Source organism: Quercus suber, unplaced genomic scaffold (assembly GCF_002906115.3).
Source record: "Quercus suber isolate HL8 unplaced genomic scaffold, Cork oak 2.0 scaffold_813, whole genome shotgun sequence".
Taxonomy (NCBI): Eukaryota; Viridiplantae; Streptophyta; class Magnoliopsida; order Fagales; family Fagaceae; genus Quercus; species Quercus suber.
This window is the reverse complement of record NW_027070245.1, coordinates 172,152-244,240: the sequence shown is the minus strand read 5'-3', so window position 1 is coordinate 244,240 and position 72,089 is coordinate 172,152. Positions and strand designations below refer to the sequence as shown.

At 36.2% G+C, this 72,089-nt stretch overlaps 1 protein-coding gene, 1 long non-coding RNA gene and 1 pseudogene across 4 annotated transcripts; 2 read left to right on the top strand and 1 right to left on the bottom strand.

Annotated features, from left to right (window-relative positions):
* Window positions 1–19,702: 19,702 nt before the first annotated feature.
* LOC136064969 (G-type lectin S-receptor-like serine/threonine-protein kinase At4g27290) lies at window positions 19,703–39,434 on the top strand (annotated as a pseudogene).
* Window positions 32,824–33,378, bottom strand: LOC136064970 (uncharacterized). The gene is made up of 3 exons (XR_010626624.1): window positions 33,305–33,378; window positions 33,127–33,193; window positions 32,824–32,954 (listed from the first exon to the last, which is right to left on the bottom strand). It is a non-coding gene; the product is annotated as an uncharacterized LOC136064970 (long non-coding RNA).
* Window positions 39,435–45,598: 6,164 nt separating the features above from the next.
* Window positions 45,599–50,034, top strand: LOC111992275 (G-type lectin S-receptor-like serine/threonine-protein kinase At4g27290). 3 transcript variants are annotated; one of them, XM_065767493.1, is made up of 7 exons: window positions 45,599–47,103; window positions 47,241–47,354; window positions 48,366–48,526; window positions 48,627–48,837; window positions 48,964–49,201; window positions 49,276–49,426; window positions 49,508–50,034. In XM_065767493.1, the coding sequence occupies exons 1-7, from the start codon at window positions 45,807–45,809 to the stop codon at window positions 49,799–49,801; spliced, it is 2,466 nt and encodes an 821-aa protein (XP_065623565.1). In that variant the 5' UTR covers window positions 45,599–45,806; the 3' UTR covers window positions 49,802–50,034. The 3 variants fall into 3 exon arrangements, with proteins under 3 accessions (XP_065623565.1, XP_023879915.1, XP_065623564.1); XM_024024147.2 differs by having other exon boundaries at window positions 45,600–47,103; window positions 47,229–47,354; window positions 48,369–48,526; XM_065767492.1 differs by having other exon boundaries at window positions 45,600–47,103; window positions 47,229–47,354.
* Window positions 50,035–72,089: the final 22,055 nt, after the last annotated feature.

The window sequence follows — 72,089 nt, the reverse complement described above, 5'->3', positions numbered from 1 at the left end:
CCTTTGCAACTTCTGTGGATGATATTCTCTTGAATTCCTTATTGGTCACCCCACAAAACAAAGCATTCAAAGCCCTACAGTTGAAATTTGCCACTATGATTGTTACTTCATCCCAGTTCATCGGAGCTCCCTTTGGCTTAATCCAATCAACTTCAACAGCTTGCCATACTTTTTCACTTAGAGCCTGCAAAAGAACTTTCATACGAACTTTCTAATACCACTTGTTGGAAAATTTAGACCCCGGTTGATATAATTAACAAGTTTTAAATCCAAGTTGTTAATTAGATTTATTATGAATAAAACTTGTTAAAACAAACAAACATCAATATCACGTCAATATCATACAGCAAAAAAAAAAAAAAAAAAGACAAGATATGATGACCCACGAAAACCAATAAAACAAACTAGTTTCATAGTAAAAAACCTGGGGGAAACCTTCTCCAAAAGCAATTCACTATAGTAAAGAGAAATTTCAGATCTAGTACAAAACATTTGTCCCTAGACTCTATAATCCTCGTAGATGAACTTTCAGCAGAAACCTTTTATCGCTTCAGAACCTTTGAACTCTTCAATATATGAACGCCATCCTTTTTGCACGGATCCCAGTATGTGACTAGCCAATGATGCACGACTCCCAGTACGTGACTAACCAACTTAAAGAAGATATTGGGTGCAAAGTTCTTCACTTCATCAACAATAAAGATCAAGAAACACTTGGTTACAAAACCCTAAGGCGCAAAGATGTGGTAGCTTCTTTCAGAGAGAATAAGACACTCGATCACTTTTTGCATGTATTCTCCTTGTATTCTCTTATGTGATGACCTTTAAAATAAGCCTTATATATGTCTAGGGTTGTGAAAAAAATAACCCTACACATACATGTCAGCAAGGGCCAAAAATTAGATCTGAAAATTCTGATTTCGTAATTCTTGATAGATAGTATCTGTCAAGCAGCTGATGAGACCTTGATAGATAGTATCTATCGAGCAACTGTCCAGACCTCGATAGATAGCTACTGTCAGGAATCTGTCCAGTTTTAATGAACAGCCCTTCTTCACTTGTTTCTTGGACAGATTTGCATGGCTTTAATACTAGACTTGAACTCTTTTTCTTTGAAGTATTAAACACACCCTAGATCTACCCAATTACAAGTAAAGTGTGTTTTGTCAAATGATTAGCCAATTCTATTTTGACATATGTTCATAATGTCAAATCACATATGTCCTAACAAAATATTATATTTAGGAATTACTTAGGACTTGTAGGTTAAGGATTCTGTTTAAGTTGTAGGTTTTTGGGGTTTGGTTTTTTGTATGGTTTGGTTTAGGGTTTGGGTTCTTGAGGTTTGGTTTTGTTTAAGGTTTGGGTTTGGATTTTGTATAATGACATGGTTTAGTGAAATGGTTAAATTTTTGAAAATTTTGGTTAATGGGCAAATGATGGTTTTGGGAATTTGTGATCGGACCAATGCATGGTTGGCTACGTACCCTCTTTGTAGAAGGATCAGGTCATCACGTAGTTCATTGATTTTTATTTGCCTTAATTTTTGCATAGGCCGTCCTTTCGGGTTTTCAAACCATCAAGCTCTCTCACTCTTTTTTTTTTTTTTTTACTCTCCTTTTGCGTAGATTGCCCTTTCGGGTTTTCAACCTACCCCTTATTATTATTATTATTATTTTGGCTCTAATTTCTGTCTAGACTGCCTTTTCAAGTTTTTAGCCTAGCGAGCTCTTCTATTTGTTTTATTTATTTATTTTTTTTTATCAAGCCTAGAAAGGGAAAAAACATAATTTACAACCACTTCAGTCGTGGTGCTATGAGATTTCCACCTCAAACGTGGTATTTCTTCAATTGATACATGTTGGTTGGCTCAGTAAAAGGGTTTGCGTCTAAGTCCATCAACCTTACTGCTCCCCTAGAGTATATCTGCTTGATAATGTATGGGCCTGCCTAATTTTGCTTAAGCTTCCTGTTTGCACCTTAAACCGAGGCTCGGATTTCTTTCAACACTAAATCTCCCAACTTCAAATCTCTGGTTCTTACTTTCTTGTTAAAAGCTTTCTTAAGCCTCCTTTGGTACAATGCCTTAAGTCTTTTTTCATTTAGCATGCATAACTGGTAATATCTGCTTTGCAACCAGTCTGCTTCAGGGATTTTACTTTCCAATACTGTCCTCAGTGAACGGACAACCATTTCAATGGGAAGGACAGCTTACATCCCATACATTAATGAATAAGGAGTGGCTCCTGTGGAAGAGCGAATTGATGTTCTATAACCCCCAAAGTGCATAGGGCAATTATAGGTGCCAATCCTCGTAATTCTTTGTGCTCTTCTTCAAGATTCGCCCTATATTGTTATTAGCAGCTTCAACTGCTCCATTAGTCTAAGGATGGTAAGGTGAAAACTTGTGATGCTGAATGTTGAACTGTCGCAACAGCGTTTCTGTTTCTCTTTTGAAATGCAGCCCATTGTCAAAGATAATTTCATGTGGTACCCCATATCTGTAGATGATATTGGTCTGGATGAATTGAGCAACTTTCTTTGAATTCAGAACCTTGTATAAGGCAACTTCTACCCATTTAGTGAAGTAATCAATGGCTACGAATATGAATTCATAGCCATTAGAGGTTGTTTGGTGAATTTTACCAATAATGTCTATCCCCCATGTGGAGAATGGCCAGGGTGATGTCATGGTATGTAATGGCATGGGTGGCATGTGTTTCAGATCTCCATAAACTTGGCATTGATGGCATTTTTTGACATGAGCCACACAATCGACTTCCATAGTAGTCCAATAATAGCCTTGTCTCATTATGTTCCTTGACAGCATGTGTGCATTCATATATGGCCCATAGCTGGACTCATGAACCTCTTTTTTAAAGGCTTCTTAGCATTGTTCATTCCACATTATAGGAACTTCCTTCTTGAGCAGTCAGAAGATTAGTTCATATGTCATGGTGAGCTGAGCTATGAACCTACTGATGTATTGTATCCTCCTCTGAAATCCTCGGATCTCCTTTTCAGTTTTTGGAGGTTTCACCTCTATAATGTCCTTGATTTTGTCGGGATCAACTTCTATTCCCCTCTGGCTTACCATAAATCCCAATAGCTTTCCAGATGTTACCCCGAAAGTGCACTTCTTTGGATTCAATCGTAACTTGTAAAACCAGATTCTTTCAAAGAACTTCTGTAAAGCTGGTTTATGTCCTTCACGGTTTTTAGACTTCACTATCATATCATCAACATAAATTTCTACTTCTTTGTGGATCAAATCATGTAGCAAAGTGGTGGCTACACGTTGGTAAGTAGCACCAGCATTTTTAAGGCCAAATGGCATGACCTTATAGCAATCTGTCCCCCATAGAGTAATAAAGGAGATTTTCTCCATATCTTCTAGAGCCGTCTTAATCTGATTGTACCCTAAAAATCCATCCGAAATGATAGCAAAGCATGACCTGTTGTGTTGTCCACCAGGATGTCAATGTGAGGCAAAGGAAAGTCATCTTTTGGGCTAGCCTTATTCAGATCTTGAAAGTCTACACACATTCTGACCTTCCCATCTTTCTTTGGTACCAGAACAACATTAACTAACCACTTTGGGTAGTTGAGCACTTTTAGGAATCCTGCATTATACTGTTTCTCAACTTCTTCCTTGATCTTAAGAGTACATTCTGGCTTCATCCTTCTCAAATTCTGCTTGACCGGCTTCATGGCTGGCTCTGTTGGAATGCAATGTTGTACTATATTTGTATCAATCCCAAGCATGTCTTCGTTTGATCATGTGAATACCTCCTTAAATTCTATTACTAGTGCCACTAATGCATCTTTCTCAAAAGTGGTTAGGGTGTTGCCCACTTGTATCATTTTAGGTTAGGTTCTAAAGGTTTATGAATTTATGTATTTAGAACTCTAATTTGTAATATTAGCAAACCATGATCAAAACAATATGTTAAGTCCTGTTATAGTGCGCTCAAAGTTGTTTAATTATTGTAAAGTTGGAATCGAGAGACTGCAGATGCATTGGGGCATTTCGGTCTGACTCAATCAATCGAAGAATAGATTCGATCGATCGAAAATCGACCAGATTGCGTTTTCTGCAAAATTTCCAACTCAGCCCTAACTCATTAAATGTTTAGGGTTTTATGTTTTTACCCTAGGTATATAAGGTAAAACCCTAGCCACGTTTTTAGAGTCGCTCCAGTTGTATTGTTGCTCATACATTGCTGTTTTGTGTAAATCTCTTGTGAGATCTAGAGGAGCTTTCCTTTACACAAAGCTTAGGGTTTTCAAGTTAGAGATAGTATCAACATCTTGATGATCAACTTGGTTGCTACCATTGAAGCTTAAAGATAAACAAGCGGGGGTGCTTGTACTTGATTGAAGAGTCCAAGAAAGAAAGAGTCCGTGGATTCGGAGCTTGCACATGGTCGTGTCAGTAAGTTCTACTGGTGGGTAGCATTAGGAAGTCAAGCGGGGAGCTTGTAGTCCTTCTGTATGAACTTCGATTCTTTCGCATAGTGGATTCAGGTTTTACCTTGAGGATAGCTAGGTCAAATCCTTCCCACGTTTTTACTGTGTGGTTTCTTGGGTGATCATATCATTGTGTCTTTTATTATTCCGCTGCTTTATTATTTTGATATGATTATTTGATTGCTTTAACCTAGAATTGCATAATTTGACTAAGTAACAACATGGCTAATTAATCTAGGCTAACCAATCTGGTTGTGTTTTAAGGGGTCTAAAACCGTTCAAGGTTCATCATCATTTCCCAGGTTAATAGATTGGGTTTCTTCTTTTATGGGTTTTGGGTGTCCTTGTTTTAATTCCTTATTATTAAGAGTTTGGGATAATTACACTTTACCCACCTGTGGTTTGCCTCTAATTTGATTTATCTACCCGTGATTTCAATTTTGACACTTTACCTACCTGTGATTTCCTCCGTTAAGGCTCTGTTACCCACCTTTGTTAAAAAGAAGGTTAAATATGTATTTTTGCACAATTTTTATGTCTCTCTCCTCCCAAAACATAAAACACAAAAATTCAAGAGAAAACAAGATCAAAATGTGCTATTGGTAAAAAATATTATGCAATTTCTTAAAACTTCAACTTGTATTTGAACTTATCATCTCAACCACAAATAAACTAATTATACATTTGAAAGCATGATAAAGCCATATAAGAAAAATTAGATAAAAATTAAAACTCCTAATCTAACTCAACAACGTTCAAATAAATCAAATCAAATCTCCTGCTCCTCATGTCCAAAAACTAGAAACCCAGAAAAGTTCAAACAACAAAAATTGAAACTCCTCATGTCCAAAAACTAGAAACCCAAAAAAGTTTAAACTTTTTTGAGCTGAGCTGAACTCGTTCACCACACAATCGAAATCATCAGAAACATAAACCACACTCGTCCAGAGGTACCGATACGAAGTAATAGTCTCCAACGCATAAACCATAACACACGTGAAGTAAATGTAGCAAATCACAACAATGTAGTACTGCCTAAACAGAGTAAATTTCATCAAATTCACCGCGGCTTCCCCGTCAGTCCTTGCGGCTTCTCTGAGATTCTTAATCGACCAAACGATAGGGAACAAAACCGCACAGCAACACACCACATCGACGAGCAAGAAGATCTGCTTCCACGTAACCCAATCTTGCGCGAATGGACCGCTCTCATCAATCACGACCTGAGCTATATTCGCCATAACCTGTAAAGGAATCACAATCATCAAAACCTTCTTCTCCTTATCTTGCAAATACAGCTTCAAAAATGACCATCCAGTTTCGATCAAAACAATCAGCGTGAAGAGCGTGATTCCTTTCAAGAAACTGAAGATATAGAACAACACGTCCCAACTGTGAGTGCTACCAGTGCGCTTGAGGTACGATTTGCCTTCGGCTTCACAGAGAAGATTCAGAGCTTTGAGAATCAGAGCTGAGCTGGAAGAAATGTATTGTGAATGATATGATTTGAATTTATGGCGATGTTTTGATCTGTTTAAACTTTTCTGGGTTTCTAGTTTTTGGACATGAGGAGTTTCAATTTTTGTTGTTTGAACTTTTCTGGGTTTTCTACTTTTCTGGGTTTCTAATTTTTGGACATGAGGAGCAGGAGATTTGATTTGATTTATTTGAACGTTGTTGAGTTAGATTAGGAGTTTTAATTTTTATCTAATTTTTCTCATACGGCTTTATCATGCTTTCAGATGTATAATTAGTTTATTTGTGGTTGAGATGATAAGTTCAAATACAAGTTGAAGTTCTAAGAAATTGCATAATATTTTTTACCAATAGCACATTTTGATCTTGTTTTCTCTTGAATTTTTATGTGTTTTATGTTTTGGGAGGAGAGAGACATAAAAATTGTGCAAAAATACATATTTAACCTTCTTTTTAACAGAGGTGGGTAATAGCGCCTTAACGGAGGAAATCACAGGTGGGTAAAGTGTCAAAATTGAAACCATAGGTAGGCAAATCAAATTAGAGGCAAACCACATGTGGGTAAAGTGTAATTATCCCTAAGAGTTTCTTTACCAATTTTAGAAATAAAAACATTCAAAACCAACAAATAATAAGAATCAGAAATCATATTATAAGGAAAAGAGTTCTTAACAAACTCAATAGACTTAATTAAATCAAACTCAACAAGAATACTATTGTTAATTTTTAGATCCCTGTAAAAATTAGATTGTTTAACCTAATTAATTAACCAAGTGAATACTTAGGTTTATTATTTATATCTAGGTTAAAACAAAACAATCATATCATGCAAAACAGCGAAAAAATAAATAACAAAACGATATGACGACCCAAGAAAACCAAACTGGTAAAAAACCTGTGGAGGATTTAACCTAGCTATCCTCAAGGTAAAAAGCAAATCCACTATAGAGAAACGAAGTTTACAATAAGACTTAGACCACTAACATCCTATTACTACCACATTTAGAACTTACTGATACGACCACATGTAAGCTCCAAATCCACAAACTCCTTCTCTATCAGGCCTTTGCAACACAAACACCCACACTTGTGATAAAGAACACAAACTCTCCTGTTTGTGACTCCAAGACCACCCTTGAAAGTTTAGATCATCAACACCTTTGATGACTAAAGAAAGCAACAACTTCTACAACACCAGATCTTGAGATTCTTCAAGAAATAACACTGGTAGAAGATATGAAAGAGCTTTTTTGGTACAAAACCCTAGATACAAAAAAGACACACTATTCTCTCTCTAAAAAAACCTTATAAAAACGTGCTTAGGGTTTCCTTTATATACTAGTAGTGCTTTACTTGAAACCCAATAAGTTTAAGTAAAGTTTGGGCTAAAATAGAATTCTGCAAAAATTTCAGATCTGTGATTTTTGATCAGTCGAGCCTGTTCTTCAATCGAGCAAACCAAGCAAATTTCGAATTCTCTTTTCTGCAGCTTGCTTGTTCTTGGATCTTGACTTGTATTACTATAAGCATTGTCTAAAAATACCTATAGACTCTAAGATCTATATCTAGACGAGTTTGTGTTCATGATTTGTCAATTGTTTTAAACTTTTAGAATCTAACAACTATCACAAATAGAATTAACAAGAATAGATATAATAGCAGAGATAGACTCAATGGGGATAGAAACAATGTTCTTGGCAGGGGCGACTGGATCGACGATCTTGAATGACTGACTTGACGGTCTTAATCTTTCTCACGGAGTCCCTCATGGGGTGGGTGGCTCCCTCCCATGTCCAGTTCTTCAACTCAGTCATGGCTTCAACAATGGCAGGTGGCTTCCAGTAAGTGCCTTCTTCCTTTAGCATCAGTACTGCGGGATCTTCATCCATGTAATCTGATAGGCCACAAACTGAATGACCTCTTGTGATTAAACCAATTAATTAATCAATTTATCATGCAAATGCGTGGAAGCACAAACAAATCACCAATAAACTAAATAGCAGCGAAAATTAAATAACACGGTGATTTGTTTACGAATGGGGAAAACCTTTGCGGCAAAAAACCCCACCAGGTGATTTTCATGTCACCACTCCCGAAACTCCACTATTATCAACTTCTTCAAAAGAGATGAATTAGGTCACAAAACCCTAATTGGTGCAAATACACAGCAACTTCTTCAGAAGAGATGAATTAGGTCAAAAACTTCGTCTTTGATCACAAATTGCTTGAATAGAGACTCCACTATTATCAACTTCTTCAAAAGAGATGAATTAGGTCACAAAACCCTAATTGGTGCAAATACACAGCAACTTCTTCAGAAGAGATGAATTAGGTCAAAAACTTCGTCTTTGATCACAAATTGCTTGAATAGAGTTTGTTCAATATTTGTGCAATTTGTGTACTATTTGACGGCTCTTAAAATAATCCTTTTATATGTCTAGGGTTAGGAGAAAAGAAATCCCAAAGACACATTCACGGATCCCAAGAAATCATATCAGAAAATCTGATTTTATAAATCTCGACAGATAGCAAGGTGTCGAGCTTTAATGAATTTGCACTTCAGCTTGTTTTTCTTGGACAGACTTGAGGACTTCAACACTTGATCTTGAAACCTTGTTTCTTGAAGTATTAAAAACACCTAGAACTACCCAATTACAAGTAGAGTGCGTTTTATCAAAGGATTAGCCAATTTACATAAACAAATGACATATGTTCTTTACAAGTGAAAACACATATATCATAACAATCTCCCCCTTTGGCAATCTGTGACAAAACCACAACAAACAAATGAACATATGAGAGAAGTCATAAATCACTTAACTCATACTCACTTGTTGAATACAATAAAATCTATCCTATCACAAACCCTTGAAAAACTTTGCAAGAAAAGAGTTTATGGCAAGTAGACTTTGACAATCTGTATTTCTGAAACACTTTAAACAAAACTCATCAAGGCATCTTATGTGAAACAGAAATAATAGATTGCATGCAAGTATAAGGAACATGTGTATAAAGATAGAAAGAAACAACACATGAAGAGATTGGTGAGAGAAACATACATCCACATATATAGAGAAAAATAAGTACAATGTATGTAAAAACTAGTCACAAGACCTCATATACAAGAACAATGTATCTAAAAAGAAAGAAAAGAAAAGATACATCATAACCTCACTACATCCCTCAAGAATAACACTCTCCCTAACAAAACTGTCCTATACTAACTCTTTCCCTAAGATGACTACTCTCATATCCAAAACTACTTCCCCTTTTTGTCACGAGTGACAAAGGGTAAGTGTGTTAAGTAGACATCTCATCAGTAGAGCTAGCATCTCCAACATCATCCGAAGCGTCATCGTCATCACCATCATCATCATCATCCTCAGAGTTAGAAGCCGCTGGAGGAGGTGGTGAAGGAGTAGCCTCAGAAGAAAACCCACCCATGGTCACCTGCCGTCGTGCAATACGACCAACACAAACATTCACCTGATACAACTCAATGGAGAGTGTATCGAGGCAAGCATCCATGCACTGTAGCTGCGCCATGATGTCTCCAAGAGATACATCATCCATAGAGGAAGAAGGAGCATATGTAGACGGAGCAGATCTGGATGGAGCTGAAAGGGAGGAAGGAGTGGAATCCGGCTGTCGCGATCTAAACTGTGCTTCACTACATTTTACGGTAGCGGCATCTATGGCACAAATGTGTGTGAAGTGGTCAGACACAGGAAAAGGGACAGAAAAATGGCGTAAGATCCTCGTGATAGTGGAAGAAAAGATGAGTTTATCACAGGACACCGAATCTAAATGAACATCTATGATAGAAAGAATGAAATGAGAAGGAAAATATATTGTAAGATGCTCAAGAAGAGATAACAAAAATCGAGCACGAGGCTCTGTGATGGAGTTGTAGTGAGAGAGTGGATGGGGTACAAAAGTCATCACCATGTTTAAGAATCTAGGACCTTTAGCAAAAGGTTTACATGATGTATACTGATGTTCACCCCAATCAGCAGGGCGCTCACAAAAAGCAGAAATGAGCTCATCTTTGGACACAGTCCTCAGACGCTCACAAGAAGGATAGTCAGGAAACTCTATCCTAGGAACCCGAAGCACATCCGCAACTAGCTGCGGTGTGATAAGGATGCGCATACCTCGTACGCGAGTGAAAAATAGAGGTACTGAACGATCAATCCTGTGCATGTTGGAGTAAAACTCCTGAATGAGCATGAGAGGACATGTGACCGGGACGTCACACAGTGACTCCCATCCTCTACTGTGAATGACAGAGGGAAGGTCAGTGTCGGCAAAGTCCGCCAAAATGACTTGGTGTTCCGAATGAACACCTCGTCTAGAAAAGTTCTCCAAAAATGCCTTGTGGGCATCCTCATCACGGAACCAAAGATTAAGAGGAGCAGAATCAGAAAAGGAAGAAGCTCCAGAACGTAGAGGGTTCTGAGCCGGAGTAGATTTACGCTTAGGTGCCATAAACACTACTAACGTAAACAAAATGAGAAAGGGAGAGAGAAAGAGACAATTAGAAAAATCCCAAAACAATTCAAATATATCAAATATATTGAATAAAGAGTACGTATAAATGGAGAATACATGAACATGTGATATGCAAAGTAAAAGGCATCATGGGCTTAGCCCAATCCAATCCTACCAGCACACAAGCAAAGAACACACATCTAAATGTATAAAGATACCATTCTAATGCACATGTGATGCAATGCATGATATTTTGAACACATTTAAATGAAAACTCATACCAAAATTTCAAGAAAAACTCATCAATTTTCAAAAACCCCAAAAATTTTCAAAAACCCCAAAGCCTAAGATTCCAAACATGAAATGCATGAAGAATGAAGGAAAAAGAGATCATAACAAGTGATTTGAAGCAAGGAAGGGCCGAAAATCACGTGGGTGGAAGATTTTGAGTGAGAAAAAGGAGTTTGGGAGATGAACAGCCGCGGATAGATCGAGAGAGATCGAGAAAATGAGAAATAGATCGCAACAGAAGCTTATATAGGAGCATCAGTAATTCTCAACAGATGAGATGTCAAGAGGTGTCGAGTGACTCAAGAAAATGGCCTTCGACAGCTACAGGTGTCGAGAGGTATCGAGGAACAAGAATCACCTTCAAGGAACAGAATCTCGATCAATCCACTAGGTACCGAGAAGGTATCGAGGAGCAGGAACTTTCTCGATCGATCCACCAGGTGTAGAGGAGATGTCGAGATTGCAATAAGAAAAAGGCTTGAGAAGCTCGATAGATAACAAGGAATCGAGGAGGTATCGAGGAGGTGTCGAGCCAGCTTTTAAAAGCAGTTTTTCGAGAAGTGAAAACCACATAGATGAATGCAATCCAATATGCACCTCAACCAATGATCCAATCAACATATTAAGCTCTCAAAATCATCTCTCATCAAACATTTTAAGCACATGGATCCTCAGAAACACACACACACACACACACACACACACTAAACAAGTCTAACCAATTTTATTTTTCAAAAATAAGTCAAGACAGTTTAGTGAGCATACAATAGCACATGTAAACACTTGTGATGACCAAATCACATTTTACCTGCACATGTATCAATAGTAGCAAAGAATATTGAGTGTTGTGTGTGAAAAACATCGCAAGATTGCATATGTGTGTACAAGTTATGACGATCTGAGATATGAGAAAATAACTTTAACTCACACACAATCATAACTGTTTGATGGGGACTATCACCTTTGAGGTACATCCTATAACTCCCACATCTCCTAGAATACACGCTTGCAACCATATTTAAAGCTTTTTTTTTTTTTTTTTTTTTTTTTTTTTAAAAAAAAAAAAAAAAAAAAATCTTTTTGCTTTTTATTTTTCTTTGCATATTTTCTTTTATTTTAGCATATCATGCATGGACATAAAAAGAGAGAAAAGAAATACCCAAGATGTTAAGCATTTGACATTGCACTTTTATTATGCCGAAGCATACGGGTGTCTTTGACATTGCACTTTTGCTATACCGAAGCGTACAGGTGTCATATTATGATTAGCGGGTAACAGTGGTGAGATGGTTATTTATGCCTTTCTCTCAGGATTTTCTAGTCCTACCCGTCAAAAAGAGTGATATGAGTGTTAAGTTTTAAGAGATAACTTAATCTTACTCATCACAAATAAGAGCCACAAAACTCACTTGCTTAGTTGTGAATAAAGATGCTCATCTAAGTTATAAAAGATACAAAGTTTAGAAAACTTTGTTTCAATGGCCATTCAAGGTACACAAGTACCAATATACACAAAACACACACTGTTTTTGTATTTTTCTGATTTTTCAATTTTTTATTTTATTTTATATCAAAAATAAAATAAACAAAACTGAAAATAAACAAACAAAAACATGTTAAACAAAACAAAGTATAAAACTAGACTGACTCAAGATAAATGCAAAATACACAAGTAATACAACAAACAAAAACAAGAAGATAGAAGAAAGTGATAAAATCACTTAGAGTCCTTTTTCTTCTACACCCTGGAAGAACCTTTTTGATTGAATCCTTGAACCGGCAGTAAAGGGGAAGAATTGAACCCATTCAAGTTCGAAAGGAACATGAGGGCTTTCAGAAGATCTCCAAGAGGAGCAAAAAAGGATTAAAGTTGATTTTGGCTTCGAGATGCTATCATGCCGTTGCTTTGTTGAGTGGCTAGCCACTTGTAGCAATTTGGTTGAGTATGACTGACAGCTTCACAATGATGACAGAGATGCTGCTTCTTCTGTTTTGGCTTTTGAGAGTTAGCCTTCTTAGCCCTAGGGTTTTTAGCATCTTTCTTATCTTGCTTAGGGGGTGCTCCTAAGATAGATTTACTCTTGTCTAAGTTCTCATTAGCTAATTCAGTTTTATCATCAGTGTTCTCAATTTCAGTGTTATTAGCAAAAGAAACAAAAACAGTAGCACTAGTAGAAGCAATATGAGAGGAAGAAAGACCATACCCTAAACCTGTTCGATCCGAAGCAAATTTCTGAATACTGAGCATCTCATCAAGCTTTGCACTTGAAGTCCTCTCCAATTGAGCTCTGACTTGAAACAGCTCCGCTTCAAGCTTCTTGGTCTTCTCAGCTAAGAAATTGTTCTCAAACCTCAGTGCACCAATCGTTTGATTAGCTTCATCAAACTTTGTGGAAAGTTCTTCACAATCAAGTTTCACATCACTAAGCTTCTTGGTGGCCAGCCTATACAGTTTCTCATGCTTCTCAGAAAGCTTGTATAGTTTCTCATAGGCTGAATGGATATCATCTTGATCATCCATCTTCTCACATTTAGAATCCACCAATTCTTCTTCTTCGTCCACTTCTTCAACAATCCCTTTAGTAGGATTGACTGTAGCAGCGAAGGCATTTAAGATTCCGTCATCCTCATTGTCGGAATCATCTTCAGGCTCAGTGTCATTCAAGGTTACAGCAAGTGCCTTACTTTTCCCAATGCTCTTGAGATATGTAGGGCATTCATGCTTCATGTGACATAATTCATGACATCCAAAACATTTTGGTCCTGCAGGACCAGTGTACTGACCACCATCCTTAGCATCCTTCTTCCCTTTGTCTTGACTCTTAAACTTAGAAGAACTGGATTGTCTGCAGTCTTTGTCGAAGCTCCTCCCATTGGCATTCTTCATAAACTTCTTGAACTACCTTGTAATGTTAGACTTCATCTTGGAATCTTCATCATCAGAAGACTCATTTGTATCACTGCTCTTCGCCTTCAAGGCCATGCTCTTGCCTTTACCCGTCTTGCCAATCCTAGATAGTCCTAGCTCATAGGTCTGCAAGTTTCCAACCAGTTTAGTCAAAGGAATCTTGTCAATATCCTTTGATTCTTCTATCGCCGTAATCTTAGCATGGAATCTCTCGTGTAGAGATCTGAGCACCTTCCTCACAATCTTGGGTTCAGGGATGGTTTTCCCAAGATTGAAAGCTGAGTTCACTATGTCTTTGAGCTTGGCATAGAACTCATCAAACAACTCATCCTCCTCCATCTTTATTTCTTCAAAACTTGTTGTGAGCCTTTGAAGTTTTGAATCCTTGACAGCCTTTGTGCCCTCATAGGTTGTCTGGAGGATGGTCCATGCCTCCTTAGCAATTTCAGTTGAGGATATCTTCTTGAACTCCTCATTGGTGACCACACTGAACAACGCATTCAATGCCCTGCTGTTAAAGTTTGCCGCCTTGATCTTGGCTTCATCCCAATCAGCCGACGCTTCCTTTGACTTAGTCCAGCCAATCTCTACAGCTTGCCACACATTTTCATCTAAGGACTGGAAAAAAAGCTCCCATGCGTACTTTCCAGTATGCATAGTTAGTCCCATCAAATAAAGGAGGTATAATTAATGACTGTCCTTTATTCATGACAAACAGGGGTCAATGGATCAAATACAGCAAAGATTAAAACCTAATCAGAGTGTGTCTGCTCTGATACCACTTGATAGGCCACAAACTGAATGATCTCTTGTGATTAAACCAATTAATTAATTAGCCAAGTTATTAATTAATCAATTTATCATGCAAACGCATGGAAGCACAAACATATCACCAATAAACTAAATAAGTAGCAGAAATTAAATAACACGGTGATTTGTTTACGAATTGGGGAAACGCTTGTGGCAAAAAACCCCACTGGGTGATTTTCAGGTCACCACTCCCAAAACTCCACTATTATCAAAAAAGTGGTTACAAGTAAAGGAATCTCAAGTACCTTACCAACCTACAGTTGAACCTTTACCCTAATACCCAATTGGACTTTTTTTGTAGTGACAGTTCCCACTTTTGATGCACGGCTCCTAAGTATGTGACTAACCAATGTGCGGATCTCAGTACGTGACTTCAACACCAACTTTGAAGAAGAGGTTGGCTACAAAGTTCTTCAGTTCATCCTACACAATGAAGATCAAGAAGATGCTTGATCACAAAATCCTTTGGTGCAAATACACAGCAACTTCTTCAAAAGAGATGAATTAGGTCAAAAACTTCGTCTTTGATCACAAATTGCTTGAACAGAGTTTGCTCAATACTTGTGCAACTTGTGTACTATTTGACGGCTCTTAAAATAATCCTTTTATATATCTAGGATTAGGAGAAAAAAAATTCCAAAGACACATTCACGGATCCCAAGAAATCAGATCAGAAAATCTGATTTTATAAATCTCGACAGATAGCAAGGTGTCGAGGAGCTATCAAGCAGGTGTCGAGTTTTAATGAATTTGCACTTCAGCTTGTTTTTCTTGGACAGACTTGATAACTTCAACACTTGATCTTGAAACTTTGTTTCTTGAAGTATTAAAAATACCTAGAACTACCCAATTTCAAGTAGAGTGCATTTTGTCAAAGGATTAGCCAATTTACATATACAAATGACATATGTTCTTTACAAGTGAAAACACATATGTCCTAACATAATCTGTGGCTTCTTCATTAATTTCCATGTCTGTGGGTTTGTCGGTCACAAAAGCATCAAGGCGCTTTATGCTATCCATCCACTTATCAAACAAATTGTGCTTCCCTTTGTTGCCTAAGTAGGTGTGTTGAGGGAGATGCTCTGACTCGCCTCTTTCCATCCTCTCATTATTACGTTCAGCATTCTCAAGTGTCAAGATTCTGAGACTGTGGACCATCAGTTTTTAGTCTAGGGTGGCCAACCTTGCATCTATATCATCTTCCTCTTCGGTATGTGGGGTCAGTGAGCTAGGTTCTGAATCATAATACAACCCCAATTCCGAAATCTCTCTTCCATGCATGTCATAACGAGGACCAGACCTTAAGCTAACATTAGTGATGTAGCTCCAATCTGAGGGATGCCCATAGGGGTAATCATTATAATCCACATCATTGGGTTGTTCAGTCTCCTCTCTTGCATCTTCTAATACATTTATCAGCCTGTATTGGTCACTATCAGTGTCACTCCACCTGTTAGCTTCGGCATCATCTTTAATATCTTCATCATAGTAGTCCACATCATCATCATATTCTTCATAGTAAAGATTTGCGTCTTCATCTTCTCTATCACTAGGAGGTTCACCCCAATCATTGCCACTATATTGGCTATCATAGTCTTTACAGTTGTTGCTCTCACTATCGCTGTTGCTGTCATCATCACCATGCTCGCTGTCATTGTTGCTACTGTCACTACCACTATCACTCATGGCATCACTTCCTTCATCATCATCACTAGGGGCTACTCCCCCTTCCTCATCTTCATTATTGGCTCTTAGCTCGTATTGGCTCTTTAATGAACACTGGGAAGCTTCCCAGTACTCCTTTTCTTCTATATTGCAAATGACACCTCCAAGAAGTGTAGTCATGGCATCAGGATCCATGTAATCAGCCCAATCATTAGGAACCCAAGTTGTGTCTTCCTTCTTCAGTTCTGGAACCTTATTATTACAATCAAACAATATCTCGAACCCAGGCACCATTATCCTTGTTATAGGATCAAATCTCAGTTCAGGGAATCCCTAATAGCGTTGACTTTCTCTAGCTTTGACAAACTTCTCGTTCAGTGTAGGAGTATATGGCTTTACGGGTTCCGGGGGACAAGGAAGTCCTTTTTCTTTAGCTTTGGCGCAGGCCATCTTTCTCATCTCCATCTCTAACAAATCATCATGAGTAGGCTTATAGCCTAGCCTAAAAGGTGTTGGGGTAGTGGGAATTATTGGGTCTTGAACAATAGGCTTCTTCACAGTTCTCCCCAAATTCATCCCCGAAAGGTAATTCATTCTTCTCATCATCACTACCACATTGTTGTTGCTGTAGGGAGCAAAGTCCATCAAGATCTTCTCTTCTTCTTCTTCTTTTCTTTCAAAGCCAGGCCTCTCAATCTTAAAGCCATCCAAGGTGAATGGCTCTTTCTCAAAATCAATACCAAAGGCAGGCTTGGGTGTAGTCGAAGTATCGTAATATATGGTTACAATAGCTCCTTCATGTGGAAATCGAACCATTTGGTATAGAGATGAAGGTACGGCCTCTATGTCATGGATCCACAGTCGTCCAAGGAGCATATTGAAGCATGATGCTATGTTCAGTACTTGAAACTCCACCTTCCTGATCATCGACCCTATAGTGAGCTCTAGTGTTACGATTCCCAAGACCTCTCTTCTACTATTGTCATATGCCCTTACATGCTGATCAGTAGGCACGAAGTCTTTAATGCTTAGAACCAACCAACTTGCAGTCTTTAAAGGACACACGTTTAAGGCACTTCCATAATCTATTAAAACCATCAGGATTCTCTTGCCCATAGCATCTACTGTAATATGCAACAGGTTGTTATGGTGTTTCCCCTTCTTCGTCAGATCCTTGTCAGAGTAGGAAATAGTGAGCTCCCTATTTATGGACCTGATTCTAGCATTCAGATCTTGGGGAGATATAGTTGTAAGGACTTGTATTTGGTTGAGAAGGTTTACTAGGTTTTAACGGTGTTTGTATAAGGCCATGAGTAGACCCCACAAGGATATGTTGGCTTCTGTTTTCTGTAGTTGCTTTAGGACCTCATCTTCTTCGGTAGGTGTTTGTTGGGTGGATTTATTCAAGACTTCTACCGGGCTATCTATCTCCAAATGTGTCATTAGGATTGGTATCTTGGGGTTTGAAGTGTCTCCCCCCATTTATGGATGTTTGGTTATTTACTTGGGGTTTGAAGTGTCTCCTCCCATTTGTAGATGTTGAGTAATTCTTGGGTTCTATTACTTCTTCATTCCATATATCATATCCTATGGTGGTGGTGGATGTCCTATCCATTAGTTCTTCCTGTGTCATCATAAAGCATTCGGGTAGGTTATAGATTAGTTTAGATGGGTCTTCTTTACTTTCTTCTTCGGTCATTATGCAATTAATTCTTGGTCCTTTCCCAAAATTATGATTGGGTAAGGGATTATTAGTGATGCTAGGCCTTGTAGGAGGCACAATCACCTTGCTATCTATTAGGTTTTGAATTGCATGACGAAGGCCAAAACAATTATCAATATTATGGCCAGGGCTTTGATGGTAGGCGCATCTCTTATTCACATCAAACCTTGAGGGTAGCAGGTTTGGAATTGATCTTAGGTCTAAGGGTTTCAACAACCATTTTGCTTCTAGCTTGTCAAACACTTGGCTCATAGGCATATACAACTCATGAAACTCCCTCTTGGGTCTAGGCCCTTGTGATACTTGCATGAGTGTTATGGGTGCAATCAGTTGATAAGGATCATTTTTATGGATATTAGAAACTTCTACAGCTTTAGAACTAGATCCTACATTCTTTTTAAACCTCGGTGGGTCGTCATTCTTTATAGTGCCATTATTTATTGCATCCTCAATTTGGGTTCCAGTAGCAATCAAAGCTTTAAAATTAGGAAAATATTTTGCAAACAAGTACTTATGTTATACATGTAATAAATTCTTTACAACCATGGCTAACTATTTTTCTTCACTTGGCCTATTCATCATCTGTGATGCCTTGGCTCTCCACTTGGTAATGAAAGTAGAAAATGATTCTTTCAGCTTTTGCTTAGTGGTCTCGAGATCTTTCCTTTTTGCGTCCACTTCTATGTTGTACTTATATTGCTTGTGAAACTCTCGGCAGATGTCTTCCCAACTTCTTGCTCTAGCATCATCCAGGTTGAGGAACCACCTAAGAGTGGCTCTAGTCAGAGTGTTTTGGAACATTTGAGCAAGTACTTCTTCAGTAGCACCTAGGGGTTGCATGGCCCTCATATACATCTTCAAGTGGGACTTTGGACAACCGGTCCCTGGGTCCCGTGCACTATTTACAGGACCTACAAGTACGAAAAAACGTAAATATAATTTTAAAACTGAGTCCCACGGTCACTATTTATAGTTTAAAAATTATTTTGTTATAGTAATTTCAACAATAAATGGTATCTAAATAGACCATACGTATACAAAATAATTTATAAATAGAAACAGTCACACCAGAGCTCTTTGGCTCTCTCTCTCAATCGAGCTCAAGCCATTTTCAGGAAGGATTAGACCAGCCGTTCATCTACTGACCACATTGACGAAAGGAAGTGCCTTTGCAAATGCCGCCGATAGAAGCCCATTTTCAGGTGCCGTACCTGTGGGTTTGATCGTTCTGGTTAGCCTTTTGGGACTGTGTGGGATTGGTTCGGTTTCTTTGGTTGTGGACATTCTTATCATTTCTTACTTGTTATTTTAGTTGAATCTTGAAATGGGTATTGGCTTATGTGCCTGTTTTTATACATTATTGTTCTTGGCTTCGAATTATTAGTATTATTTTTAATTTATTTTCTGTTGAATAATTTTAACGTGAACATTTGCTTAAATTTTTTACATGAGTATGGTAATAAGTGTGTTTAAAATTGGTTTCTTTCAATTCTGTCACAAAGAGAATCAGAATTTAATAAGTTGTATATTGTGAAGGTATTCCTTAAAACAGGTGGGTGGGTGCTTTGGGTTTGGGTCTTGAAATATTAATAAAGAAATAAATAATATGTAAAATGAAATAAAGTCTGGTGTGAATGTTCAACAATGCCAAATGGGTGCAAAAGCTAATACAAAACTTTGAATTCTCTCATAGTCCATGTGAAAAAGAACCTGTCTTTTTCAATTTCAAGACAAAATTGCTTTTGTTAACTTGTGGACTACGGTTATACTGACGAAGAAAAAAAAATCCATGTTTAGTGGAAAATTCGTAGTGTTGAAAAATCAAGGAGGCGCTATTGACAGATTTCATCAGTGTGTAACCATATCTGAAATTGCTCTTCCTTCTCATTGTTTAAGTATGAGTGATAAGCAAGGGGGTGTGAAACTAAACAATCAATGGGCATTCTTTCTTTTATTTTTCTGCTTACTTATTTACTCTTTTTGTTCTTAAAAGTCTCCTTTGCAATAGATAGCATTACACCATCTCAATCTATTAGTGATGGAAGTACCCTGATCAGAAAAGATGGAAGCTTTGAACTGGGTTTCTTCAGTCCTGGAAGTTCCAAGAATCACTACTTGGGAATATGGTACAAGAGTATCCCAGTTAAAACTTTTGTTTGGGTTGCAAACCGACTCAACCCAATCAATGACTCATCTGGCTTGTTGAAAATAAACATCACACGCAATCTTGTTCTTATGAGTAAGAATGAGAGTGTTGTTTGGTCGATAGGATTACAAAAACAAGCCAGGAATCCTATGTTACAGCTACTAGACTCTGGAAATCTTGTACTAAGAGATGGAAATTCAGGAATCTTTCTGTGGGAAAGCTTTGACTATCCGTCTGATACATTTTTACCAGGAATTGAGATGGGATGGGACTTTAGGAAAGGTATTAAGTGGCGTCTTAGAGCATTAGCATTGGAAAATGCTAATGCTACTCTATTTTACCATTCTAAAACCTCACTTTATCATTATAACATCCAATTTTACAATACCCCCTACACCCCAAACTTCTATTTCACTCTTTTACTCATTAAAATATTATTTTTTATCCTTTCTTTATTATTTATTTTCAACCATTTTTTCTGATGTCGCGGAAGCCTGAAGAGAAACACACACGATGCTCTCTTGATGGAACAGAAACTAAACTGTTAGTTTCTGGTAGTAAACCTCGAATCCACGAGGGGTTTCCCTGAATCCACAAGGAGATAAAACTGGAATCCACCAGAAGAAAATTTGACAAAAGTCTGTGTTTATTGATAATAGTCTAATTTGCCTCTGACGGCTACAAAACATATAAATACTAAGAAAAAACGTTTATAACCCTAATTCGCGCTAATTAAGCGATTAGGGGACAAAATTACCGAATTTTACCAAAAATGGCAAAATTGAGTTAATTGCAGAATCATAAACTACTGACTTTAAGGGTCGTCCCAAAACAGACGGGACCTTATTCTGACTTGTAAACTAAAAGTTATTAAGGAAAAACAAATATTACTATAAATAGCAAAAACACTGTTATCGGGGCCTTAATGAAGGAATTCGCCTAAATTTTGGCGACGTTCATAGCCATGAATCTGGATCAGAACGTCGTTTCCCTTTAACCTGCCAAATTTCATGCAATTCCGACACTGTTACCCCGATGCCCCCTACTGGCACCCCCCTTTGATCCTGCGTTGTGACTTCCTGCGCCCCTGCTGTTCAAGGAAGGCATGTGCTGTCTGTTCTACATCATTTTCCTGGGTTTTTCAACAGTCTCACATAGAGCAAACCCATTCAAACCCACACAGAGAGCCACACAGAGCTAACCCACACACACAGACAGCCACTCACACACAGCATCCCATCACCACACACACACCGATCAAAAAAATCATCACCGGAGCAAACCCATTCAAAAAAAAAATCATCCCCAAAGCCACCGGAGTAAACCCATTCAAAAAAAATCATTCAAACCCACACAGAGAGCCACACACAGAGCAAACCCACACACAGAGCATCCCATCACCACACACACACCGATCAAAAAAATCATCACCGGAGCAAACCCATTCAAAAAAAATCATCCCCAAAGCCACCAGAGCAAACCCATTCAAAAAAAATCATCACCGGAGCCACCAGAGCAAACCCATTCAAAAAAAATATCCCCAAAGCCACCGGAGCCACCATCGGAGCTCGCCATCAACCGATCCCAGCCCACCGATCCAAACCCAGGTCGCCGATCCACACTAATCCAACCTCCAACCTCAAAAATCCAAATCCCAGCACCAGTGCAATGAGAGAGAGGTCGTGCGATGAGATATGAGAGAGAGGCCGTGTGAGATGGGTGAGAAATTTCGGCAAAGCTTCAGAGATGAGAAAGTAGATGGAGAAACAGAGAAAGAAGAGAGAGAAGAGAACAGAAAAAATGAGAGGGATGAGAGAGAAATTTCGGGTATAAAAGGAGTAAAATATATATATTTTTTTTGCAATACTGTGAATAGTGCAATTCTATGTTTAGAATTGCACTGTAGTACTATTGCAAAAAAATTTGCAATAGTGCTGTTTGCAATCCTCTGATGCAGCTGGTTTTGAGACCAAAAATGCTAAATATTCCTTAGATTTGGCTTTAGCATTTGCCAATGCTAATGCTCTTACAGCATGGAAAAGTCCAGATGATCCATCTCCTGGGGATTTCACATATGGGATAGAAATGCATCCCGTATCAAAAAAAGAAAAGAAATGCATCCATACCCTGAGCCTGTTATTCGGAAAGGGACCAGCAAGTTCTACCGTACAGGCCCATGGAATGGTCTTAAGTTCAGTGGTTCACCGGATCTAAAGCCCAATCCGATTTATGATTACTTCTTTGTTTCTAGAGTATGTAGTGTACTATACCTACAACCTCAAACTAGCAATACACGTGAGTGCTACATATGGATTGAAGCTAGTCAAGTTTGGCACCGCTATACATCAGTACCTAGAGACTATTGTGACTATTACGGCCTTTGTGGATCCAATGGAAATTGTATCATTAGTGGATCACCGGTCTGCCAATGTTTACAAGGATTCAAGCCTAAATTACCGGAAAAATGGAGCTTAATGGACTGGTCTCAAGGTTGTGTGCGCAATAAACCTCTGAGCTGCCATAAAGATGGATTTCTCAAATTTGTTGATTTGAAATGGCCAGATACTACATATTCTTGGGTGAATCAAAGAATGAGCCTCAATGAATGCACGGCCAAGTGCTTGAACAACTGTTCATGTATGGCTTATACAAACTCAGATATCAGAGGAAGTGGTAGTGGCTGTGCCATGTGGTTTGGTGATCTAATGGATATTAGACAGTTTCCTTCTGGTAGGCAAGATCTATGCATCAGAATGCCGGCTTCAGAGCTAGGTATGAAGTTAATTTTGTAATAAACTTCTTATTGAAGCTACTTATTGTTTCCATTACGCTTTTTATTCTGATTTGATTTTGTTTCCTGCAGTCCTTTCCTTTCAGTTTCATATCCATTAGCTTTAGTTTAACTACATTTTTCTTTGCTGTGTCAATTTCAACCATGAAGGGGCAAGTCATGTTCATAAGATAAAGAGAGCAGTGGTAGTTGCTGCCACTCTTGCTGCGGTTTGTGGAATGATCTTAGTTGGCCTTTTCATTTGCAGAAGCAGAACAAACTTAAAAGGTAAAATAACTTTACCCTTCAAACCATTGCATACATATGGTAGTATTCTCCTATGGAATCACTTGATAGGCCTTTTGCTTTTAAACAGGATCTCTTTGTCAATATGCGAAATCTACTTATTTCCATTTGATAATACAAAATTTGGAACGAGGATTGGTATGAGGTTAGGTATACTACAATCATGTTAAATGTTTCAGTGCACTTCAAAAGAATTTCACAGACTAAACAGTGTCATTAGACTAAGCAAACTTTGGACAATTTTTTGGGTTCTAATTTCGTGTCAGAAGCAAATACACACAAACAAGAAATAAAAGCATTCACACAATACAATATTTGACATGCTTTGGCCTTTTTCAATCATACACTCATTTGTATATCAACCAAAATCCATTGTTAATGACATAGGATACAATGACACTTAATTTAACCACACACAAAAACTAATATGCTCTCACAAACAACATTCACAATTCCAAAGCTCTAATTCTTCCAATTATGCTCTCCCACTCAAGAAATAGATATATTTTTAACTCATATACTCTTCAAAAAAACTTATTCCATGATCTTCAAAGACTCTTCTTCTCTCCCCGTGTAAGAGAACCTTATGGGCAAATGACACCAAATCCTTAATATGTATGACTCCCACTCTGATTCCTCACTGGGTAAGGAATAGAATGTTACTTCTTTGCCAAGCAATACCAATTTCTTGAACCACTAATTACTTGTCAAAGAAGTAATTCATTATTTGCCATAGTCTAGCCACTTCTGAATGCAAATGACCTTACCATTAGGATGCCCTTGCCTATTCATGCCACACACACACAGCTTTGGACACTAGTCCTTAGACCGTGCAAAGATATTTATTATAGTGCTACCCTAAGAAAATGTTTAAATACTAACTATGTAAATGTTTAAGATTCAGAAAACTAAAGTGAGAAAAACTTTGGGATATACAACTCAAGTGCACTTGCTTCACACTCTAGTGGCATTGTGCCAAAGTTTTAAAAACCAAATTGTTCAAAGAATCAGAAAAGGGAGAGGTCCAAGGTTTGAGTCTGGTCGAATCTTAATGATATATAATTTACTTGTTAATTAAAATACAATTAATTGTGTTACATTTGTTAAAATTATCAAAATTGACCGAAAAATATCTAAAGAAATTTAAACAACTTTCAAATGAATTTTAGCAATTTTTATTAGGTTAATAGAAAATAATAAAGCTAAAAAAAAATTAATAATTTGTTTGGTTGTCCTTTAAGAATAAAGCAATTTCTTCTGAAATAAGTCCATTTTATAAATAGATTCATAAATATCACGTTGAAATACAAAAGCACAATTCTTCAATCACAAATAAATGTAGTTAATACAAATTCAATGGTACTAATATATTGAGAGAGAGAGAGGTTATCTAATAAAATAAAAACCTATTAATCCTGTAAGAGAACAATAAATATAATAGCTATTCAATTCGAGTCACAAAAAAAAAACCAACTGCCTTATGGTACGTGACACTAATTTAAGGGCAGATGCCTGAGGTTTGAATCCCCACAGCGTGTGCCCTTTGTAAGTTTTCTTAAAAAAATGTTACTACCTTGAACAAGTTGAACTATGAACGGTTCAACGGGGTGGTTAGGGTGGTTCACTGATTTTGTTTAGCATGCAGGGTTTCTATATATATATATCGGATTCGTTTTCGCTTTGTGGTAAACCCAATCAGATTGGGCAGTCCGGTTTGGGTTTAGAACCCATTAGTCATGCCGTCCAGTGGGCTTCGCTTGATCAGCCCTCAATGCTCTGTGATGAATAGAACAAGATTATTTATAGGTCATGGAGCGATTGGTTGAGCCATGCTTGGTGTTGCTGAGCAGGTCATAAACCTTGTGCACCTTAAATATTCTGCCTAAAATAGTCTTCTCAACTAGTCAAGGCCTTCGTTGGGTGGTCTTGGTGTCCTTGGAAAGTTTATGAAACCTAATTTCTAGTGCCTCCACATTTGTGTAGTTTTGTACAATGATCCTAAGGTTATAGTCTTGTGAAGTTAGGTAGTTGGTGAGGCAATTTTGACCCAATCATAGATTTTTGTCGGCTTTCCATTTTAGTGCGAAAGACCTGATAATCCAAACTTCCTCAAAAAAATCGGGCTTAGCCCAGTTGTACAGAATTTTGACTAGTTATTATTATTATTTTTTTATTTTTTATTTTTACAAGATAGAATTTTTACTTTAACCTAATTTAAGTATATATGTATATAAATCTCATTCTTGAAAACTTAAACCTCAGTCCTTGTCCCCACATTTCACAAACACTTATACTTGTGTAGTGACCACCACACTAAAGATGCGCGGTAATACTAGTTTTTTGAAGTGCATGCCTTTTGAAATATCATTAAGCAATTTATGGCAACTTAGTGTGCACATTTAGTACCCCAAGATGATTTTGGGACTCACAATATGCTTTTCCTAATTTTCAGATTTTTCACATAAAATTACCGACAATTTGAACTTCCATGTAAAAATTCAGTTTAACAAAGTTGTAGAAAATTTTGCATGGTTTAAGATAGTTTTAGAAAATTTTACATAGTTTAAGAAAGTACATTTTATTCAGATGAACAATGTGTGGTTCAAAACAACTTTGCGTGGAATGGTTCTAGTGCAGTCTGATTTTGAAAAAGAAATCCAAGATTTCCATAGAATCCATCCACTTTCATGCTCTTAATTAACGACCTTCCTGTTGTCCGTTTAACTCAAATGACTTATCATTGTACAGCTTTAATAGTGCCAAAGTTGGACTTCTAATTTCTTGACATGAAAAGTCATGATCACGGCAACGTAGCCTGAACCAGTTTTGATTATTTTTTGTAGGTGTCAGTGGGTCTTTTGGATTTTCCATGTCCAAAGCATATAAGATCAAAGTTTTTATTTTATTTTATTTTCTGTGATCTTTCCAATGGTTTCCAGTTTGCATCAATTCAACAACGGTTGGCCCTGGTTTGAGCCATTCTCCCTTAATTTCATGATATTTTGCTTGTTCCAACTTTGATTGTAGCCTGCAAATAGTCGTTTCGATTTTTATTTTTTTATTTTTTTTATTTTTTTTATTTTTAGAATGGAACCAAATTCACGCCATCAGACAATAGAGCTCTAGTTAGACTTTGGTCAAAATTAGTCAAATATGTAGTTTGACCATAAATCGATACAGGGGCGTAGCCAAGAATTTTTGCTTGGAAGGCCAAAGTAAAACTATCATTTTGATTTGCAATTCAATGAAAAACTCAAAGTACATTAATTTTATAACACAAGATTATTGATAGAATTTTTTTGTTGCTGTAATTCTATAGCACTCAGATATCAAAATACTAACAAGTTAATCGACCAATTGAGCATCTTAAGTCTTTTTTTCTTGAGTTTCTCCTATTTTTTGAAAAACCATAAGTCCATAATAGTCATAGAAATCAAATATAAGTATACAACAAAACTGCAAAAGAAGAAGAAAAAGAAGAAGTTGGTATTTCTCAATATTTGCTTAGTTTAAAAAAAAAAAAAAAAAAAAACTCTTTGTTAAGGAAGAGGGAGAAACTAATGAAAATGTGATTATGTGAGAGCATCCCATGGAAAAGTTAATGAAGAGTAATTGAAGAGAGAGCACCATGTGAGGAGGAGAGTCTTTTCAGTGGTTTTTAAGTGGAAAGGGATATTGTAATAGTTTTGAGAAAATACAAAATTTAATTACACTTAGGTTCTTCAATTAAATTCAAGCACATATTTAACATGACCAATAAAATACAAATAATGTTATTATTTTTACAGACAATTAAATTCAACACATATGATTTTAATCAGGTAATTTGATGTACTACACCTCTGTTTTATCCCTTCACAAAAATTGAATAACTAAAAACTAAAAATATATGGATGTGGCTATCATGCTTTAGGGAAGAATGGAAAAGACAAAAGGAGTTAATTTTTATGATTGCAAAGTTGGGATTTGAGGTGGGAAGAATTTTATGAGTGATGTGTTGGAGGGGGGCCCAATCTTTTAATTTTGTGGGGGCCAACTCTTAACTCAAAATGATTCTAGCCTAGTTTTACCTATAATTAGAGAGGTTTTAAAAAATTTTGGAGGGGCGCCATGGCCCCCCCAATGCATAAGGTGGCTCTGCCCCTGAATCGATAGAATATACTGGTTTGATGCCTAATCTAGGTAAACAAGTACGTTTGGACCTTAGAAAACATTTGGACATGAATTGATGAAATTCACTGATTTGACACATAATTACAATAAACATGTACATTTGGACATCGATAAACCCTTGGTCAAATTTGTTCGCAGTTGATTAATCCTAAGGACTGTAATTTGAAATGCAATCAGTCAAATTTGGTTGAAGTTCATTAATCCTAGGGATTGTAATTTGACACAAATAAATGTTTCCTCCATTATATCCGGGAAAATTTCTAATCCATTTAGGCAAAATATGGGGATAGTGGGGGTGGTTGGTGTACAAAACTAGTGTTAGGGACCTACGGTGTTAGTGTGCGGAAACCCATTAGAAGTAGTTGGTTGGTCTTTTTTAAGTTTCTTCTGTTTGATGTGAGTGATAGTATTAGCATAAAGTTCTAGGAGAGTGTATGGTGTAGGGATTGTTCTCTTAAGGAAGCATTTCCAGAATTGGATAGTGTTAGTCGGGCAAGGGAGTCTTCTATGTTGGAGGTCATGCGTTTCTCTAATGGGAGGCCTCATTGGGACTTTCAGTTTTGTCTTTTAGCGCAGGATTGGGGGGTAGGCTCATTGGCTTGGATGTGACTTCTTCCACGAAGGTGCGAGGTGTTGGTGTTGACAAACTTTGCTAGAAGCCAGCAATGAGTATATGTTTTGAGGTTCGAGATTTCTATCACTCTTTATCTCCTTATCATGTCCTTTGTTTTCCTTGGAAAATAATGTGGAAATTGAAGGTTCCTTTTAGATTAGCACTCTTTTCTTAGATTAGCAATCTTAACTACAAATAATCTTTAAAAGAGGCATATTGCAGTGCTAGATTGGTGCTTTATGTATAAAAGGTGTGGAAAATCAGTGGATCACTTTCTTCTTCATTGTCCTATAGCATATGAGTTGAGTTCTATGGTATTTTGTTTGTTTGGTATCCATTGGTTTATGGCGTATAAAGTTGTGAGCTGTTAGCTTCTTGGCAAGGCAGGTTCAGTAGACATCGAAATATTGATTTTTGGAGTTTTGTGCCGCATTGTTTGTTTTGGTGTTTATGGTGGGAACAGAATGCTAGATGATTTGAGGATTGTGAACGGTTTATTCTTGAAGCTAAGTCTGTCTTTTTCATACCCTCCTTGATTGGAGTTTAATTATGCCATCTTGTTCTTGTTTATCTCTCCCCAATCTTATTGATTGTTGTAATCTAGGTTCTTAATTTGTATCGTTGTAGTACACTTCCAGTGTTTTTGGTTGGCTTTTTTTCTTAATAAAAATTCTTACGTTACTTATATATATATATATATATAAATTAAATTAAAAAAAAAAAAAAAGATCTTTAGGTTTTAGGGTTTCTGAAAATTTTGGAGTTTTTCAAAATTAATGAGTGTTTCTTGAAATTTTGGGATGGGTTTTCATTTAAAAGTGTTCAAAATCTCATGCATTGCATCACATTTGCATTATAATGGTATTTTCATGCATTTAGATGTATGTAATATGTTTATGTGCTGGTAGGTTTGGATTGGGCTGAGCCCATGATGAAATTTCTTTTGCATGTCACATGTTCATGCATTCCCCATGCATACGTACTCTCTATTCAATATATTTGATATATTTGAATTGCTTGGGACTTTTCTGATTGTCTCTTTCTCTCTCTCTCTCTCTCATTCTATTTACGTTAGTAGTGTCTATGGCACCTAAGCGTAAATCTACTCCGGCTCGGAACCCTCTTCGTTCCGGAGCTTCCTCCTCTTCTAATTCTGCTCCTCTTAATCTTTGGTTCCATGATGATGATGCCCACAAGGCATTCTCGGAGAACTTCTCTAGACGAGGTGTTCATTCAGAACGCCAAGTCATTTTGGCAGACTTCGCCAACACTGATCTTCCCTCTGTCATTCACAATAGGGGAGGGGAGTCACTGTGTGACGTCTTGGTCACATGTCCTCTCATGCTTATTCAGGAGTTTTACTCCAACATGCACAAGATTGATCATTCAATACCTCTTTTCTTCACTCACGTTCGAGGTACACGCATCCCTATCACACCGCAGCTTGTTGCGGATGTGCTTTGGGTTCCTAAGATAGAGTTTCCTGACTATCCTTCCTGTGAGCGTCTGTGGACTGTGTCCAAGGATGAGCTCATACCTGCTTCTATGAGCGCCCTTCGGAGTGGTATGAGCATCAGTTTACATCATGTCAGCCTTTTGCTAAAGGTCTTAGATTCTTAAATATGGTGATGACTTTTGTACTTCATTCGCTTTCTCACTACAACTCCATCACAAAGTCTCGAGCTTGATTTTTGTTATCTCCCCTTGAGCATCTTACCATAGATTTTCCTTCTCATTTCATTTTGTCCTATTATAGATGTTCATTTGGATGCGGTGACCCATAATAAGCTTATCTTTCCTTCTGCTATCACGAGGATTCTACGTCATTTTTTCGTCCCTTTTCCCGTGTCTGACCATTTCACTTTCATTTGTTCCATAGATGTCGCTACTGTAAAACATAGTGAGGCACAGTTTAGGTCAAGACAGCTAGATTCCACTCCTCCCTCCCGTTCAGCTCCATCTCAATCTGCTCCATCTACATCCGCTCCTTCTTCCTCCATGAGCGATGTGTCCTTTAGCGACATCATGGCGCAGTTGCAGCACATGGATGCTCGCCTTGATACACTCTCTACTGAGTTGTATCAGGTGAATGTTCGTGTTGGTCGTATTGCACGACGACAGGCGACCATAGGTGGTTTTGCTCTTGAGGCTACTCCTTCACCACCTCCTCCAGTGGCTTTTAACTCTGAGGATGATGATGATGAGGACAATGATGCTTCGGATGATGATAATGGAGATGTTAGCTCTACTGATGAGATGTCTACTTGACACTCTACCCTTTGTCACTCGTGACAAAAAAGGGGAGTAATTTTGGGATATGAGAGTAGTCATCTTAGAGGGAGAGTTAGTATAGGACATTTTGTTAGGGAGAATGTTGATACTTGAGAGATGTAGTGAGGATATGATGTATCTTTTTCTTTTCTACTTTTTAGATACATTGTTATTGTATATTAGGTCTTGTGACCAGTTTTTACATAAATTGTACTTATTTTCTCTATATGTGGATGTATATTTCTTTCACCTACCTCTACATATGTTGTTTCTTCTCTATCTTTATACACATGTTTCTTATACTTGTATGCAATCTATTATTTTTGTTTCACACAAGATGCCTTAATAAGTTTTGTTTAAAGTGTTTCAGATATACAGGTTGTCAAAGTTTACTTGCCATAAACTCTCTTCTTATGATAGATTTTATTGTATTCAACAAGTGAATATGAGTTGAGTGATTTATGACTTCTTTCATATGTTCATTTCTTTGTTGTGGTTTTGTCACGGATTGCCAAAGGGGGAGATTGTTAGGACATATGTGTTTCACTTGTTAAAGAATATATGTCATTCTTTTATGTAGTTGGCTAATCCTTTGACAAAATGCACTTTACTTGTAATTGGGTAGATCTAAGATGTGTTGAAATACTTCAAGAAACTATATTTCAAGATCAAGTGTGGAAGCCTTCAAGTCTGTCCAAGAAAACAAGCTGAAAGTGTAAGGTTACTAAAGCTCGACAGCTAGTATGTGTCGAGGTTTAGAAAGCTGTTCCAGCTGGTAAGCTCGACACCTTCTCAACAGCTTCTCGACAGTTTCTATCTATCAAGATTTATAAAAATTAGAATTCTGATCTGATTTCTTGGGATCCGTGAATGTGTCTTTGGGTCTTTTTTTCTCCAAACCCTAATGTGATTCCTCTCTGGGTAAGGAATAGAATGTTACTTCTTTGCCAAGCAATACCAATTTCTTGAACCACTAATTACTTGTCAAAAGAAGTAATTCCTTATCTACCATAGTCTAGCCACTTCTGAATGCAAATGACCTTACCATTAGGATGCCCTTGACCTATTCATGCCACGCATGCACAACTTTGGACACCGTTCTTTGGGCCGTGCAAAGATATTTATTATAGTGCTACCCTAAGAAAATGTTTAAATACTAACTATGTAAATGTTTAAGATTCAGAAAACTAATGTGAGAAAAACTTTGGGATATACAACTCACGTGCACTTGCTACATGCTCTAGTGGCATTGTGCCAAAGTTTTAAAAACCAAATTGTTCAAAGAATCAAAAAATGGAAAGGTCCAAGGTTTAAGTTTGGTTGAATCTTAATGATATATAATTTACTAGTTAATTAAAATACAAATAATTGTGCTACATTTGTTAAAATTATCAAAATTGACTGAAAAATATCTAAAGGAATTTAAACAACTTTCAAATGAATTTTAGCAATTTTTATTAGGTTAATAGAAAATAATAAAGCTAAAAAAAAATGTTTGGTAGTCCTTTAAGAATAAAGTAGTTTCATCTAAAATAAGTCAATTTTATAAATAGATTCATAAATATCACGTTGAAATACAAAAGCACAATTCTTCAATCACAAATAAATTTAGTTAATACAAATTCAATGGTACTAATATATTGAGAGAGAGAGGTTATATAATAAAATAAAAACCTGTTAATCCTGTAAGAGAACAATAAATATAATAGTTATTCAATTAAAGTCACAAAAAAACAAACTGCCTTATGGTACGTGACACTAATTTAAGGGCAAATGCCTGAGGTTTGAACTTTGAATCCCCACAGCGTGTGCCCTTTGTAAGTTTTCTTAGCAAAATGTTACTAACTTGAACAAGTTGAACTATGAACGGTTCAACGGTGGTTAGGGTGGTTCACTGATTTTGTTTAGCATGCAAGGTTTCTATATATATATATATATATGAGATGAGTTTAAGTTACACCTAGTGTAACTTCATAAGAGTTACACCTTTTATAGACCATTGATTACTATTAGATCTAAGGGTCAAAAAACACTCACAGTAATGTCATTATTACTTTCTAGAAATTAGTGATTTAGGTATTTACTCTTATTATAAAAAATAAAAAAAAAAATTAATTAATTAATTAATTAAAAAAAAAAAAAAACCTATATATCTAACACTGGTATCAATGTGGAAACCAAACCAATGATCAAAGAGATAATGAAAAATATGTGCTCAAAACAATGATCAAAGAGATTCAAAGAAGCCTTGGTGACTATCCTAATCGATCATCAATGTGAAATGTATGTGATGGGGATTTCCTTATTGGTTGGTTATGGATTTTAATGGTTTAAAAATATTGAGATCACATTCTCATATGCTCACCAAGGACCTGGATTTGAACCAGCTACAGTGATAACCCAATTTGACTGAATGGAAGATAAATACAAAATTATGCTCAAAAAAGTCCCTCACAACATTTAAAACACCTTCTTTAGCAAATTTCAATAATTCCAACTCTCTTTTGCAGTTTGACAAATCCATACAACAAACAAAGACCAGTCATAGAAAAAGGTATGTAATGTGGTTGATTTCCATCGAATAAATTTGCAATCAAAATCAATTTCCACCTAATAGACATAAACTCGCCAACCAACCATGCCCATTTTGTAATGATCACCATCCACCCATCAACAACCATGAATTTCCAAAACAGAACAACCCATATATAAAAATCAAAACCCAAATCTCCAAAATGCTTTAAAACAATCAATACTCGTTTAACCAATCCAAAATCAAAATGCTTTAAAACCCATACATACCTGTTTTCTTCTAGCAAGATTCTTGAACTCTTAAATCTGCAAAACCATCCATTATCCATACAAATCAAAACCCTGTTCTTTAACATAGTTCAAGTCTATTATAGTTCAAAAATAATTGAAAATCGTTATCATAGCAGGAAATCAAGAACTTCAACATTCACAAAACATACATAAAACTTAAAGCAAAAGTTGAGAGAGATTGTCGGACCTTGAAGGCTTGGAGTGAAACTCATAAAACTTTACACTGAAAAACTAGAGCCTCAAAGTCAAAGATGCTGAAACTAAGATTGAATGTTGAGCATTTCATTTCAAAAAAGATTGAATGTTGAAACTATAAAAGAAAGGTTTAACTTTTTAAGTCAGAATATTTGAAAAAGAAAACTCACCGTCGCGAACGGCCGGCTAGCTGAACCGTTGCGAACAACTGACGAGTTGAACCGTTGCGAACAACTGACGAGTTGAACCGTCGACGAGCTTCGCGACGAGCTGAACCGTCACGAACAGCTGACGAGTTGAACCGTCGCGAATGGCCGGCGAGCTTCGCTACGAGCTGAACCGTCGCGAACGGCCGGCGAGCTGAACCGTCGCGAACCGTCGTGAGCTGAAATGAGCGAAGTGGATTGGCGACGGTGAGGCCAGGTGGATCGGCGATGGTAAAGAGAGGATTGGCGACGGTAAGGCAAGGATCTGCAACGGTAAGAGGATCTGCGACGGTGAGGCTGGGTTTGGCGATGGTGCATGCAGAAGCGCCGCCGGCGTGTAAATCGTCACTATCGGAAGCGACGCCGGTGTCTGAAGCGTCGCCGGCGTCAAGGTGAAGCGTCGCGATCGGCGACGATGACGACGGCGTGCGAATGGGTTTCTTTTGAGAGAGGATGGGTTGTGTGAATATTTTAGGAAAGAATTATGAAGCTATGTGTTATGAAGGAATTGGAAAAGGTGTTTTTAGTGGGCTGAGGTAGTTTTTGTGGGCTTTAGCGACGAATTATTTTCCGTCGCCAATGCTTATTTCGTCGGCGCAAAAGGTGCTTTTTTATTTTTTTTAGTGACGAATGTCAGTTTCGTCACTAAAGAACCCAAGCTTTAGAGACGAAATTCATATTTCGTCACTAAAAACATATAAGGGTAAATCTATTATTGTTTTCAATGACGAAATTCATATTTCGTCACTAAAGCATACTTTTAGTGACGAAATGTGATTTCGTTGCTAAAAACATATAAGTGCAAAACCTTTATATTTTTAGTGACGACTATTTTTCATCACTAATACTTACTTATAGCGACGAAAATATTTTCGTTACTAAAACTATCCACAGCAATACCTACAGTGACGAAATATTTCGTCACTAAAAATTTTAACTTTTAGCGACGAAATATTTCGTCACTATAGATTAATTAAGTTGGCGCCAAAGTTTCCCTTCTTGGCGCTTATTTTTTAGATCACAATAGCGACGAAATTTATTTTTCGTCGCTAAATGTAATAATTTTTTTCATTATTAGTGACGAAATTCACATTTCGTCACTAAAGTTGTATTTTTAGTGACGAAAAATATTTCCTCACTAATTTTCGTCACTAAAAATACATTTTGTTGTAGTGCCCATATATTTCACTTGTGAGTTTCCTTGATTTTGTAAATTTTTTTCAAAAATTATTGCAGTTTTGAATCTTAAAGTTAAATATATGAGATTACAGTGCATAATATATGAAATTCTAGGAAAGAACGAAACAACCAAGGCAAGCAAACTATGATTAATTATGAGGTACCTGACTTTTACAAAGTTGTGGCTGAGTTTCAAGCTGAACAATTCCTTCAATCGATTCAGTTTCCTCCACTGAACTCAGAGATTAGAGTTGCAAGCTTTTATCGTTCAATGGAGTCAAACCAATGCTGTGGTTTTTTTTTCCCCCTTTAATAATAAGAGTTAATGTCTAAATCACTAATTTCTAGGGAGTAAAAATGACATTATTATTATGAGTGTTTTTTGACCCTTAGATCTAATAATAATCAATAGTCCATAAAAAGTGTAACTTAAACCCATTTCCGAAAATGCTATTTTCGAGAAAAGAAAATATATTCAGGCTGTTTGGCTGCCTCAGAATTCGTTTTACGGAAAATCAATTCCGGTGTTTGGTTCGTTCAAACATTTCTACTGTGTTTTATGGAAATTCATCGGCACCCACACACCATCACCCACAGAGAATCCACCACCACCCACACACCAGCACCACACAACACAAAAACCACCAAAACACCACAACCCACACCACCACAACAACAACAACAACAAAATCAGAGATCAAAGAGAGAAAGATTGAGAGATAGATCGGGAAAGAGAGAGATGATTTTGGGACTTACAATATGCTTTTCTTAATTTTCAGATTTTTCACATAAAATTACCGTCAATTTGAACTTCCATGTAAAAAATCAGTTTAACCAAGTTGTAGAAAATTTTGCATGGTTTAAGAACGTTTTAGAAAAATTTACATATTTTAAGAAAGTACATTTTTTTTCAGATGAACTATGTGTGGTTCAAAACAACTTTGCATGGAATGGTTCTAGTGCAGTCTGATTTTGAAAAAGAAATCCAAGATTTCCATAGAATCCATCCACTTTCATGCTCTTAATTAACGACCTTCTTGTTGTCCGTTTAACTCAAATGACTTATCATTGTAAAGCTTTAATAGTGCCAAAGTTGCAATTCTAATTTCTTGACATGAAAAGTCATGATCACTGCAACGTAACCTGAACCAGTTTTGATTATTTTTTGTGAGTGTGAGTGGGTCTTTTGGAGTATCCATGTCCAAAGCATATAAGATCAAAGTTTTTATTTTATTATTATTATTTTTTTCTGTGATCTTTCCAATGGTTTCCAGTTTGCATCAATTCAACAACGGTTGGCCCTAGTTTGAGCCATTTTCCCTTAATTTCATGATATTTTGCTTGTTCCAACTTTGATTGTAGCCTGCAAGTAGTCGTTTTGATTTTTGATTTTTTTTTCTTTCATTCTTTTTAGAATGGAACCAAATTCACGCAGATCAGACCACAGAGCTCCAGTTAGACTTTGGTCAAAATTAGTCAAATTTGAAGTTTGACCGTAAATCGATAGAATATACTGGTTTGATGCCTAATCTAGGTAAACAAGTACGTTTGGACCTTAGAAAACCCTTAGCCAAACTTAGACAAAGTTGGTCAATCCTAGGGTTTGGACATGAATTGATGAAATTCACTGATTTGACACATAATCACAATAAACATGTACATTTGGACATCAATAAACCCTTGGTCAAATTTGTTCACAATTGATTAATCCTAAGGACTGTAATTTGAAATTCAATCGGTCAAATTTGGTTGAAGTTCATTAATCCTAGGGATTGTAATTTGACACAAAGAAATTTTTCCTCCATTATATCAGGGCAAATTTCTAATCCATTTAGGTGAAATATGAGGATAGTGGGGGTGGTTGGTGCACAAAACTGGTGTTAGGGACCTATGGTGTTAGTGTGCAAAAATCCATTAGAAGTAGTTGGTTGGCCTTTTCCAAATTTCTTCGATTTGATGTGGGTGATGGTACTAGTATAAAGTTCTAGGAGGATGTATGGTGTAAGGACTGTTCTCTTAAGGAAGCATTTCCAGAATTATATAGCGTTAGTCGGGCAAGGGAGTCTTCTATGTCGGAAGTCATGCGTTTCTCTAATGGGAGGCCTCATTGGGACTTTCAATTTTGTCATTTAGAGTAGGATTGGGAGGTAGGCTCATTGGCTTGGATGTGATTTCTTCCATGAAGGTGCGAGGTGTTCATGTTGACAAACTTTGCTAGAAGCCAACAATGAATATAGGTTTCGAGGTTCGAGATTTCTATCACTCTTTATCTCCTTATCATGTCCTTTGTTTTCCTTGGAAAATGATGTGGCAATTGAAGCTTCCTTTTAGATTAGCACTCTTTTCTTAGATTAGCGATCTTAACTACAGATAATCTTTGAAAGAGGCATATTGCAGTGCTAGATTGGTGCTTTATGTATAAAAGGTGTGGGGTATCAGTAGATCACCTTCTTCTTCATTGTCCTATAGCATATGAGTTGAGTTCTATGGTATTTTGTTTGTTTGGTATCCATTGGTTTATGACGTATAAAGTTAGTGAGCTGTTAGCTTCCTAGCAAGGCAGGTTTAGTAGACATCGAAATATTGATTTATGGAGTTTTGTGCCGCATTGTTTGTTTTGGTGTTTATGGCGGGAACAGAATGCTAGATGATTTGAGGATTACGAATAGTTTATTCTTGACATTAAGCTTGTCTTTTTTGTACCCTCCTTTGGAGTTTAATTATGCTATCTTGTTATTGTTTATTTCTCCCCGATCTTATTGATTGTTGTAATCTAGGTTCTTAATTTGTGCCATTGTAGTACACTTCCAGTGCTCTTGGTTGGCTTTTTTTCTTAATAAAAATTCTCAAGTTACTCATCAAAAAAAAAAAAAAATTATATATTTTTTTTTTTTTTTAATTTTAAATTAAGAGTGTCAAAATGGTGATGGGACACATCAAAAACATTGTGTCTAATTTGAAGTGGTGAGATTTTTTTTACTAATTGCACAAAACCATGCTGCAAGTGGATATTCTTGAATAGCCAAGGTACTCATTTTCGTAGATATATGTAGGAATGACTAAAATAGCAAAGTGCTTATTAGACTGGACTTAAACTGATACAGATATAATTTTGAAAGCTTTATAGTTTGTTTTTGATAAGTACTTTGATTTATTTTAGATCACTTATATAAGCACCACTCTACTTGTACTGCTACATATTTTATTTATTTTCGTATTTTTCTCATTGTTCAAGTGGGATACTATCTTTATGGGAGAAATAAATCGTTTTTATAAGATATGAAGAAGATTATGCTTTCATGATAGAAGATAGTAATACGAGATTTTGTTTCCAGCTTAACTAGAATGTATATCCAATCTTATTATTTTAAGTTTCCTTTATATCTTAACTTTTATCTCATAAGGACTCCTCGCCTATTCTTTTTTTACTGAATTTCTTTTCTATCTCAGTATAAACAGAGAGAAGTGGAATTATGGATTATCAGAACAATGAACTTGAATGAAGGCCATAACGAATACCTTGAGCTCCCTTTCTTTGACCTATCCATAATAGTTTGTGCCACTGAGAACTTTACAATCAACAAGAAGATTGGTGAAGGTGGTTTTGGATCTGTTTACATGGTAAGTTTGTGATGCACAAAGGCAATTAAAATGATGAAGCACTCTTTTATTTTGTTTTGCTTTCAGAATTTTAGCAATCTGCAAATAAGAATTTCAGGGTATACTAGAAGATGAACGAGAAATTGCTGTCAAAAGGCTTTCAAGGAGTTCTGGACAAGGATTGAAAGAATTCAAAAATGAAGTAAGACTAATTTCCAAGCTTCAACACCGAAATCTTGTAAAACTTCTTGGTTGTTGCATTCAACAAGAAGAGAAACTACTGAGTTATGAATAGATGCCCAACAAAGGCCTAGACTCCTTCATTTTTGGTTTGGATCCCTTAACCTAATACATTCTTCTAGTTGGTGTAATTATGTGATCAATATTTCTTAAAACGTAGGAATATTCCAAATTTTGGTTGAAATAAGGGTATTTATAATTAACTTGAACCTTATACTTACCAGATCAAACAAAAGGCAAATTGTTAGATTGGTCCAAGCGCTTCCACATTATACGTGGGATTGCCCGGGGCCTTCAATATCTTCACCAAGATTCTAGATTGAGAATTATACATAGAGATCTCAAGGCAAGTAATGTTTTACTTGATGGTGAGATGAGTCCTAAAATTTCAGACTTTGGCATGGCTAGAACTTTTGGAGGAGACCAGTCAGACGGAAACACAAAGAGAGTGGTTGGAACTTAGTACGTTTCATTGATATTATCTATATGTAAATCTACATTTCCAACTTGATTTTTACTTAAAACTTGTGATGCCCTGCAGTGGTTACATGGTACCAGAATATGCTTTTGACAGACTCTTCTCAACAAAATCTGATGTCTTTAATTTTGGGATTTTATTGTTGGAGATCATAAGTGGGAAGAAAAGTAGAGGGTTTTATCATCCAAACAACAAGCATAACCTTATTGGACATGTAAGTATCAAATAATTAGATTACTTATCTAGATACGTTGGACAAATGAATGACAACTATGTTCTTTTATTTAGGCATCGATATTGTGGAATGAGGGCAGGCCTTTGGAATTGCTCGATGAATGTTTAGGAGAATCATGCACAATGTCAGAAGTATTGCGTTGCATCCATCTAAGCCTCTTATGCGTGCAACAGCGTCCTGAGGATAGACCAAGCATATCTTCTGTCGTTGTGATGCTAGGCAGTGAGAGTGCATTGCCTCAACCCAAACAACCTGGTTTCTTCTTGGAAAAGGATTCAAATGAAGGGCAATTTCTCACAAGTAAACACGAATCTTCTTCAACCAATGAAATCACAATCACATTGTTGGAGGCTCGCTAACAATTTTTTGCCAATATCATACAAAATTGTCAATGTAGAATTATATTCATCATCATATATTGTTAACTGTGTTCCTACTCTCAAGTAAGCTATGTCCATTTTATTCAAATGAAGTCAACTTTTTTTCTTCTTTTTGGCAGCCAAGTTCATTAAATCAAAAAGCCATGTCCATAGGACATGCCCATAGCATTTAAAAAGCATTAATACACTAGGAGGGTTTTAAGAAAATAACAAAACATAGTTTCAGATTGGTCCCTTTTCGTGCTAGGTCATATCCACACTTATTGGTTTCCTTGAAGCAATGGACAATCGTGGTCTATTGTACTTAGGGCCTGCTTGAGACTCGCTTATTTTATTGAAATTGAAAATTTTTTGCTGAAAATACTGTAGATAAAATTAAAAGTTAACTAAAATAATACAGTACGACTCATAAATAATACTAAAAAGTGCAAAAGGACCCATAAATAGTAGCAAAAATAAGCTAAATAGTAAAACAAGCTAGCTTTTTAAGCTTGAGCCAAATGCATACTAAGGTTGAGTTTGGATTGCACTAAAAAATGAAAGTCTATGTTTGGCATTTTTTTGTGGGTCTCGTGCACTGTGCATGAGACTCACAAGTACAGATTTCAGCAAATGTTAAGTTAAAACTGGATCTCATGGCACTATTCACACATTTAAAAATTATTTTGCTATAGTGTTTTCAGCAAAAAGTTTTCAGTTTTTAGCAATAAGCAGTATCTAAACAAACTTGCGACTGAATTTTGGTTATAACTTATAAGCTCCCTACAATTAGCCACAATTGAAGATAGAACATTATTAGCATATCAACTACAATCCTTGCATCATGTTCCACTTCAACAACCTGCGACTGAATACATAATTAAGACAATCTCTAGAAAGACCTCGATGATCTCTAATTGTGGCAGTTTAACCACATTCCTCGATGATTTTTAATAAGACCTCCAACTTCTGCTAGCAACCAATCTGTGTTGAGCTTAAACCAATTGAGTTCTAGCTTGTCCCACTTGACACTGTTGGTCCACTTTGTACTAGTTGTTTGGTAACAATGGCAGATATGAAAGTAGTGAAAGCAAAAGTGGAGAGAAAAGAATGTAAATTTTTTTAATGTATTAGCTTATTGTTAGTCATCATTTTATCTGATCACATTGTCATTACCAACAATTTGTAGCTTATGCGACGTTTGCATGAGAATATTCTATTACATCTCATATTGGATAGGTCCCCCCATCCAATGTGGACCCATATCAGCTTCGGTTAAACAGTTGGCTCACCGAAAATCCTCGATCTATTTTAGAGATGTGGAAATTATTAGCCCACGGGTCAAAGTTGAGGAAGGTTTTGTCACTGAACACAGGCATAGAAGTCAATAGCGGCCGGTGCATGTTGATACTCGATAGGGATATTTGTCCAAATAAGAGCTCCGCTATTACTATAAGGTTTTGTCTTCAACTTATAATATGGAATCAAAGTTTTTAAGAACTAGCAATCAATTAGCACACGTCTCTTACATGTCTATTTTTTTTTTTTCCAGGTCCCCACTCGAACTTGACAATATTGGCGCTTTAGTTTGCATTTATCTATAGCTTAGTTACCATTCCATAATATGTGAGATATTTGGTAGTCATTAGGGGATTTGCAAAGAGTTACGGTACAGCCATGGTGAGACAAACTAAAATAGAAAATCTGCCCAATAAACTTTAGTATATTGTAGTGAGTCTGAGAATAAATTCCATCATATGGGAGGAGACGTGATTTTTCAACCATTCGCGTAATACACAAGTCTCTCACTGTCTGTAAGCCTAGATCAAACTTCACACCTAGTCAAAGTTCCTACTGGCCCTGCTCCCATTAAATACGGAAGCAAAAACAAATAAACAAAAATCTGGCTCCCAATTAAATGTGTGATGAGCTACATTTTTATTATGAAAAATGTTACGTAATTACGTTCATAATATTTTTACAATAATTTCATAATAAATTTTAGGTGTTAAGTTATTATTGGTGGGACAAAAAAGTAATGTGTCAGTAGTGATTCAGATTAGAATCAGAAATAGCATGACAATCAGGATTTATTATGAAAAATGTTGTATTGTAGCATTTTTCTTTATTTATCTCTTTCAATCAGAAAATGTAACGTAATCCTGCTATATAATTTCTAGGATAATTCTTTTTCCTTTTTTTTTTCTTTTTTTTGATAATTCAATATATGGGGAGTGCAAAGTATTCCACTTCCCAAATATGGTAAAATCTTTCATAACATTGCCTTTCCATTCCTCTTGTCAACCTTCCACAATCTTGTCAAAAATAGTCCGCCAGAAGACAAACTACAAAAAATACGACATCTGTAAAAGAGAGTACCAAATTAACAATACAGCAGGAAATATTTGTTCACAAAAGAATAAAAAAAAAAAAAAAAAAGTGGAGTTTTCTAACAAGCCAGTCATTGTTAATGTACCAATGCTCAAAAGAACAACCACATGCCTAAATCAAGGCACGGCCTTCTATGATCTAGTCTTTGCTCGTTATAAGAGCATTTACATTTAGTAGTATATTTTAGCATCAAGACACAAAAATAGCTCATTACTCGATCTTGCAAAATTTTGCAATTGTACTACAGTGCCATCTTAAATGTATGATGACATTGTAGCATAATTGTAAACCAAAATATTTTATTTTATTTCTTTTTACCTTTTGTTTTCTCTCACTTTTGTCTCTCATTTCTTCTCTCTCTAACAGAGCTCCTCCCTCTTCTCTCTCTCTCTCTCTCAGAGCTTGCGCTAGAGCTGGGTTGGATTCAGAGTGGTCGCGGCATGGCGATCGGCGTGGTCACAGCATGGTCACTATGTGGATTGGTGGAGATCAGAGATTGTGGTGGCACGAGTTTGGATCGGTGGGCTGTGTGGGTCAAGTGGAGTTGTGGTGTGGAGATTGGTGGGTTCTCTTGGTTATTTTATGGTGGTTCTTCTGGGTTTATGTGCTGTGTGTGGCTTCGTTAGTGGCTCCGACGATGGCTCCGTTGAAGGCTTCGATGGTGATTTTTTAAAAATTGATTTCTTGGAATATATGGGATTTTGGTTTGGTTTGCAATGATGGTTTGATGGGTTTTTTATAATGTGGTTTTGGTTTGATGGTCCGGTGGGTGGTGCTAGGATATGTGGGGGTGGCAGTGTGTTGTTAGGTGGCATGGTGGCGGCTATTGTGATTGTGGTGGCTGATGTGGGCTATTGTGGTTGTTGTGTGTTTTTTTTTTTTTTCTTGGTTCTTTTGGTTTGTGGTCAATGTAGCAGTTTTTGGTGTGGTTGTTTCTGGATTTCTATGGTTTTTTTTTTTTTTTTGGTCGGTGCCTAGAAGTAGAGGGAGAAAGAGAGGAAAAGGAAGAGAGAGAGAGAAATAGTAAAAAAATATTTAAATAAACTGGAAAAAAAAAAAAGTTTGAGATGTTAAGTGTATTGTAAAATAGTATGATATAAATGATAAAATAACTCTTGGTGTGTGTTTGGCAAAAATTATTTTTGCCAACTTATTTTTGCTATTAGTCATGGGGCCTACTGCACTTTTTGATACTGTCTCACTGTATTATTTAAATAACTTTTACTTTTACTTTTATTTATAGTACTTTTAGCCAAAAAAAAGAATTAGTTTCAGCAAAATAAACAGATTCCAAACAGACCCTTGATATGGTAAAATGAGATTTTTTTTAAAAACCAAACATGAATGCTCACATACCTAACTTTAAAATGTTGGCTAAAGAGCTCTAAGAACAAGAAGCATTAATGGACATCTTTGCTTTGTCTCACTTAGTATATTGTAGAGAATCTGACAATAAGTGTCCATTTGGCAAAAATTATTTTTGCCAACTTATTTTACTATTCAGCTTATTTTTACTACTATTCATAGGTCTTACTGCACTTTTTGGTACTATTTATGAGTTCCACTATACTATTTCAATTAACTTTTACCTTTATCTACAGTATTTTCAGCAAAAATTGTCAGTTTCAGCAAAATAAGAGGATCTCAAACAAACCCTATATTGCATCATATTGAATGGACCAAACTTCACTCCTAGTCAAGGTTCCTACTAGCCCTGGTCCCATCAAATGCGAAAGCAAAAACAAATATTAGACTAAAATCCGGCTCCCAATTAAATGTGGCCCTATTTATTTATTTATGACGTGGCCTCATTTATTTATAAACAATGTTATGTTTACAATATTTTCACATAATTTTATACTAAATCTTAGATACTAAGTTATTACTATGAAAATGTCATGCATATAGTATATTGTGGTGTACTTTTATGTTAGAATTCATTTTCCTTTTTCCTTTTGTATGTGTGTTTGTTTCTTAAAAAAAAAAAAAAAAAAAAAAAGGAAATTGTCCCACATTGCTTAAGAAAGTGTGTTGTATGTAGTATAATATTCTCCACCCTTTTTTAAAAGTTACCATAACTTTTAAGTGGAGTTATAGGGTCCGTTTGGATACCGCTAAAAACTGAAAACTAAAAACATTATAGCAAAATAATTTTTAAATATGTGAATAATACCGTAAGACCCATTTTTAATGAAAAAATTGCTGAAAAAAAAGGTTTGTGGGTCCTATGAATAGTGCACAGGACCCACTGGTGTGACATAGAGCCACTGAAAAACATGCTTAAAAAAGAAAAAAAAAAGGTTGAAACGCAGACACAGACGGGCCAAACGTGTATCCAAATGGATACATAGTATACCTTTGTGTTTGTTGTGTGTAAAACTCTCTCTTCTTGTGTTTGTTTCTTAAAAAAAAAGGGTAATAATGGATCTACCAATATTCCTTAATATTCCATAATTTCAAATCTTGGTGCTCACCTTTCCACTCCTGTCAACCAAGGGTAGCTTGATGCATTTGGGAGCCTAACACGAAAACTAAAATTCGGCCTTTTATGTATTTAAACATAATTTTAAAAAAATATATATATTACTTAAAATCTACTATCTTGTTTTAGATGCAAAATTATTACTAATAAGCATGAACAATGTAGATTTTTTTTTTTTTTTTAAGAAAGTCTTTAGACAAAAAAAAATTTGATAAAACTTTCACATCTGTTGATATGGTAGATTGATAGTGGTAAGTAAAACAGTAATATGTGGTAGACCTAGGTAAAAACTAATAAAAGTATGTCAACTCAATTATTGTAGAAAACATTGTGAATTTTGTGTGTATATTGCTCTCTTTTTTTAGATGTGCTATATTCACAATATTTTTTACAGCAAATCCTAATTGTTAAGTTGTTACTGATTCTAATATGAACTCACTATTGAAATTATTTATTTTGTTATCAATAAGTAACAGCCTCTAATAATTTGTTACTGGTTCTAATTTGAACTCACTACTGAAATTATTTATTTTGTTATCAATAAGTCACTACTGAAATTATTTATTTTGTTATCAATAAGTAAGAGTCTTTAATAACCTACTACTTAAGATTTGTTGTAAAAATATTGTGAAAAATGTTGTGAGCGTAACATTTCTACTTGATAAAAAATATATATATTTTACGCAATGGCTAATATTTTATCTTAATTGAAGTAAAATTTGGGACATTTTTTCTACTTAGAGCCTTAGACAACCGCATCAATTACTTACCAATAGAGCCGACACTGTTGTCAATCTTTCACAATCTTGTCAAAAATAGTGGGCGTGAGGATGAACTACATAGAATGCGACATCGCAGAAGAGAGCAACGACAAATGTGTGTTGTGCAAATAGCACCCCAGGACTCAAATCAATAATAGTAAATAATCAAAAATTAAATAACAAGCACACACAAAGAACACAAGAATTTACATGGTTCGGCAAACTGCCTAGCTTTACAAGGACAACGGAGAAATTTCACAATAAAAATAGGAAGATACAATAGTGCACAAGAACACTCTTGAGAAACCCAAATCTCAATACACCATAACTCTCTCTCACCCACAAGACAAGAAAATAGTATTCTTTCTTCTTATGCTGCTGCTGTTAGGTTTTTAGGAATTGTCTCTCTCACACGGCTGCCCTTCATCTCAAACCTAATATATATACTTCTATATATATATATATATATATGTATATGTCATAGGTCGGCAACACTAGGAGATACATTCCTAGCTGTATTCGGTCACCTTGACCGACTTACAAGCAATGGGCTTGGACTTCAGTGGCAATTCAAGCCACCCATGTCAACAATTTGGAAATTAATGCGACATCGCAGAAAAGAGTAACGACACGCGGAAATTTTTGTTCAACGCATGACCTTCCATGGTGTAGCCATTGCTCATTATAATAGGCCTAACTTTAAAATGTTGGCTAAGATTCTCTAATTAAGAACGGAAAGCAATGGACATCTTTGCTTTTGTGTTGTTGAGTTCCAGTTTGCTTCCTTTCTTCTTTGTACTGTCGGATGCTGCTGACAGCATTTCAAAATCCGAATCCCTCAGTGAGGGCATAACCTTGGTCTCTAAACATGAAAGCTACGCACTGGGGTTCTTTAGTCCTGGTAAGTCCCGTAACCGTTACTTGGGAATATGGTATAACAATATCCCAGTTAGAACGGTTGTTTGGGTAGCAAATCGGCTCAATCCAATAAACGACTCGTCTGGCATGTTGATGGTAAACAGTTCAGGCAGTCTTGTTCTTCTCAGCCAGAATAGAACAGTGGCTTGGTCGGCAAATTCAACAAAACAGGCCTGGAATCCAATAGTCCAGCTTTTAGATTCCGGAAATCTAGTATTAAGAGAAGAGAACGAAGAAGACCCAGAAAATTATTTGTGGCAAAGCTTTGACCATCCTTCTGATACTTGGCTACCGGGGATGAAGCTTGGATGGGACTTAAGGACTGGTCTGCAACGGCGCCTAACTGCTTGGAAAAGTCCAGATGATCCATCTCCAGGAGAACTGAGTTGGGGGATTGAACTTCATAATTACCCTGAGATAGTCATGAACAAAGGCACCGAGAAGTTATTCCGGACAGGACCATGGAATGGCCTTAGTCTCAGTGGTGCACCAGACTTAAAGGACAATCCAGTTTACACCTACGATTTTGTCATCGACAGCGATGAGGTGTACTTCATATACAATATGATTAAAAATTCTGTACTCTCAAGAGCACTTTTGAACCAAACTTCGTCCTTATATGAGCGCTACATATGGGTCTCGGAAGAAAAAAAATGGAGACTGTACTTATCTATGCCAAAAGACAATTGTGACGGTTATAATTTATGTGGTCCTTATGGAAATTGTATCATTGGTGAGTCACCAATCTGTCAATGTGTAGAAGGATTCAACCATAAGTCACCAGATACATGGAACCCAGATGAGTGGTCTAAGGGATGTGTACGTATTACCCAATTGAGCTGCGAGGACAAAGATAAAATTGGGTTTGCTCAATTTGTTGGGCTCAAAATGCCAGATACCACGTATTCCCGGGTGAACGGAAGTATGAATCTTAACGAATGCAGAGTCAAATGTTTGAACAACTGTTCCTGTACGGCTTATGCAAACTCAAATATTACAAATGGAGGAAGTGGCTGCGCCATGTGGTTTGGGGATCTAATTGATATTAGACAGGTTGCAGTTAATGGGCAGGATGCTTATAGGCAGGATGTATATATTCGAATGCCTGCTTCAGAGCAAGGTAATAGGCCTATGGTCTCTATTGCTCTTTAATTTATATATTTACATGCCATTGAAGCTTTAATCTTTGTTGTTTCCATCTATTTTATTGCATTACTAAAATATTTTTGCTTTTCTTCTGCCAAGTCAATCATAAAGAGGAGAAAGACAAGCAAAAGATGAAGGTGATAATGATAGTTGTGGTTGCAATTGCGGTCGTTTTTGGGGTGCTCTTGATTACCTACTGCATAAGCAAAAGGACAAACTTCAGAGGTAATATTTCTCTCCGACCCACTTTGGAAAAGATATTTCAAGATTTTTTAATTGAACTTCTAGAAACGTACAAAGCAGTTAATAAGATGTAAAGCTACGAAGTTTAGCCATTTGATCTTAAGAAATATAGTAGTAAGGCTAAAATATGTTGTGGCCTAAAGTAGGGGGACCAAGAGGCTGACTCAAGCTAGTAAATATAGATGGGCTGAAATTTGCTCCCAAAAAAAAAAAGATGGGCTGAAATGGCCCATTGAACGAGAATCACAAAAAATAATCTAAATCTTGTTTTGATTAGGATTATAACCGTATATGTAAACACCAATTTATACTATTTTATGCAAGATTTCCAGTAAAGTTGGAAAGGCAGAAACTAGCACAATACTTATAGTGAAAAAACCATGCCTTTCATCCATGAGCTTTCTTGAGAGAATCCTAGTAGTTTTATAAAATCTTGTGATCCAAAGTTCAAAACCACACAGCATTTCTTCTAGTTAGTTGACTGTAGATCAAATATTCAAGGAGGCACCTTAATTGGAGTGCACCAAAGGTTCTAAGTTAATTTACACAGACCTGCCATTCATGAGCGAAACCGTATAGGAAGAAACTCAAAAGTTTTAAAGCTATTGTGAGTAGCAGCAGTGAATTATCGATTTGGAATGTAGAGTCTCGGTAGAATGGTTTTTTTCAAGACTATAAAACACATTCTTTTCTAGTTGATTGCCTTAGTGGGAGTAGGTTACTCATATAGCCCCTTTTCCTTTAAAGAGTTATCCATAGGTTTTCCACTTCAGGATCATATTGTGTCTTATGCATTTATTGTTTTGCTTTATGACTTGATCACTTATTCTTTTTTGGTTATTGATATTGATATTTTGGATCACCTAATTAATTTATTTGATTTGAAATCAAATAATAATTATGTTGTATAATTAACTAGTTGATCTAGACGGAACTTAACAAGTGCGATACTCTTATTTCTGATGTATAATGTGAAGCTCATCTTGATCTTAGCAGAGAAAATGGAGAATAATGTGATAATAGACCAAAACATTGAAGGCCAAAGTGAAGACATGGAGGTCCCATTCTTCACCCTAGCTACCATAGTCATTGCCACTAACAACTTTTCAAGCTGTAACAAGCTTGGTGAAGGTGGCTTTGGACTTGTATATAAGGTAACCTTGCAACAAGCTTTTTTAAAGATCACAAAAAATAAAAAGCAATTCTCACCATATTCAACTTCAATAAAATCAATTTGAAAATGTGAATTTTCAGGGTACATTAATAGATGGAAAAGAAATTGCTGTGAAAAGGCTTTCACAGAAATCTGGACAAGGATTTAGTGAGTTTAAAAATGAAGTTATACTAATTGCCAAATTGCAACATCGAAATCTTGTTAGGCTTTTGGGATATTGCATTGAAGGGGACGAGAAAATGCTAATCTATGAATACATGCCCAATGGAAGCTTGGACTCCTTCATTTTTGGTTTGTACTTCATGAATTTTTTTTACCAAACTTCATAAAATTTTTTATTGTTATTTAAAGAAATGCCAATTTCTTGTTTCATATTCAAGTTAAACTTAGTATTAACATAAGTGAGAAACTTTTCAGATCAAACAAAAGCTAAAGTTTTAGGTTGGTCTATGCGCTTCAACATTATCTGTGGGATTGCGCGAGGGCTTCTATATCTTCATGAAGATTCTAGATTGAGGATTATACATAGAGATCTCAAAGCAAGTAATATTTTACTTGATAGTAAGATGAATCCAAAAATTTCTGACTTCGGTATGGCTAGAATCTTTGGTGGAGATCAGATTGAAGGAAACACAAATAGAGTCGTCGGAACTTAGTACGTATTCTTAACATGTTTTATTGTTGATATTTTTTAATCAAAGATTTTCATGCTTAATGATGTGTTTGCAGTGGTTATATGGCACCCGAATATGCCATTGATGGCCTATTTTCAGTAAAATCTGATGTCTTTAGCTTTGGAATATTGTTGTTGGAGATAATAAGTGGAAAGAAAAATCGAGGCTCTTTCCATCTAGACAATACTCAAAACCTTGTTGGACATGTGAGTTCTCAAAAGATTTCATTCTCTGTCTTATTACATATAATGATACAAATAATGATAAAGAATTTTAAAATGTCTTAGGCATGGAAATTATGGAAAGAAGGCAGACCTTTAGAACTGATTGATACTTGCTTAAAGGGCTCTGTAATCCAATTGGAGATTCTACGTTGCCTTCATATTAGTTTCTTATGCTTGCAACAACATCACAACGATCGACCAAATATGCCATGTGTGGTTATGATGTTACATGGTGAGAGTTCATTACCTGAACCCAAAGAGTTGGGTTTCTTTGTAGGAAAAAAATCAACTTCATCAAGCAAGAACCAATCATCCTCAACCAATGAAATTACTGTTACCATGTTAGAGGCTCGATAGTCAAATATCATATCAATTGCATTTTATAATATATCTTATGAGTGATATTTACATCTTTATATTTTGTATCATACACATTTGTATTCTCCATTATGGGACATAAGTCTTACTATGAGAGACTGTGTCCCCAGCCCGTTTTGAATTGATTGCTTTGGGCCAAATTGATGTGAATGGGTGAAGTCATATTATTGCCTCTCAAAATGGAGATTCTACTGATTACATTTTTCTCTTTAGATTAAGGATTTTACAATGGAGCCACTACTTATTTAATTATTGGAATAAATAAGAAAACCATAATTGAAAAATTCATCATTTTATTGATATGAGAATGAATGTACGTTGATCATAGGAAATTACATGGCTATGGTCCTAGATACAATTTAAGATCAAATACATGGCTTTGTTTCTTAGTTACAATGTAAAGATTGAAAATTACATGGACAAGCATTTGATCTACTAACTCTTGATCTAAGCTTAGAGGTTATATTATAAGATGGAAAGGTGTTAGGCACCCACCTTGCCCAGTAAATCGGTCTTCTAGACTATAGCGGCCAACATTTATGTCATATCATCCAAAATATTATCAATCAATTACTTTGCTTGAAATTAATGTGTGTACATATGAGAAACCCTAATTTTATTTTTTAATCATTACATTTGGATTAAAAAAAGTAGCTTCTAGTGAATGTGTGTGAATGGTGATGTCATTGTGCGAGACCGCAAAGGTGCCCTAAAAAAAAAAGAGATTTTGAGTACTTTTTCAAGACACCTCTCTTTTTCGGTAAGTGGTGTGGAGTCGTCACTTACTTTTTATACTAAAAAATAAGAAAAAAATTAAATACAACTTTACATGACTAAATTGTTCCATTCTCATTGATTGAATAAAAAAATACAAACTTGATAAATTAAGTATTACATGACTTTGGGTCCTAGTTACAAACCACCAAAGATACATAGGCTTTTGCCCTAGTTACAATCCACCCAAATTAAAAAGCAAAGATAAAACCTAGGTCCACCTATCCAAAGACACTAAATTTGGAGGTTAGGTTACGGAATGGGAAGGTGTTAGACACCCATTCTACCCATACATAGTCTGGTTTTTTAAACTCTCATGACCAATGTACCCCTTTATGCATGATGTGAATGATATGTATACATGGAACACTTAACTAAACTAAGCCACATAAATTTATTTATGAATGCATCCTTTTCTTTTTCAAAAAAAATTCTAGATCTGTTTTTGTGAATAAAAAAATTGGTTTTTGATTTGTATGTAAAAAAATCAAATCTATTTTGAAACAAAGTAAAAAAAATTGGTTTTTGGTTTGTATGTAAAAAAAATCAAATCTGTTTTGTAGATGAAAAGTGTTAGGTTCTAAAGATTTAGGAATTTATGTATTTAGAACTCTAATTTGTATTGTTGGCAAACCATGATCAAAACAGGTTAGTTAGTCTTATTTAGACTTGCTCAAAGTTCGTCTTTCATGTAAAGTTGGAATCGAGTGGCTGCAAGATGCATTGGTACATTTCGGCCTAGCTCGATCAATTGAAGGAAAGACTCAATCGATCGAATCTCGGGCAAAATGTTTTTCTGCAAAATATTCCAGCTTAACCCTAGCTCATAAAACGTTTTGGGTTTTCTGTTTTTACCTTAGGTATATAAAGAAAAACCCTAGCCACGTTTTTAGAGTTGCTCCAGTTGAGTTGTTGCTCATACTTTTCTGTTTTGTGTAAATCTCTTATGAGATCTAGAGGAGTTTGCCTTTACACAAAGCTTAGAGTTTTCAAGGTAGAGATTACTTCAACATCTTGATGATCAACTCGATTGCTACCATTGAAGTTTAAAGAATATTAAGCATGGCTGCTTGTAGCTGATTGGAGAATCCAAGAAAGAAGGAGTCCGTAGATTCGGAGCTTGCACATGGTCGTGTCAGTAAGTTCTACTGGTGGGTAGTATTAGAAAGTCAAGCAGGGAGCTTGTAGTCCTTCTGTATGAACTTCGATTCTTTTGCATAGTGGATTCAGGTTTACCTTGAGGATAGCTAGGTCAAATCCTCCCCAGGTTTTTACCGTGTGGTTTCCTAGGTGATCATATCTTGTGTTATTTACTTTTCCGATGCTTTATATTTTTTATATGATTGTTTGATTGTTTTAACCTAGAATTACATAATTTGACTAAGTAACAACTTGGCTAATTAACTAGGCTACTTAATCTGGTTGTGTTTTAAGGGGTCTAAAACCGCTCAAAAAGATCTCTATTTGTAGAAAGCTTTAAAAAATCAGATTTGTTTTTTTTTTTTTTATGTGAAATAAAATAAAGAATTTTTTTTTTAAAGAAGAGAACTACATTCATGAAATAAACCTATGCTACTTGCATCAAACAAAACATTACTACTCATGACTTTCTTTTTTTTATTTCAAATTTTGCTATGTTTATAAAAAAAAAAAAAAAAAAATTAGATCTACATCTAAGAAAGATACAAATCAGTTTTTCTGTTAAAAAATTTTAGATTTGCATCTAAGGAAGATACAAATTAGTTTTTGTGTTAGAAAGATTCAGAGTTGCATCTAAGGAAGATACAAATTAGTTTTTGATTTTGAAAATTTCAAATTTGCATCTAAGGAAGATACAAATCAGTTTTTGTGTTCGAAAAATTCAGATCTGCATCTAAGGAAGATACAAATCTATTTTTTGGTTTTTGAAAAAGATGTAATGATACGTAGTGTTAGGACATATGTGAATCATGTTAGGAACATATGTCAATATAGAATTAGCTAATCTTTTGACAAAACGCACTTTACTTGTAATTGGGTAGATCTATGATGTGTTTAATGCTTCAAGAAACAATGTTGTAAGTTCAAGTGTTAAAGCCATGCAAGTCTATCCAAGAATCAAGTGAAGAAGTGCTGGATTTTAAAACTCAACAGCTAGCTCAATAGCTAGAGTCTATTAAGGTTTGAAAGGCTGTATAAGTCCGATACTCAACAGCTGCTCGATAGATAAGGTATCTATCGAGATTTAAGAAAATTAGTTTTTCAAATCTGATTTCACTCCAATCCGTGTATAGATGTTTGGGCTTTATTTTCTCACAACCCTAAACATATATAAGTATTGTTTTAAGAGCCGTCACAGCTGATGCACCTTAGTGCAAAAGTTTTTCACAAGCATATTGTGAATCGAAGACATCTGCCCTAGTTCATCTTTCTCTTGAAGAAGCTGCTACATTTGTACACCGTAGGATTTTGTAACCTAGGAGTTTCGTAATTTTCATGGTGTTGATGAACTGAAGAACTTTGTAGCCAACATCCTTCTCAAGTTGGTGTGTAAGTCACGTATAAGGATCCGCGCATCGAATTAGTTAGTTCCGTACTGGGAGCCGTGCATTGAAAATGAGAGATTGTCACTACAGAACAAGTCCAATTGGTTATTGGGATAAAGTTTCAACTATAGGTTGGTATAAAGTGTTAGGATTCTTTTACTTGTAACCGCTTGTTGTGATAATAGTAAATTCTCGAGAGTGATGACCTTAAAATGACCCAATGGAGTTTTCACCTTGTAGAATTTTCCAATTTGTAAACAAATCACCGTGTCAACTTTATTTTCTACTACATATTAACTTAATTGATGATTTGTTTGTACTACCACACGTATTGCATGTTAATCAGATTAATTAATTAATTAACTTGGCTAATTAATTGGTTAATTCATCACAAGGGGTCAATACATTCTTGGCCTATCAATTTTCAAAAACCCAAAACCTAGGTCTAAAATGCATGAATGCATGTAAATGAGAGGGTTTAGAACACTTACCAAGTGGATCTAGCTTGGATTAGGCTGAAAAATGAGTGGGTAGAGTGATTTGAGTGAGAGAAGAGTGTTTAGGACTAGAGAGAGAAGGAGATCTGTCGAGAAAGATATAAGAAAAGTGAAGTCTATTGAGAATCTATCAAGCACTAAATCTCGACAGAAGTGGATCTGTAAAGGTGCTGTCAAGTATTTCCCGACAGCAAAAGATTGATCTCGATGGATCAAAGATCTGTCGAGAAGCTATCGAGCAGACAGAAGGCACACAATTTTGGCTCGATGGATCGAAGAAGCTGCCAAGATTCTATCGAGAAGAAAGCCAGAAATGTCGATGGATTAAGAATCTATCAAGATGCTATCAAGAAGGCAGAGAGCACAGGAAAATTGCTCGATTAAGGAATCTGTCGAGAAGCTATCGAGCTTGAAGAAAAGGAGTTTTCAATGGAGAAAAGACATAAGGATTGAATGCAGCAAGCAAGCTACTCAACCAAAGATCCAATCAGTATATTAAGCTCTCAAAAAATCTTTCAACATATGTGCAAAGCATTCATAGATCCAAAACACACACACACACACACACTAAACAAGTCTAACCAATTTTATATTTCAAAAACAAATTAAAACAGTTTAGTAAGTATATATTAACATTGTATTTCTTGTGATGGCCAAATCATATTATACTTACACATATATCAAAAGTAGCAAAGAGTTTGCGTGTTGTGTGTGAAAACATAGCAAGTGCATAAGTATCTCATATTATGAAGATTCAAGACTAGAGAAAATCACTTACACTCACACACAATCAAAACTGCTTGATGGGGACTATCACCTTCGAGATACATTCTATAACTCCCACATCTCCTAGAAACACGCTTGCAATCATATTAAAAGCATTTTGATTCTTTTTGCTTTTATTTTCTTTGCATATTTTTCTTTTTGAGCACAACATTGCATGGGCATATAAGAGAGAGAAAAGAAATACCCATTTATGTAAGTTGAAACATCCCAATTTTATTGTGCCTAAGCACACAGATGTTATTCATGATTGGCAGGCTTTAGTGGTAAGATGGTTATTTATTTCTTTCTCTTAGAATTTTCTAGTCCTTCCCATTAAAAAGAGTGATATGAATATGGGATATAAGAGACAATCTCAATCGTACTCATCACAAACACAAGTCACAAAGTTCACTTGCTTAGTTGTGCATTGAGATGCTCATCTAAGTTACAAGAGATACAAAATTTAGAAAACTTTGTTTCAATGGCCATCCAAGGTACATAAGTACCAATATACATAAACACACTGTTTTTTTTTTTTTCAATTTTTCATTTTTTTTTTTTTTATGAAAAGCAAAATAAAACAAAGACTAAAAACAACCAAACAAAAACATAAAGAAACACACAAAGCATAAAACTAGACAGACTCAAAAACAAGTAATGCAAAAGAATATAAAGGGAGAGAGAAACAAACGTGACAGAATCACTTTGAGCTTTTTTCCTTCCATACTTTAGGTTTTGAGGAAGGACCTTTCCTTTGTGCGAACCTTTGATCTGAAGGTGAGGGGGAAGAATTGAAACCGTTCAAGTTCAAAAGGAACATGAGAGCCTTGAGAAGATCTTTAAAAGGAGCAAGAAAGGATGGAATCTGATCTTAACCACCAGATGATAACACACTATTGCTATGTTGAGTGGTTAACCACTTATAGCAATTTGCTCCACAATGATGACAAAAATGCGGCTTCTTCTGTTGAGACTTTTTGTTGTTTTCCTTCTTAGTCCTAAGGTTTCTAATCTCTTTCTTTTCAACCTTAGAGGGTGTTCCTAGAATAGATTTTCCTTTATCTAAGTTTTCACTAGCTATTTTAGTTTTAGATTCATTGTTCTCAGAATTAACATTATCAGCAGGTGAGACAAACACAGTTGTACTAGAGGAGGCAATATTAGGAGAAGAGAAATCATACCCCAAACAGGTCTTGTCAAAAGCAGCTTTCTGAATGCTTAACATTTCATCGAGTTTTGCACTTGAGGTCCTCTCCAATTAAGCTCTGACTTGAGACAGCTCCACTTAAAGCTTCTTGGTCCTTTTAGCCAAGAAATTTTCCCAAATCGCAATGCTCCAATGGTTTGATTTGCTTCATCAACCTTGGTAGAGAGCTTCTCTCGATCTAGTTCCATATCACTCAACTTCTTAGTGGTTAGCCTATAAAATTTCTCATGCTTCTCGGAAACCTTATACAACTTAGCATAGGTTGTATGGATATCATCTTAATTGTCCATTTTCTCAAACTTAGGTTCCACCAAGTCCTCTTCTTCATCCACTGCTTCTATGATCCTCTCAGTAGGATCCACTGTGGTAGTGAAAGCACTCAAGATTCCCTTGTCACCACTGTTATCTGACTTAGTCTCAGGCTCAATATCACTCGAGGTAGCAGCAAAAGCCTTGCTTTTCCTAATCGACTTGAGATATGTTGGACATTCTTGTTTCATATGTCCAAAACCATGACATCCGAAGCACTTTGGTCCAGAGGGAACAGTATATTGACCGCCATCCTTAGCATTTTTCTTCCCTCTATCTTGATTTTTGAATTGTGAAGAACTGGATTGCTTACAGTCCTTGTTGAAAGCTCACTTAGTGTGTAAAACACTTGTGAATGTTTCGACCCCAAAAACAAAATATCCAATACAAGCTTATATTCAAAAAATTGATGTGTGGAATGATAAATATAAGCAATACCCAAATATGCAAACTACTTTAAACCATATTTTAATCATAACTCAGCAGTAATTAAAAGCAAAGAGTAAAGGATAGAGAGAAGTAAACACAAGATAACACCGGCACGTGTTATCAAAAAGGAAACTGAAAAACTCGGTAAAAAACCTCTCCGCTGCCTCCAAGCGATAAAATGATCCAGTAAAAAATCAGTTGGGATACATGAATAGCAATAGACCCTCCAAGCCTAATCTACCTGATGCACCTAAGCCCTTTAAGCTTCTTGCTTTAACAGGGTTATTCCTAACCTTGTCTGCTCTTGAACTGCTTCCCAAAAACCATGAACCTTCTCACTGCTCTAAATGTGGTGAGATAAGGATTTGGCTTAAGATCCTCTCATGGGTATGACAATGGAAAGGATGAGTGTAAAAGAATTTGGAGAATCAAATGTATAAGATTGTGGATGAATCAATCTTGTTTTTCTCTCGGGTTTCTCTCTCAAAATTCTCTCCGGAAGCTCTCTACATTTCGTAGGTATAAGGGTATTTGTAGTAGGGTATGAGAAGGAATGTGAAAAGTTACTTTTCAGTAAAACAGGGTGCACTGGCAAGTCACTCACGACTGGGATGAGTCAAGAGTTCCAGTGGTCAGATAATAGATAGGTCATACTATACTTTTTGTTCTGTAGTGAACCAGCTGTCCTAACCCTTCAACTTCTTGCATGCTTCATACGTGTGCTATACTTTGGTGAGTCAGCACTGCGAGTCAGTCGCAAATCATATCTTGTTGCACACTCTTGATCAATTCCTCACTCTCTCACACACAACCCTTACATTATTCCCACCTATATACAAGATTTCTAAATGCTGAATTATAAGAAAATTTGACACGAAATAAAGCTAACAAATAGTTGAATAAATTCAAATTTACAATCTCCCCCTTTGGTTATTCTGTGACAAAACCCTAAAACAAACTCTAGACTTAAAAATGTAAATTGAGAATAGTTGCCATAACTCACTCACACCTAATTCTAGATTTGTGAAGCTCTTGAACCATACGAACAAGTTTCCTAAAAACAATATCACAAAATGCACTCATTAAGTTCATTGTAAGTAGAAAACTTATAATGCATATGGAGCAAGCACAATATGATCAAGCAAGTATGAATATGATAACGAAGCATGTCTTGACCATACAAAAACAATCACTATAAATAGTGACTACAATGAACATTCACACGATGAATGAACATCTAGACATGCAAGTAAATAAGCTCAATTATAAGTATCATTTGCATGTCCAACACTCAACCGATGCAAGAACACTAAAGCACGAAGCATTAGGTTTAGATTGCATCAAAGATACAAGATCCAACAAGAGCACAAGAGTACTAAGCTACATCAGCAAAGGTACATAAAAACATAATCAAGTACACAACATAAGCTTAAACTATGAAATATGAACATAGACTAGTAATAGCTACAAAGAAAAACTAGAAAAGCTTGTTTTTGAATTTCTTGCTCTCCCTTTGATTTAACTCTCTCCCCCTATCATAGCTCTCTCCCTATCATGAACACCAATCTCCCCCTTTTTGTCATGGAATAGCTAGTCATCATCTTCTTCTAGCTTCCTTTGGATTTGATCCAATTGAGTTTGGAGAGAGGTAAACTTTGTTTCAAATCGGGTGTGTTAAGAGTGCATGATAGATGTGAGGCCAGACAATTTTGTGCTAATGTCTTGCGCGGAAGCCATGATGTTGTCCAACTTATCATCATAGGAGTGTGAGCTAGAGCTTGTATCACCTTGAGAAGCATTATTCTCTTGCTTGACATTCTTTCGGCTATGGCCTATTATAGCATTGAGAGTGGTAATGTTGATTGGTCTTTGCTTTGATTGAGAATACTCATCTTCCATAGTGGGTACTCCTTTTAGCTTCAATATCTTTGTGATGACGCAACAAAATGGAAGGCAGATCCTAGAGGCCGTCCTCTCAGAAGTTTTGACCAAAATGTGAAAGATATGAGAACATATATCAATTTCTTCATTAGTAATCAAGTCATGAAGAAATAGAGCCTGACGAAGATTCATATGTCTGGTGCTTGAGAGAGGATAAAGATTATGGAACATTATTGTTGTGAGCAACCTTAACTCGGGAGATAACGATGATAGACCCATTGATTTCCCATTTGAAGACACATCCAAGTTTTCTCCGAAAGCGTCTTGAAGAATGTCAAGATCCGGTTCCATTTCATCATACATCGATGGTTTTGTAAACACTGGTCGATTGATGTTCAAAATGAGAGCAAGATATGAAGGCGTTATAGTAAAGTCCTTTCCTCTCACCCAACATCGTAGCTCTTCCCCATCAAAGATAGCATTTGCATAAAACTCTTTCACAGGCTCTTCATAAGGATCTTCAAGATTCAATAGAAGGCCGTTCCAATCCTTAGAAGTGATCCATTTAGGAATGTTTGTATCAAGAAGAGTAGCTTGCTCAACAACCTGTTCAATTACCATAGAGGCATTTTGGAAGTAGCTAAAATATGCTTGAAATGCAATATAGGATCTGAATCGGGTGTCATCGAAAACTCCAGCTAAAGATCGAGTTTTCTTTGACTTAGGGGAGAAACTACTGAGGTCAATGACTGGTTCCTTCCCTTTGCTACTGCTTCCTTTCACTGTTGACTTTTTGAAAGGAGACATCTTCAAGCAATATAATGAAATAGCAAAGAGCAAGATTAAAAAAAAAAAATGGCAACAAACTTGATTAGCTACAAGTTAGTACCAAAAACATACACTACGAATTAAACCCTAAAAACTGAAATTTAAAGAGCAATTCAAAAAAAAAAATTTGACATGTGAAGATGCTAAACATCAAAGCATAATATAATCATGGCAGTGGAGATACAACATGTCAAAGATTGTGTGTGAATGCATCATATAAAAAAGTGTGCATATAAGGCATGAAAACAACTAATGATTATGTGGAGATTGAAGATGAAAATGGAGGTTTTTGGATTGAAAATGGCAGTTTTGAGAGAGGGATAGGCAGAGAAGACAAAGAGAAAAGCACGTGATGCGAGGGAAACTGAAAAGTTTTGAAAAACTATTTGAGTTTTAACACTATTTTTTGCAAAACACACATTTTTCGTGACTCAATTGACTCACGAGTGAGTCGCCAAACTAAGTTGCCAAAATCCCTTAAACCCAAATTTTGAGAAATTTCTCTAAGTCTTTTTTGCAACTGGGACTCTCACTCGCCAGTAAGTCATGAATGCCTCTGGATGGACTCGCGAATGAGTCACCAAAATGAGTCACCACAAAGTTTAAAACCCAGATTTTGAAAAATTTTCTAAGTCTTTTTCGCGACTTGAGCTCTTACTTGCCAATGAGTCACAAAGCATTCTAGGTAAACTCGCGACTTGCGAGTAAGTCGCCAAAAGGCAGAGTTGAAAATTTTTGAATTTTTGTGACAATTTTCGAAACAAAATACTTTCCAAAAACAACTAAAATACTCAAAAATATTTTTGGGTTTGATCAACAGATGTTTGAGTATGTATATCACATTTAATTAAGTACAATCACACAAATGAATAAGGCATTCACAAAACATAGACATGTGTGATATGGGTGGATATCAAATATGAGATAGTCCTTAGTCTAACGTGAAGTTTCAATGATCAATTCAACCAAGTTATACACAATTAGTACTAAGTAGAGTGACCTATCTCAATTTTAGAAATGAACATGTATGACCTCCCACATAAACTTGATTACATATCTTTGAAGCTTTTCATTTAGGAACCTTGTGTCTACTTTCCCTTTTGTTGCTGACCATGGGGGACCAGTTTCCAACTAGAGAGTTTGGCTGGACTGAGAGTAGTGAGTCCAAGGTCAGTGTTGGTCCCTTTATTAAAGATTCTAAAGCTTCCTCCCAGGCCAGTGAAGACAATGAAACACCTTTTACTCAGCATGGCCCTATTCTTGAAGCTGATTTTGAAAATATCAACATGCAAAGGGATTTCTAGGGTCAGTGTGCCATTGGGTTCATCTTAGACTATAGGAAGTTCTCTGTTCATCATCTGCAGCTAATAATCAATTTTGCATGGCGGAATAGAGGTGTTGTTTCAGTAGTAGGAAGAGATTCCTTCTTTTATCTAATCCATTTTGAGCTCTTAAAGGATCTTAATCACTTCTGCTCGAAAGGACCATGGGTAGTGGATGGAGCTTTCCTAGAATTGAAGAAATGGAGACCAAATTTGGTCCTGAATAGATTGCAACTAAACTATGTCTCATTGTGGGTTCAATTACACGGGTTGCCCCTAGAGTACCAGTACCTAGAACAAGCAGAACATTTGGGTCAGATTATGGGTATCTTTGAAAGGGTTGATTAGGAGGATTAAATACCTAGAAAAATAAGATTCATGCACGTCAAAGTTTGAATTGATCCATGGATGCCACTTACTGCAGGTTTCATATTGCGTCTTGATGATGGTTCTCGGACTTGGGCACAATGCAGATATGAGAGGGTTGATAAACTTTGTGTCCATTGCGGATTGATTGGTCATACAAGAAGCCAATGTAGTAAGAGTATGGATGAGATTGAAAGGATGCTTATCTGTCAACGACATCGAATTCAATGCATTCACCAAGTTAAGTTTGGATTGATTCACTGGAGCCACACTTTCACAATGAACTTAGACCTTTCTACAACAGAAGATGCTGCTAGACAACCCAAGTAAGGTATGGGAATTTGCAACCTTCTCACCATACACATACTCACAACCCCCTTGACCACCCTAACCAATATCAACATCATTCCAACACCTCTTCTCATTCCCAAGAAGATAGTCACCAAGCTTTCCCAGACCCCAAAACACCTAACATCCCTAATCCTAATAGTCTTCACCCTCCCCATCCTCTCCCTCCTACGTCCCAGTCTGAAAATGAACATGCAACCCTAAACTCTGCAATATTTTCCCTATCTTTAGGTAATCCCTCAATCCCACCCACTCCCTTTAACTCCCCAGGTTCATCCCCTGGCCATATCCATAACTCTGACCTTCCCCCCAATCCCACCCTTGACTAGGTACCTCTTAATTCCTCTAACCATTCACATAACCCTGATAGCACTGTAACTTTTACCCTACACCCACCATGGGTACTCCCAACAGATGCTTCTCTCCGATGGACTTAGGTTGCAGAAAATGGTCCTTTTATCTTGAGGCTCCAGAACCCTTTATTGAATCTTTGGTCCAAAGGGTTAATTGAGACAGATTTAGGTTTGAAGAGGGTAGTCCCAGTAATGGGCCTCAAATTAAAATATCTCAAGCTATGGGCCAAGATCATACATGGACTCAATACTTGGTAGAACCTGAACCACAGGTGGAAATTGCACATAGCCACACTGTCAGCTTGGATACTGGGCTCAACAATATCATAACCACAGACCCTACTGACTTTGGCCCAAGCCCACCTTCCCCAATTTCAGTTTCTTCAGACCCAGGAATTTTAACTAGCCTGCATTGTGAGGAATGGCTGAAAGGAGATCATGTGCCCTCTAAAAAGAGAATCAGATCAAAACTTGGGAGGCTAGGAAGAAACATTTGCCAGAAACTCCTCTGTGGCTTCTTTTCAAAGGAAGGTGGCAACAATGCCTCCTTTAAAAACTCTTGTTATCTTAATGCAATTTGTGACTATTATCTTGCTAAGGAAACTTCAAAAAATCCACGTGAGTGCTAGGAAGCTAACCCAAATCAGCTTCCCCTACAACCATAAGGATCCTAATTTGGAACTGCAGAGGTTTGGGCAAACCCTCTGCAGTTCTTCAATGCCAACAAAAAGCCCAAGAGTTTAAACCTGATTTTATGTTCCCTATGGAAACAAAGATAGTACAAGGTAAAGGTAAGGAAGTTTGGACTAGGTGTGGTTTTATTGATGGATGGGAGGTTCCTAAAGTGGGTCTTAGTGGGGGTCTACTTCTAGTCTAGATGCCTAGACAAAGTCTTAAGGTCACTTTTGATTTTGCTCTCCTTATTCACATAGACCTCCTAGATAACAAGGGTAAACCTATCTCAATCACCTTTGTGTATGGTCACCTTGATCAAGCTAAGAGGGAGGAGGTGTGGCAACTTTCCTCCCTTAAAGCCACTGCTCATCCCAATTGGCTTTGCATTGGGGATTTCAACCAAATATTGTCAAAGGATGAGAAATTTTCTTTCACACAAGGTAGTATTGCTGGTGCCAACCTATTTCAACAAGTCATTTCAAATCTACATTTGTGTGATCTCACTGCCACAGGGCAAAGGTTTACCTAGATGAATAATAAAGAGGAGAATGGTTTGGTTACAGAAAAACTTGATAGGGCTTTTGCCAGTATTGAGTGGATTAACTTATATCCTTCATACTCTATTAGAAATCTTCCCATCATCAGGTCAGATCATGTTCCAATTATTTTGGATTTTGACTACCAAACCCCATTTACGAAAAGGCCTTTTAGATTTGAACATATGTGGACTACCCATCCATCATGTAAAGATATGGTCCAACAGGCCTAGGTTCTTAATTCACATGGTTCTAGAGCAGAACAATTAAGAAAAAAACTCTTAAGTATTAAAAGGAAAGCTTTGGAATGGAACAAAAATGTGTTTGGGAAAGTTGAGAGAGATATTAAACTGAAGCAAGCTCAGCTGCAACAAATCCAAAACTCCATTAACTTTATTAAGGATGTTATGAAGGAAAGAACTCTTAGAAATGAATTAGAGGACCTTCTAAATAGGGAAGAATTGATGTGGGCTCAAAATGCTAGAACTAGATGGATTTTCCAAGGGGATAGAAATACCAAATACTTTCAAACAGTTGTAAGATAGAGAAGAGCCAGAAGTAGAATCCTCCAAATTAAGGATAACCAAGGGAGTATTACAAAAAATCTAGGGGAAATTAAGATCATCCTGGCAGACCATTTCAAGACCTGTTTTGAGAGTAAGAACCAATCAAGTTTTGATAGTATAGTTCAGGAACTTTAGTCCTTTCCCATTCCTATACTATCTGCTCACCATCATAGCTCTTTCAATAGACCCATTACAGCTTCAGAGATTGAAGAAACTGTTTTTCAAATGGGCTCTCACAAAGCTCCATGACCTGATGGCATTCTTGCCTTTTTCTTTCAAGAATTTTGGAGCACAGTTAAATTAGATGTCATCAGCACAGTCCTGGCTTTCTTCAATTCTGGGTCTCTTTTTAAACCTCTCAATCATACCTTCATAATCCTCATGCCAAAAACCCATTTCCCTGATGAGGCCTCACATTTCAGACCTATTAGTCTTTGTAATGTAACATACAAAGTCATATCTAAGATCCTAGTTAATAGGCTAAAACCCCTGATGGACAGCATCATAACTCCTTATCAGAATGCTTTCATTAAAGGGTGGAACATTACTGATAACATCCTTATTGCTCATAAGATCCCTTAAGAAGAAGAAGGGTAGGAAAGCTAGCTTTGGAGTGCTTAAGATTGACATAAGTAAGGCCTGTGACAGGGTCAACTAGACCTTCCTTAAGGCTATTTTAACAATAATGAAGTTTGAGGCAAAGTGGATTAAGTGGATAATGGAATGTGTCTCTTCTATTCGCTACACACTGTTTGTAAATGGTAATTTGACATCTACATTCAAACCTTCCCAAGGATTAAGACTGGGGGACCCCTTATCACCCTACCTCTTCCTTTTCTGTGCTAACATCCTATCCATTTCCTTATCACAGGCTAAAAATCTAAACAAATTCAAGAGGTGAGGGTTGGAAGAAATGGTCTCTCTTTCTCCCATCTTTTGTTTGTTGATGATTCACTCCTCTTCTTCAAAAAGGATGACAAATCAATTGAAAACATCCAACTCATCCTGGAATGGTACTACTCAATCTCAGGACAAAAATTAAACCTAGCCAAATATGATCTATATTGTTCTTATAATATGCCTACTGTTGGTCAGGAAGGCCTTGCCCAAGCCCTCCATGTTAACTTGGTTCAAAATCATACCAAGTACCTTGGGATAAATTTCAAGCTTAGAGGTAACAGATGTGCTGACTTTCAATTCTTGGTTGATAAACTCCAATCCAAACTCCAAAGATGGAAAGCTAGATTGCTATCCCAAGCTATCAAAACCACCCTTATATCCTCTATTCTCCAATCTCTTCTCCTTTATACCTTATCTTGTTTCAAGGTACCTGACAACATTTGTAACAAAATGGACTCTATAATCAGGTCCTTTTGGTTGGGGCATGATCAAGCGAAGAGGAAATTGCACCTACTGAGTTAGGACAAAGTTTGTCAACCAAAAAGGTTAAGAGGACTACGCCTAAAGAAGTTCAAAACCATGAATCAAGCAATGTTATCCAAACAATTTTGGAAAATAAACCACAATCCCTAATCCCTCCTAGCTAAAACTTATAAAGCCAAATATTTTCCTAGATGCTCCATTCAGGATTGTTGCCCTAAGCCACACCATTCCTAGTACTAGAAGAATATCATCAAACAAGACAATCCAGCCTTGAAGGAAGGAAGATGGTGGATTGGTGATGGTTTTGATATCCCTCTTCAACACAAATACTAATTCCAATGCTCATATCTAAACCTGGAGGACCCTAGGCTGCCAACTGGCACAGTTGGGGACCTAATTGACCACAACACTTCCTCTTGGAAATTTGATCTGGTCAGAACCCTTTACCCTCCTCCTCAAGCTAGTGATATCCTACAAATCCCTATCCCAAAAACAAACTCAGTCCGAGACAAATTAGTGTGGAAATATTCCAATAATGGGGAATATCATGTCAAAACTGCCTATGAGCTTCTCAACAATGGGACTTTGAACATACCTAGGCTCCCTCATCTAAATCAGGAAACTTGGAATAAGGTTTGGAAAGTGAAGGTTCCTCTTAAAATAAACAATTTTGTTTGGAAGTTTGCTTGCTGACTCCTAAGTGCAAGAGATCGTACCAATATAATTTTCGGAGTACCGAGGTCTACATACAACAAAGTACTCTTATATCTACATATTTAGCCTTACTTTTTATGTTATTTTGTGACTGATTATATAATATCTTTGTGTTGCAGGTAATTAGAGCTTTACATGCAAAGTGGGGCTAGGCCAATTGAATCAAGCCAACTTACATCCAGCCAAGCATGAATTCAAAGGAAGACCAACCCAATTAAATTTAAGTCCAATTGGAGTAAGGAATCAAAGGAAATTTGTACCAAATTCAAGTCCAATTCGGATTAGGATTCCAGCCTGCATATCAGTTAGTATTTTTGGTATAACTTTCGGTTCAAATGTCCAATCAAGATGATTCAAGTTAGGTTGGAAAGTCAACTTAAAGGGCTACAACTTTGTGGTTTACCAAGAGCCCAAATTCTAACGTTAAGTGGGCCAAAATTGTCGGTTACATGAAGCCTAAAAATCTGGGATCTTCTCCAAACGGGAATTCAACTTATAATTCCTTGACCTATTTAAAGGCTCTTTAGGGAAAAATTTAGGGGGCTGAGGCTAGTGCTAGGGCTAAGGGCTAAATGTATAGAAAGTGCGGCTACTTTTTTGGCGCTAAATGTATAGAAAGTGCGGCTACTTTTTTGGTTTTCTTCCATAATAGTTAGTTTTATTTTATTTGTCTAATTTAATGTTTAGTATTTTATTTTTGTGTTTTCTTTCAATTATCATAAGTAGCTAAATTTATAATTAGGGTTGAGGATGAAACCTTGTTAAGGATTATCAGTAATTATGTGATTTGATTTTTTTCCCACAATAGTTATTCTTTAGTAATTTAAATTGTTCTTACTTCATATCAATTGACTAAGATGAGATTCTAGATATGAGTTCAATTATGTTTTTCTCATGATTTAGGATTTGTCTTAATTAATTGAATGCTTGGTTTATTAATTCTTGATTATAAAATTGGATATCATTTGTGATTTGTCTGTCAATGGATACAATTTATTATTTGATTTTTAGAATTGGATATATCTTGTGATTTGTTTGGCTACGGATATAATTGATGATTTGGTTTTATACTTAAAAAGCGAAGAAGAACATGCTTTAGATTTTTAAACATAAGTTTTAATGATGATATTTTCCATGATAACAAGATTAATTTCTAGATTATCATGCAGTGGTTGGAAAAAATTAATGATCATAAATATATGCTGATATGACTTACAAGGCGAATTCCAAAACCTTAATTCCTTTCCCTTGATTGTTTACATCTTTTTATTTTATCACACCCCCCCCCCCAACTTAAATCTTGCTAGTCCCTAGCAATCCACAAAGCACCCATGTCTACTGAAAGTGAAAAATTAAAACTAAAATACAAGCTACTTTCGTAGGCTTCATGACTGCACTTCCCATGTGTAGCAAGTCCTTGAACCCCTAGGTAACCCCTAGTGGACGAGTTTACTCTCGTGAGGGTTTGCAGTGACTCTACCCACAAAATTCAAAGGTTTCCTAAAAGTTCCTGCAACAAATGTTAGTCTGCTTTATCATTATATCATACAAATGAACTTTCAATTTTTGAGTTGGGATAATATTCATCATATTAAAGAGTTTTCACAAGCTTCACTTTTGGAGTGTGTGTGTGCGTAGCCCACCCAATCAAACCAGCTTTTCCAAACATGCATAGACCAAGAATAATCTAGATTCGAACCTCTACTCCAAAACCTTTCTTAAGTCATCAACAATCTGAAAGAACACATAGAAGTAATGGCTTCTTTTTTTTCTCTCTTCAAATCACAAGTGAATAAAAAGGAAAGAAGAAGTTTTAAGAATATCACATGTGTATACAAAAACAGCCACTAAAACAACAGAAAAATATTTCTTGGAAAGGATGTTGAATTCCTAGAAACATGAGGTTAATACCATTCTCATCCGTAGTTTTTATCCCAAACACATACCAGCCATACACTTTTAGGATCAAGTAGGACTTTAAGCTCAATGGTAGTATAATCTTATGGCTAGGTAAAGGCAAAACTACTCTCCTTGAATTATGAGATATATAAATCAAATGCAGAAAATTCAAGCTAAACCCAACTCATAGCAATAACAACCAACGTAAATCAAAATAACCTTTACTTAACTATATAACCCTTCTGAAATACATGAAAGATGTTGTTGACACCCCATTTTGCAACCCGCATTTAACCTCACATGGAGAGTAAAAGGGTACTTTCACCTCGGAAATATGCGTCTTGATTCTAACCATTAAATCTATAATCTCATTTCACCAAAATGATCTTGATGTTGTAACGATCAAATCAACTGGTCATAAGCCCTTATCAGACCATCAGATTGAAAGTTATCATCAAATCAAGTTTTAATGGCTGAGATGCACTATCACAAATTGAGTCCGACTATATGTGATTATGAACAATTGATTTCAATTGGTTATGAGTGTAATCAATTGGAGATAAATGATGTGTCATAATTTGATTGTTTAGGACTACATTTTATGGTGAGGCTGCATACACCTAATTAATTAGATAGTTAAATATTAATATTCAATGAGTAATTTGTATAATTATCTTTTAATTAGAGTAAATTTGGAATCAATTAAGTCTGAAATGGGAGTAATTGGAGCCATTTGATGTTAATTGGGAGCCATTTAATGTTAATTAGGAGCTAATTTGGGACCTTTTAATATTAATTGTGTTGAAACCATTTTCTAACAAATGACCTTTGCTCACCATTTCATTGATATCTCTCAGAATATTTTGAATCTGTGAATGAGGTTAATTTTTTCAAAAACTAGACATCCGAAGCTTCAATTTGAGCACAATAACGAGACAATTTCGATCAGAATTGAGTCAGATGTGATTTTTTTGAAGTTGGCTCTACAGGCTATTATAGCAGTTACGGGAAAACCGAATTTTAGCTTGCTCCTCACTCCCACCAGTCTTTCCATTTAATGCACCAGATTTTCTCCAATGCTAAAATAAGGTCTAGGTTCATGATTCTTTGTCAACCCTCATTAAATGACATTCCATTCATATTTTCTCCACCACTACTATATAAACCTTCCATCTCCTTCATTCCAAGACACACAAAAAAAAATCCTCTCCCTTCTCCTCTCTTGAGTTTTAGTGAAGTTGAGTAGTCTTGTCATATCTTGGTCTTTCTGATACTCAAGGTATTGAGTGAGACTCACTCTCCCTCTCCTAGCTCTTCTTTTGCTCCACCCTTAGGATCTCTCTCAAAAGTCTCATCCTCCACCATATGGATCTTTCATAAAGTTATTATCCATTTCTCTAATTTTTTTTGTGTTGCCATGATGAGAATTTAAGATTAAAACATGATAGTAATCACTTAAATTCCTTTGAATATGTTTGAATGTTCTTAATTGATCTTATATGTTCTTCACATGTTCTTGGTTGTTCATCACATGTTCATGCATATCACTAGTTTTAATCTTAAATTCATATCAAAAATATGAAAAACATGTTTGTTTAATAATTCTTTCAAATCCTTGAATCTAGGTTATCGCCATTCACACACATTCACTAGAATTTATTTTTCAATCCAAATGCAATGTTTAATAAATTGAATTAGGGTTTATCACATACACACACATTAAATTCAACATGCAAATTGATTGATAACATATTGGATGATGTGATATGAATATTGGCCATCATAGTCTAGAAGACCGGTTTCATCGGGCAAGTTGGGTGCCTAACACCTTCCCACCTTGTAACATAGCCTCCGAACTTAGATCAAGGGTTAGTAGGTCAAATGTTTATCCATGTAATTTTTGATTTTTAGATTGTAACTAGGGAACAAACACATGTACTTTATCTTAGATTGTATCTAGGACCAAAGCCATGTAATTTTGCTATGATTAATGTAAATTTCAAATTAATAAAATGAGGAATTTTTCAATTGGACAAACTGTACCGTTGGACCAACGTGGCACTCCTGGCGTCACAAGTTGAGAGATACGACGTCCTAGCTTGTGGGGACCTTTAACCTACTTTCTACCCATGTTGTAATGACCCATAGAACCTACCTTTAGGTCGGTCCATGTAAATTGCATTTCATTATGCATTTGTTTGGCCGTTGTTTGAGCCATGATAACTCAAGTCCAACGCTTGAGCCATCATGATTGTTTGAACCTTGTATTTGTGAATGAACTCAAGCCCAAAAGCCTATGATTGAACTCTACTTGATATGGAAGCCCAAAATTGTTTCTTGAATGAGTCTAAGCCAACACTTGAACCCATCAAATGTGTATAGACATGATCAACATCAAAGGCCAAAAACTCACAAGATGCATGCCTTTCAAGTGCAAGTCCAAGCCATTTCAAGCAAATACCAAAAGATCATAATCAAGGTTCAAGCATACCAAGCCTCAAGCATCCTAAATTGACCAAGAAAAAGCAAGTGGCCCAACTTTGCCTCACTCCACATTTGGTTTGCAACATCATGGTTAAGCTTAAAGTTTGTTTGTTTATTCCATGTTTCTATGTTTTTTTGAATTCTAAAAATCCATGTAGTATTTGATGTACTTTGTTCATGTATATAATTTTTAAAAATTCCAAAAAAAAAAATCAAAATTCCTACATCTTTCCCATAAAAAAAAAAAAGAAAAAGAAAAAAATCAAATGAGAAAGTGTTTGGACTAGGGGCATTGGGCCTTTGAGTCATATTTAAAAAAAAAAATCTTTGAACTAGGACCATTGAACTTCCTAGTGACATTTTCAAAAACCCCCAATTTTTTTCTTTCAAGATTTTAAAAAAAAAATGTTAGGAAATTTAGACCCCGATTGATAGAATTAACAAGTTTTAAACCCAAGTTGTTAATTAGATTTATTATGAACAAACCTTGTTAAAACAAACAAACATCAATATCATGTCAATAATGAATGCAGCGAAAAAGTAAATAAGACAAGATATGATGACCCAGGAAAACCAATGAAACCAACCAGTTTCACAGTAAAAAACCTGGGGGGACCTTCCCGAAAAGCAATCCACTATAGTAAAGAGAAGTTTTAGATCTAGTACAAAACCTTTGTCCCTAGACTCTACAATCCCCATAGATGAACTCACAGCAGAAACCTTCTACCACTTTAGAACCTCTGAACTCTTCAATATATGAACGCCATCCTTTTTGTTGCACGGATCCCAGTACGTGACTAACTCCTTTGCACGAATCCTAGTACGTGACTCACTCACCAACTTAAGGAAGAAGAATGTTGGCTGCAAAGTTCTTCACTTCATCAACAATGAAGATCAAGAAGCACTTGGTTACAAAACCCTAAGGCGCAAAGACGCAGTAGCTTCTTTTAGAGAGAATAAAGTATCGATCACCTTTTGCATATGTTCTCCTTGTATTCTCTTATGTGACAGCCTTTAAAATAAGCCTTATATAAGTCTAGGGTTGTGAGAAAAGAAACCCTACTCAAATACATAAGCCTGGCCCAAAAATCAAAAAGCTGAAATTCTGATTTTCCGTAACCTCGATCGATCGAGAGGTGTCGAGGAGGTGTCGAGATTTAATGAATCTCAATAGATAGCAGCTATCGAGGAGGTGTCGAGAAGGTGTCGAGGGGACAGAAGCTTTCTCGATCGATCGAACAGCTATCGAGAAGCTATCGAGATTGCGATAAGAATTAGCTGAAGAGCTCGACAGATAGCCAGGTGTCAAGGTAGCTATCGAGAAGGTGTCGAGCTTTAAAAACTTTGCACTTCAGCTTGCTTTTTCTTGGACAGACCTGATGACTTCAACACTTGACCTTGAAACATTGTTTCTTGAAGTATTAAAAACACCTAGAACTACCCAATTACAAGTAGAGTGCGTTTTGTCGAAGGATTAGCCAATTTACATAAATAAGTGACATATGTTCTTAAACAAGTTAAAACATATATGTCCTAACAATCTCCCCCTTTGGCAATCCGTGACAAAACCACAACAAACAAATGAGCATATGAGAGAAGTCATAAATCACTCAACTCATATTCACTTGTTGAATACAATAAAATCTATCCTAACACAAACTCTTGATAAAACTTTGCAAGAAGAGAGTTTATGGCAAGTAGACTTTGACAACCTGTATTTCTGAAACACTTTAAACAAAACTCATCAAGGCATCTTGTGTGAAGGCATACGAATGTCTTTGACACTGCACTTTTGCTATGCCGAAGCATACAGGTGTCATATTATGATTGGTGGGCAACAGTGGTGAGATGGTTATTTATGCCTTTCTCTTAGGATTTTCTAGTCCTACCCGACAAAAAGAGTGATATGAGTGTTAAGTTTTAAGAGATAACCTAATCTTACTCATCACAAACAAGAGCCACAAAACTCACTTGCTTAGTTGTGCATAGAGATGCTCATCTAAGCTACAAGAGATACAAAGTTTAGAAAAATTTGTTTCATTGGCCATCCAAGGTACACAAGTACCAAAGTACACAAACACACACTGTTTTTGTATTTTTCTGATTTTTCCTTTTTATTTTTATTTTGAAAACAAAACCAAATAAAAACTAAACAACCAAACAAAAACAGATAAACAACATGTATGCATAAAAGAAAGATGCATATGCATGAAAACATGATAGAAATATGCAGATGCATGAAAGCATGATTCCAAGAACAGATAAGAGATCAAGCAAGAAAGTCCTACTTTAGATGGAAAGAATTAAAGCAGAGGACAAACAAAAAAAAAAAAGACAATTAAGTCTTAGGCTCCTTTCTCACCCACACAGCACGAGTCTTTGGCCGTGAAGATGAAAAGGCATGTG

Coding starts and splice junctions, on each gene's coding strand:
- LOC111992275 (XM_065767492.1), top strand. CDS start 45,807: ATGGACATCTTTGCTTTTGTGTTGTTGAGTTCCAGTTTGCTTCCTTTC. Junction 47,104..47,228: donor AATGCCTGCTTCAGAGCAAG/GTAATAGGCCTA, acceptor TCTTCTGCCAAG/TCAATCATAAAGAGGAGAAA. Junction 49,202..49,275: donor AATAGAGTCGTCGGAACTTA/GTACGTATTCTT, acceptor ATGTGTTTGCAG/TGGTTATATGGCACCCGAAT.